The 68,754-nt window shown below is 42.4% G+C and overlaps 1 protein-coding gene across 1 annotated transcript; it reads left to right on the forward strand.

Annotated features, from left to right (window-relative positions):
- The first annotated feature begins 28,583 nt into the window (after positions 1-28,583).
- On the forward strand, positions 28,584-60,731 carry CYP19A1 (cytochrome P450 family 19 subfamily A member 1). The gene is made up of 9 exons (XM_069597491.1): positions 28,584-28,728; positions 31,922-32,072; positions 46,538-46,692; positions 49,611-49,787; positions 52,201-52,315; positions 55,339-55,453; positions 56,115-56,277; positions 59,080-59,321; positions 60,483-60,731. Exons 1-9 carry the CDS (start codon positions 28,584-28,586, stop codon positions 60,729-60,731), a joined length of 1,512 nt encoding a protein of 503 aa, XP_069453592.1.
- Positions 60,732-68,754: the final 8,023 nt, after the last annotated feature.

A 68,754-nucleotide genomic window follows, 5' to 3' on the forward strand; every position in this document is an offset into this window, starting at 1 on the left:
ACCTTCAGTGACCGTCTTCCTCCACCTCAGCACACTTTGAGAGGCATAAGTGAAACCTTGTCATCATCAGAAACTGCACCCACTCTGACATCCCATCCTCATCCTCTCATCACCTTCCAGCTCATTTACTCCAGTCCCCTCACTCAAATATTCTCCAGCCTCACCGAGATCTCTAAGCCAGTGCTATCACCACTTTCTCTATGTCTTTGAACTTCCTCCTATCTTGAGCTTCTTCTGTATCTGGCCTAGAAGCCATAGTTCTTCTTATAACAGCCTCAACATATTACTGAGTCCATGGCACCCCTTTTGCTTACCCTTGCCTGGCAAAGCCCCACAGATATATATATATACACCTGTGCCTGAGGAGACCAGTATTACTGGAGAATATGGCACAACTGGGTATATGGGTGTGATGCTAACTTCATGTCTGCCAACCTTGTTAGTATCCTCAACACTACTCAGCCATTTTACCATGCTTTGCTAGAAGCTCCTGCTACTTCGACAAATTTCATTTCCTCTTTAGGCTTCCAATCCCTTTATTCTCAAGACAAGAAGAGAATGATGACCTCCATACTCCAGGGAGAATGACTCCCTCTTCTTTATCCCTACAGCACTTCATTCAAATGGTCAATAATATTGCCAGTCGTATATAATACAAGTGATTATGTAGTAACTATGTCAAGGCATTGTGCCATCTCTGATGAAATAGCCACTTCAAACTAAAACAGCTGAAAAAGTCTAAGTTGAAAGAAGTATACTTATTATCTTTATTTTCTTGACTTAACAATTAATTAAAAGCATCTTTTCATTTTTTTTTTTTTAAACAAAGTTCTGGTAGGGCATGTGAACAATGCTTATTGCTCATTTATAAATAAGATTTATATATACTCCTTCCTTTGGTTTTGGAATTAACAATTTCTTAGTTCCAGAGAACTGAGAAGGCACCACCTTGGAGGAGCTTCTAAATGACTCTTGTATCCTGAAAACCCATGGTAACCTCATTCCTACTCTGCTGGTTCCAATTAACCTTTCTGTAAGCTATTTATATGTGCATGCTGTAGCCTTTTAAGAGGGGCCAGACATTTTTAGCCACACTGGATCAAATAATATGGTTTAATTCATACATGATGTGGATTGGATTATACAGATGTCTTCACATCTGTATATATGCCTAAAAATCCCCAACATTACTAGGGCTTCAGCAGTATTTTAAGACCAATGCCTTCTATGGAAACACTCAGAATGTATCTGAATACAGGTCCTACGCTGTCACCAAAAGCAATTTACCATCTAATTCCAGTGAAATCCTAATAACACCACAAGACCAGGACTGTCTCTCTGGGAGACAGTTCCCAGTTCCCATCTCCTTCCTCTGTCTAGAGTGATCCATTTGCTGTTCCACCTTTGTAATTTGCATACTCCTTTCATTCGGAGTTTATCACATAAAACCTTGCTATTTTTGTATGTATTCGTGTCTTTCTCTTTAGCTGTAGCAGGAGCTTCTTAAAGGCAGAGATAATATTCTCTTTGTGTTCCTCCTACCCGCTCCCACACCTTCCACCCACCCGAACTGGAATCCTAACACCATGCTTTGCACATAGTTGAAGTTCAGGGTTCCAGAAAAGTTAATAATGGATGAATGAATCATAAACATAATGTGGGTCATTTCCCCCATGCAATGCATCACCTGTCTTTGCCCACTCTGACAGCCCTCAGCCTCTTCTCTGCCCACTCCCTCAGCTTCCCATAGTTTCTCCTCATCTGTCTGGCATTCATCTCTACCTCTAAAGCGCTTTCCAATCTGCTGAAATGCTGGTGCCTGCACCATGATTCCTCCTTTTAACTCCTTTTCAAAGCCATTCAGTAAGACTTAATTCTAAGGCTTAGCACTCTTCCATTTGAGAACTGTCCTACCACTCTGGGCTTCTTCAGCCCTGATAATACTGCCCGCTCCCCATACTCAACCTATGAAGCCTCCCTTAGCAAACGAGCTAGTTGTCTTGGAACCAAAAGAAGCTATGTGTAGTGCCCAAGTCACCCACTAAAATCCCCCTGGAAACTGAAGAGCTGCATGTGTTTCTCCCTAGGTTCTTTCCTTATGCCATCTTTTCTTGAACATTGACAAAAAGCCACAACTATCTCCAATTCTTCCTAAGCTTAAGTGTTTGCCAGAAACTGATGCATATGTAAAGCATGCACTCTTACTATACATGAAAAAAAAAAAATTCTTTTTTTTTTTTTTTTTGCTTTAGTGATTACTTAACAGATGTTCCTGGCTATAGTGACCCTAAATTCTAACTCTGCCTACCATTACTCCAGAGATGTTTTCACTAACCACTCTCTCCTCTAACGATCACATCGCCGTCTCATTGGGTGGGGGGTAGGGGGCGCTGTATCAATAGTCCCATTTTACAGATGCACAGTCTGGGGCTGGGAGAGCGGTTTTGTGATTTTCCTAAATTGCCATGGTTTGTAAATGGCGGTGGTGGTACTGAGACTTTCCTACTTTCTCAAGCTTTTGTCAAATTTGTCGTGAGCAGCATTTGCTGCAGCCAACTTTGGTTCCTTGGAAATGTAGTCATCCATTTAAATGCTGGCTTCTTTGTTTATTTTTTGATTTAATGTCTTCTAATTGAATAAACCAGATTTACATTTTAAAGGGAAAATCACCCTTATAGTCCTCTTAGTTTTTATAAATCTTTGTAACAATTTTAACAGGTCCCTATGTTAGAATTACAAGCAGCCAAAAGATATACATGGAGCACCTTCTTGTTAGCCCTACTGCCAGGCACAGAGAGGCTGGTGCAGGGTGGGAAATGGCATGGGATAGGATGGGGAAGAAACACAGGGAGCTCGAGGGCCTGGAATGAGGTCCACGTTCCCCTGAAGGAGTACCTTTTCCAAAGTTTATCCTTCCTAAGGTGGTTTTTTCCTAAATCACAGAAATGTGCTGCATAGACTTGCTAGAAGGGGAAGGGGGTGAGACGCAGGATAGTTTACAATCTAATCTGAGAGTCAAGCCACATGCCACAAGTCACATGCACACAGAGGCCCCCACCTGTGTTGCATTGGGATAAAAAACATGCTAGAAATGTCACCAAAAATGTACACCAAAAGCTGGCTGCAGCCATAAGCAATAAAGGAAAATAAAGGAGAGGTGACTGTAGGGTGAGAAAATCTGGAAAGCTTTGTAGAGAAGAGACAGTGATTTGGAAAGCGCACAATCCTAGCTGAAGGAGGACAATGCTGTCCCATCCCCTGGCCTACCTAGTGCTTGCTTAAGGAGACTCCAGGCCTGTGGAAGCAAGTAGGATATGAAATGCTACTGTCTGCTACAAAAGAGAGGAGAGAGAAGAAAGCAGGGGTCACAGAGTGGGCAAGGGCATGCTTCTGAGCCACACTTCCTGGATCTGCGTCCTGGTTTGCCACTCAGAAGCTATGTGAACTTGGGCAAGCTACTGGTAGATTCTGGACTTCAGTACTGGTAGTGCCTACCTCCTAGAGCCAGTATACAGATTAAATGAGAATATTACCCACAAAGTGCACAGAACAGTGTCTGGCACACAGTAAGTGCTAGCAATAAGTGCTAGTTGTTACGATCACACATGCATACATGTGTGTACATTTACTGGTAGCACACATGCTGCTGCTGCTGAGTCACTTCAGTGTGATCCACAAGTAGTACTAGGATCCACAGACTGAGATTTACTCTAAAAGACACCAGGAAAGGTCAGAGAAAGAGGACTTGACCATCGTGTGCTGCTAATGTTTTTACATGAGTTTACACCTTGAGATAACAACTCAGAGGAAAGGACAGTAACGAAGATGGTGATGTTTGGGACTGATCTTATGTCCTGGGCTCAGGCACTGGAGCAGAGGGTTCAAACATTCAAGCCCTGTTTGGATTCCCCACACCACAACCTGGAGGCAAAGCTGCTATTGGCTCTGTTGCTCTGTCAGAGGCAATAGATCTGAGTTGTGCCCTCCCCAGGGGGTTTTGTGGTCCAGGCCCTGGAGGTCACGGAAACCAGCCTCATTGCTAAGGGGAATTTCCAGGGCTGCTCTCGTCACTGACAGAGTCACTGCCTGCTCTGCCTTGCTCCAGACTGAAAGGCACACAGAGGCCTGCCCCAAAGTACAGGAAGTTGGGGCCATCGCCCTACCCTATACACTTGGCAAAATCTGTACTCTTGGGCAAGTTACTTAATCTCTTCAAACTACATCTCTGAAATGGACGTAATAATAAAAACTCATTACGGGACCAGTTGTGAGGTTTAGATACAGCACGGTAAAGTTTAGCATTCTATAAAAGGTAGCCACTATTGCTGTGAATAGCTTCTACCCCTGTTGTTTTGATGCTGCAGGTAGCACATCTGAAAGCACGCCTGAAATTCATCATTATGGTGACCAGAAAATGTATTGACCAAAGAGGGGAGTTTTTGAGTAAAGGGAGTGCGATTAGTGATGGCACTGGAACAAAAGGCATACATTGGGACTGTTTTGGGTAAACCAACCAGTTCATGATTTTCTACCCATTAGGAAATGTTTTCTCCTTCTTGACATTTCTGTCTTTTGAAAGGCGTTTATTTTATTGTGTATATTGCTTAGCTCTCATCGATGGGGGAATGAATATGTGCTAGCCCTTATACCCAGCACTCTAAGGAAATGAACTCTTTAACACCCTTCTGATCACTATAGGAGGTAGGTGTGACCTCTACTGCACAGCTATGGAATCTGAGGCTCAGGGAGGTTACATAACTTGCCCAACCGAGGTTACAGGTCCACTAAATGGTATCTTGGCGATTTAAGACATCGGCCAAAGCCTATGACTTCTACTGGATCAGAATGTTTAGAGGTGATTTGAGGATGGGGGCCTTCACTCCCACCTCTCACCTGCTGGACCTAAAGGGTGGGTTGAGGTGCATATCTTCCTCCCATGTGCTTACCAATTCCCAAATCATCAGCTCTGAATAACCATTGCCTGCAATCTGATTTTCATAGAAATGGGAGCTTCATACAGTTATTAAACCTGCTCCTGGTTTGTTTGTATATGGAATTTTGTGTAGTTTTCATAAGACCTGAAGAGTAATAGCTAAGCTGGCAGTAGATTATATCTCTATTTTTTCTATTTTGATATTCCCTGGGTGGGGTAGGGGCTGGGCAGCAATATCCCTAGTCCTGATGCTCTTCATAGATGAGCTATACAGAAACCCTTGTTTCAGGAATGCCCACTTTGAACTCTGCCCTGGTGATACAGATGCACTGCTATTGTGGAAAACATTAACCTTTGAAAACTTAGTTCCATGGGAGCAAAGCTATGGCTCCCATAAAACTGGGGAATGATACTCAGAACTCAGCCAAACTTCAAGGACAACTTTATCATTTCTGGGGCCCTAATTTTCAGGATGATAGCTCCCATGGTGTAAGATAATGACTGCTTCCTATAGCAGCAGCATAAGTATGAAAAGTGCTCTTTGGCAAACACGTTATTCATCCATTGTCACAGAGCCTGTCATGTCCAGAGTGCTCATCCAGAAGTAATCTCTACCTACATCCTGTCATAGCAAGCACAAGTTTTCCTCCATACCTTCTGGACCTGGTTTCTCAGGACCACTGATAAGAGCTTCCATTTAGAACTTGGCATCACTAGCAGGCAAGTCACAACTTTTGTCTCAACTAAACTTTAGCCCCAGGGACAGCCTTCATCCAGGGGGTTAAGGGCTTCCAAACTTTCAACAGCGGCATTGATGCCAGTCCTGAGGAGTGGGAAGATCAAAATTCCTTCCTCCCTACCCACTTGGAAGCATGCAAAATGAAAAATCTATTCTCAAATATTCTGTTGAGTAAAGATTCCTTTGTGTTATTTTAACTGGGTTTTTATGGAGACAGGGATTCATTTTTGTGTCCCATGTCATGAGTGACTTTAATGAGAAATGGCAGAAGTCAATTCAGGGGAGCCCACATGCACCTGGGTCTAGGCCCCCACTTCACTCCCCTGACAGGTCAAGAAACCATGCAAGAAATTACAGCCTTACTCTTCCAGAGACCTTCAGCACAAATAATGCCTGCTCCTGATTACCAGAATAATGCCTGCATAATTTGGAAAGAGGGAGATTCCCTGCTTTTGGTACAAGCACTGTCTTCTTAACCATCAGTCTGTACACACTGTTCTATCTCCCTGAAATAGGTCACCACTTGGTGGTTTTTTCTTTCGGTAAACACCTGCTATCTTTAAGACTCAGCTTAAGGGGGGCACCTGACTTCACCTGGAGGACTTGGAAGATCTGGAAGTTACATAGGGCCCAACATGCTCCCTTTGACAAACCTCATCTCATTTTTATACTTACTAGTTGAAGGCCTGCCTTCATTCTTGGGTCACGAGCTCTATCTCAACCTGGACTTGTCAGCCATGTTCCTCACATGGCCATCACCTGGCAGAAGCAGAGAAGGCTCTCAGTGAAGGAGTGGAATACTTGGGAGAATGTGTCTGGTGCAGTGGTGGTAGCATATCAGAACCTTGTAGGGACCCGTGGAATGCTTACCTGAAGCTGGAGATGCTTTCAGGGATCACTAGATGGTTAGTTTCTGCTTTGCTCCTGAAGTCCTAGAGAGTTAGAAGGAGGTTCCAGAAAAATCATGTCTTCCATTTGATTATATCACTTTATGGTTTATATAGATATTTCACGTATGCTATCTCAAGGCAAGGAAGGTTCTCTTATTTCCATCTTACTGGCAAGGACACGGAAGTCTCAGAGTGGTATAGGAACTTGTCCCCAGTCACACACAGTATGGGGTGGAACTGGAAAGTGAATTATCTCCTGCTGTGACACAACTACATTAACAATACAGCATCATTAAAAACTATAACAATGCTGATTGTGTCTTACTTCTAAGTTCCAGCTGGTCACAGATCATTTGGAGCCTTTTTCAAACTGTCTCTACCACTTATCAAGGATTCAATCATTGCCTTTTTGCAAGTTTACCCTGCCTTGAGGAAATTTTTATTATTGGAATTCTTATGCCTGACGAAAATCGCCCATGTTCTGCATTTCACCCATTCTTTGATAAGCCATTTTTACGTGTTTGCATTTCTGCTTGCGGCTCTTTCCTTCAGCCAGGACACTAACCTCCATGTCTAGCCTATGTTTATTCTTCTGGGTCTCCAGGTGTATCTTTTTTCGCTATTCATCCCTTGATACTTCTATGTTACCCTGTCTAACTCTGGACCCTTCCTTAGGTGAGGTCTAGAGTACCTACGACATCAACGATGCTGCTTCAGTGTCACAGGGTCTGGCCTCAGAGCCACATGACTGCTAAGTTAACTACTACATCAGTCAATTCATGCCCAAACAGGTGATTCTCCTGTAAGCCTAACTACTCAGTCTAATATCACCAAAACATCACTGGAGCACCTTTGTTGGAACTGCTTTCAGAAATTAGTGACACCTTATTTTGAATATCCTCAGTAAGCTTCTGGTTCAAGATGATGGATGAAGCACATGCTACAGCCTTTCCTTGTCACCCCCAGTCTCTGAAAGTGATAGAAAAGATAGTTTTTACCTTCATAAGTGAATTATAAGAAAAGAAGTATAGCCCTCCTTGGGCCAGAAATTCTGGTAGTGTAAAAAATGTTGGGATCCACCTAATGAAGGAAACAAATCAAAATACATATGGGAGAGAAGAGTATCCCTCCATAAGCAAGACAAAACCCAGTAGGGCTCCACACTGAAGGCCATGGATAAAGGAAGCTGGAGAGAAAGTAGGGACAACCAGCAGATTGAAGAGCTGGCCCCAGGAGCTCTTATGTGTCTTCTCTCCTCCTACCAAGTGGCAGCTGAAGTGGGGCTCTGCCCAAAGAAGCTATGGATAGGGAGGAGTGGCGCTGGAGACACAGAATATATCCAAGCCCTGCAGCCTCGGTACTAAGGTATTCTGACTAGAAGCACGCCTTCCTCTTCTTGAAAAGAGAGTATAATCGGCAGCAGAATATCTGGCTTCTTCCACTCCTTCCCCAAAAGGTGGGGAACAGAAGCAGCCCAGCTGACAAAGAAATTCAGCCACAAAAACAAGCATATAATTAAGACTCATCAAATATTTGGTGACTGCCAATGCCGTGGGAGAAGGCAATGGCACCCCACTCCAGTACTCTTGCCTAGAAAATCCCATGGACGGAGGAGCCTGGTAGGCTGCAGTCCATGGGGTCGCTGAGAGTTGGACACAACTCAGTGACTTCACTTTCACTTTTCATTTGCATGCACTGGAGAAGGAAATGGCAACCCACTCTTAGTGTTCTTGCCTGGAGAATCCCAGGGAGGGTGGAGCCCCTGATGGGCTGCCGTCTATGGGGTCGCACAGAGTCGGACATGACTAAAGCAACTTAGCAGCAGCAGCCAATGCCGTTGGAAGGGAGTTTATTTCACGAACTGTAAACAGAAGAGTTTATAATCGATGAAATAGGGCTCTAGAATATGTTGCATCAACGGCCTCAAAGACACCAGCAGGCATTGCATCCATAAAAGGATGAACAGACAATGGACATTAATACTTTGGCTTTTGAGATACAAACCTGAATGAATGGACTGAAAAGCCAAATACATAACAGTAGAAGTGATGGCTGGGAAATTCAGTCAAGGAAGTACCTTAGAATGTGGCACAAAGAGATAAAAGAGATGAAAAATATTAAAGAGCAGGTAAGAAACGTGAAGGATGAATCTGTCAGACCCAGTGTTTGTCTAACTGGCGATCTAGGAAATATGCAAAGAAATATTAGCTAAAAATATCCCAGAATTGAAGAGGACCTCCTAAATACTCAGCACTATAAATAAATCACAGATATCTCAGTGGGGCCAGTTTTTCATCCACTGTAGACAGCCTTGATTTGGGAAGCAGTAGAAAGCCCTTTTAAGCCCAATGTAGTGGAAGAGATCATCAAACTCCATTCTTGTTGATAATGAGATATAAGCTAAATTAGATGGAAATTTAAGACCTTTTTGCAAGACTCATAAATTAGTTCTGAAGAGGCCTGCTGCCTTAGCACCCACACATACAGTTTAGCTAGCAGGATTTCCTGTTTTCTTAAAACTTCCTCTAGTTTCCTTGTATAGGAGTATACATAAGCTAGCCTCCTAGCAGAAGAGTATGTACACAGATTAGAAGCCAAGGAGTCAAGAGAGCAATGCCTCTCCTGCATCCTCCCTCAGCATCCTCACCCCTACTTCTGGTTCCACCAGTGGAAATTATTAATGCTTCCCAATGTGACTCTAGCTCCTTTGGTCTCATTATCCCAACCACACTGCTCGGTCCTACCTCCAAGCATTGCCAAAGCCCTCTTTTCTGCTCACCATCAAAATCCTAGCCACATTCCAAGGCTCGGCACAAGTCCCACCTTTCACATAAAGGCTTCTTGGGCCCCCCTCTGTGCTAGTATCTCTTCATGCTTGTGACGGCATCACGCTTATTAGTATTTCCTCCTCCTAGCCTGCAGGCTCCCACAGAGTGGAAAGAGTGCCACACATGAACAATTCCACCGAACTGCTTCAGGTGCCTGTTAAAATGAGAATACCCTCAGGAGAGACAAAAAGCTGAAGGATTAGCCCCTGGAGACTAACTGTTTTGGTGAGATGATTTCCTCTGACTGGTCAAGGAGAAGGAAGCGGGTGGATAGGAAATGAAGAGAGATAGCACAGCCAAGGAAATGTGGTGGAGAGTGGCTCTAGAGTTGCATTCATGCCACATCAGTGTCCCACGACCACCAATTACTCCATGGCACCAGGGTCACAATTGCTGACACATGGACCACCAAGGGAGCTTAGAGATCATCTCATTCCCAGGCCTCTCAGAGTATCCAAGAAGGTGTGGTTATCTGCCCGCCAGGACACATTTCTTCAGTGATCACCCCCAAGGACACAACTCCAGTTTAGAGACTCCGCTCTTACCAACTATTCCCATACTATCCCTTGTTATCCACACTCTTGTGGGAGACTGAGGACTAAAGGCAGCAGCAGCGTTTTCTGAACTCTATGTGTTTCATCCAGATACTCTGGTAAGGCTTCAACATGCTTTATCTCTTTTCCTCCTCACAGTTACCATATCAAGCTCAGTTCAGTTCACTTCAGTTCAGTCGCTCAGTTGTGTCCGACTCTTTGCGACCCCATATCAAGAAACACTGTTATTTTCCCAATTTTTCTGATAAGGAAACTGAGGCAGAGCTGTAGCAGTAAGTATACTCACACAGTGATAGGGAGTCCATCTGAACCCTGGAAATCAAGTGGCGCTGGCAGGGGTGCAGGAGGAACTGTGAATTCCCCCTGTCAGTTGTTTTCTCATTCTCTGAACCTGCAATGCCTTTCCCTCAACTTGATGTCTTGAAAACAATACTCCTCCTTCAAGTCCTGCTCATTAGGCTATACCCAGACTTCCCAGGATAATCTCTTTCTCCTCTACCCTATTGTTGATCATGCTTCTGGTTGAACAACTGTAACCTGAGCTTATATTAACAGTAATAGGGCTTCCCTTGTAGCTCAGTCAGCAAAGAATCTGCCTGCAGTGCAGGAGAGCCAGGTTCGATCCCAGGGGTTGGGAAGATCCCCTAGAGAAGGAAATGGCAACCAACTCCAGTATCCTTGCCTGGAAAATCTCATGGGCAGAGGAGCCTGGTGGGCTGCAGTCCATGGGGTTGCAAAAAGTCGGGCACGACTGAGCGACTAACACTAACACTTAACGGTAATATGGGTGACTCTGTCTTGTCCAAATTAACTTCTTGAGAGCAAGGGCCTCATTTGGTTCACTGCTATATTCCCAGGGACTAGAACACTGGCTGGGTCATTGTAGATATTAAACTTTTGGAGTGAATACAGTGGTCTGCATTTGCACTTGTTCTCCATGAGACAGGCTCCCCCGTGGCAGAAACCCAGAGATCCCATCAGCCTGGATGCCCACTGAGGCTTAGGGCAGCTGTGGACAGTGTCAGTATGAAGCGGGTCCCAGACATGTCCCTCATTCTCCCTGTGAATATTTCTCACTGGTTCCGCTGGCTGCATAATTTACCACTGTATCAAGCCTTCCTCATCTGAAAGATGTTGGGGCCCAGGTGAAAAGTTAAATGACATCAAAGTTAAAGGAGAATTCATTCACTTAACAACCTGGAAATCACACTCTACTGGTCAACAAAGGTGGTTCTGATCTGGAAAGAGCCTCTGGGACACTGGAAACCTGAAGTAGTAGTTGGATAAAGGATCTTAGGAGTTGTAAATCCTGCAGGGAGTCCAGAACCCAGCACTGTATTCAAAGTATATTGATTACTGTGTGTTTCTCCACAGCTTTCCTTAGATTCTGAGAATGCGTCTGGGGCTTTAAAGAATGAGCAGAGCCAGAGGAGATGGCCAAACCTGGCCACTTGCAACTCACATTCCCTGACATCCCAGGTCAGTGCCCAGTGCCTGAGCCTATAGGTGGCACTGGCTGGCCTGAGGGTAATCGTGCAAAAGAGCCGAGAGAGGTGAAGAGGGAGAACGCTGGGGAAAGCTGTGAAGGGAAGCTGAGAGAAAGGGTAAGAACCCTGGGTATCAGATCCACAGCTCAAAGAGGTCATGTGGCCCAATCCCCTTGTTTTAATAGATAAGGAAAGGAGGTCCAGAGAGGTTAGGTAACCTTACTGTTTGAGGTCAGTCAGTGGCTCCCTCACCAGAGATTGGCCCTGCTCTAGGCCATTTCTGTGGCCTCACAGTTTGTTCATTAAACAACAGATAAGCTCACAAGTAAAGGCCGGTATTGCTGCATTTATCTGACTATTTGGGTGGTGGCTTCGGGCCAACTCATTGCTGGAATTTGGCATTTGGAATCAGAGATAGGATAAGGAAAATATCCCTCTGGGTACATGTGAATGCATCATGACCCCAGGCCTAAGAAGCTTAGCTTGTCAACTGTTCATTCATTCCCTTCACCAACATTTACTGAGCACGTACTAGGTACAGGCACCCACGGTGTCCCCCTCAGAGGCCCCAGAGAGGAGTGAATAGTGAGGATTTGCCTTGGAGGAACTTGCGCTGTGGTGATGATGAAGGACATCCCACTGCAGAGGCAGCTTTGTTGCTGCCCTTCAAAGGACTTATCACAACCAGGTAGGTGAGCCAACGCAAGGCCTCTGGGGACCTCGGTGTGGTAAATCTTGGACACGAAGGCTCAGACGTGGCTATGAATCTTGCCACGAGAAAGAGGTTCAGTGGCCTCTGGCTGGTGGCCCCAGGGCTGCCCCCCCTGTTTAGGAACCTTGCAGGTTGCTTTTGAGTCATGGAGTCACACAGCTCTGTGTGCCAGGGAGACTCTGAAGCTTGAGGAGCAACAGCCGAAACTGCTGGTGCCCGGTCCCAGAGGTTTCACTTTGACCGTGGGCTCAGTGTATCCTGAGGCAGAGAGGATCCACATCCTTGACCGGGTCCCCAGGGAGCCTTGGGGAGTAAACAAGGTCACAGGGCTAGTTAACCACAGAGCCTAGACTGGAACTTGGGCCCGTGACCCCAAATCCCTCTAGTGTGATACTGTCACTTCTGCATTGCCTCACCTCAGGTAAAAAGTCAAAATTGGGCTGAAAAAAATCCCACTACCAATAATCCTTTGAGGCCAGATAACATGTTATGAAGCCGTTCAGTCACGTCTGACTCTTTGGGACGCTATGGACTATAGCCTACAAGGTTCCTCCGTCCATGGGATTCTCCAGGCAAGAATCCCGGAGTGGGTTGCCATTTCCTTCTCAAGATAACATGTTAGATTCTTTTAAAATTGAGTTGAAAAGTGAAGTGGTGGGAAACCTCTTGAAGTGCTGCTATGGGAATGATGCCCAGCCTGGCCTGTTCTGCCTCTCCATGAGACAGACTCAGCCTGCTGGTGAGAAAAAAGTATGGTTTGGATGTCAAGTGACTCTTTACAAAAGGCTCTGAGGACGCCATGGGTCTCCAGTCTCTCGACATCAAACCCCACCCCACCCCCAACCCAACTTGTCTCATGGCCTGAAAAGGCCATCATCTAGAAGGCTCTTCAGGTGGTCAATGCTGATACTTTAAAACAAACTCACCTGGGGCAGGATATCAGATGCAGCCTACTGGGAAGACAATGGATTGGGTATCTGAAGGACAAGGGGGCAGCCTCGGACAGGTGAAGGTGAAAGCTGAGGTAAAGGGGCAGTCAGTAAGCAGCTGTGGAGAAAGGAGCAGTTTCACAAGCATGCATTGGAGTCATGGGACCTCAAAGATGAGTAGGAAAGCCCCAGGCCTGCCTGACACTCAAGAGCTTTGGATCTGTGTGCTCATGTGAAATGTAGATTTTGGTATTTACTAGAGAAACTTGCCTTTCAGGCACCATCAACTGTCTTTCCTATGTGTAAGGAAAGCTTGTGGCTGAGGTCTCCCTATGGTGCCCTAAAGGGGAGTCCAAGCCAACTGCACAATCTTTATCCCACCAGATCTCCCTTGTTGGTTTCTATTATCTCTCCTTCAGAAAAAGAAATTCCCAGGGACTCACTTGAATGCCTGCTAGGAAAAATGACATACTCACCAGTGTCATGACCCCAATGCCAGGACATGGAAATCAGATCACAGAATGTGCACACGGAAAACTTTTCCCATTTTTAAGTGACCATTGACAAGTGACCTTGCTCCTCTGGATCTCATGTGGTTGGTTCAGTTTTCAAAGGAGAGAACTGTGCTATTGTAAGATCTCGGAGCTTTGCTCCCCCTACCACAACCCCGCCTGCCATCCCAGATCTGATACTCTGTGTTTCCTCGATGTAGAAGTTCATGGGCAGTTTTGCCTCCCATCTTACAGACTTGTGGTCCTCACATGATGTCCTGGTGTACAGCACCTTCCTCAGAAAACTTTCCACATACCTCCTGTGTCTGAATGTAGCGCCTTGTTCAGACAGGGCCCTTAATGTTTAACGAAAGCCTCCACAACTCTAATGACTTGGCAGTCAAAAGCAAGAGTCTCTCAGGACCCACATCAAAGAGAAAGGAGGAGGGATGTTTCTACTAGGTGAGAAAAGGCTCAAGGAAGGAGAGGAAGACACAGACCGCTCCTGGGAGGCTCGCGGGGCAGAACCAGTTGAACTCGGGTGACATGGGGGAGACATGAGGTAGGTTATCTGTGGTTCAGTGAGGCGTCAAGAGTGTGGGTAGAGAGAGCCAAGAAATAAGGCTGACTAAGGATAATTCTGGGAGCCTTGTAGTTATCTGGAAGCAAAAAAAGTTTTTAAAGGGATTGATGTAATGAAAACTGAGTTAGAAAACAATCTGGCAGCAGCGTGCAGGATGAACTGAAGGGATGGTCAGGACGTCAGGTGACAATGGAGGAGAAAAATCTGCGTAGAGGTGGAAATGCTTCAAACACAGGGGACAGATTTGTAGTGAGCATATGCATAGCCCTGGACACTGTCCTCCCATGGGACATAGTTGTAAAGGATGTAGATCCAGACCCCCAGCCTTGGGGGACCTCATCTTCCAGGAGCGAAACAGGAGGGAGACAACCCTTAAGAATGAAGACCTCATTTTATTCAGCAAAGGATTTGAGGAAACATACACATCCAATTCAGAAGGATAAATATAAATGATTTTAACTGTTGTCCTTAACATCCCTTTAGATGAAACAATGATTTGTGTGTGACTGACATAAAGTCACTCGTAGTTGAAGGCCTGGCACCAGAGCATGACTAGGCAAAGGTAGCTGCAGAAGGGATTTGCACACCAGGTCCAAGTGTGCAACGCCTCAAAGGCTGTGGGGCTTGACACTCAGCAAAGGCTGCCGACGGGCTGGAGTATGGATTGGCCCCAAGGGGAGATGTTCTGTTTGGCATCACATCTGAAAGTCTGAGAGGAGTCCTGGGCTCTATAACAGCTACCCATCTCCACAACTGTGTCATCCATGTAGCCCTTAAAGCCATCAGATCTTGGGAATGCCAAGAGTGGAATGAAGGGTCCACCAGAAAACTTCAATTTGGGGAGATTTTTCCCAACAGAGGCCTTTGAAAACCACTGGACATTAGATTTTAAGGTAATTTTTTGCAAAAGTCTACAAGGAAGACATTAATTTGCATTCAACTGACCACTGAGAATACACTTTGATCATTAATGGAGCAGAGGGTAGGGTTAAGGTCCATTTCAAAAATTAAGATATGGGTCCAGAGGTAAAGGGAAATCTTGTGTTAGAGACAAGACATTTTTAGGGAATATCTTTAGAACCTTGTGATAATGTGTTTAGACTGGGATACAGAGCAAATAGTCCTAGGGGGTAGGAAAATAAGGGTAAGGGGTAAGTAAAGATTTTGAGAATGACTGGGGAAATGATATATGAGAAAGTTGGGGTGGGAGGAGAAGTTTAGGAGGAAGTTAGTGGATTTGGTTTTAGCCGTTAAGTGTGGAGTGATGGTGAGACATCTAAGTGCTGATGTTCACTAGGCACTTGATGCTTCAGATATCGGGGTAAAGAAAGAGGACAGGGCCAAGAAGGGAACTGAGGGTGGGTACCCACACAGCAGCAAGAGCTAAAGTCAGGAAAAGAAATGAGTTCTCAAAAGGAGTATGAAGCCAAGAGCTAAGCTCTTAGGCTGGGAAATGCTCAGGGAGCTAGGAGCAGGTTCAGAGGAATTTCTTATTACAGAGGAGCAGTGGGAGAAAGTGAAAGTGAAGTCGCTCAGTCATGTCTGACTCTTTGTGACCTCATGGACTGTAGTCTACCAGGCTCCTCAGTCCATGGAATTTTCCAGGCAAGAGTACTGGAGTGGGTTGACATTTCCTTCTCCAGGGGATCTTCCCAACCCAGGGATTGAACCCGGGTCTCTCACATTGCAGGCAGATGCTTTACCATCTGATCCACCAGGGAAGCCCAAGGAAAAGCCTATCAAAACAGCCATTGGCAAACAGATACAAGGAGAAGAGATAGCCAAATGGGTCCAAAGCCATTGGAGTGAAATCAAATGAACAAAGATGGAAGGGGAAAAGGTACAGTCTAGGAGGTAGGAAGGGCATTAACATCTCTGAGGGACTGATGGGAGTATAGGTAAAGCAGAAGCCAGAAGTTATGAGGAAATGGGTTGAAGGGAAATGGTAACATGGGTTATTTGGAAGAAAAAGAAGTTAACCTGCAAAGAAGATAGGAGGCCAGAGATGTAAAAGGAAAACAAGGAGAGGCAGCCAGGGAAGAACCAGGCATGTAGTGAGAGGACATGGAAAGCGCGTTTGGGTTAAGAGGATGGGCTTTCAGCTCGCACAGATTGCTGCTCACCTCCCACTCTACCTACCATTTGCTTTGACATGCTGAGGCTCAGTTTTTCATCTGTCAAATGGAGGCATAACGAACTCATTCTAGAAAGTTGTTGTGGTGCCTGAGCCCTAGTGCATGTAGAGCACTTGGTGAAACATTCCAGGTGAGAGTGAAACTGATGCTACAGGTATCTGGTCTTGTCCACACTCTTCAAGGGACTCTTGACACCCACATCCAGGCTGTTTGTTTCTCTTGTAAAACAGCAATAGCAGCTGTTAAAACTTTTCTAAAAATAAAAAAAAAAATTATTTTTTGGAAATTCATGCCTTTTGAACATTCTCCAGCTTCCATCTTCCTCTTTCTCAATTACCATAGCATCCTAGCCACACCTCCTTGCTCATCATAAAATGCTGGCACTTAGCCATGAGCAGCCTCTCCTGGTTTCTTGTTAGCTTTGGGCCAGTCCTCCTCCCCCACCTTCTTTTTATAAGCTTTATCCTCTATATTCTGTCATCAAGTTTTGGTGTCCCTTAAGATACCCTTCTCAGTCTATACAGTTTCCATAGCCCATAAGTCAGCTTAGACCTCTTTCCTGAATTATAGATTGTATATTACCTCTTGGATATTCCAAACCTCAAAACTGGTCCAGGCTCAGAAAATGGCACACCACCCCTCTAGATACAAAGTGTGGGGACTTAGAAGGCATACTTAACATTTTCCTTTTTCCTCAAATCATTGTATTTATATCACGACTACCATGCCAACTTAACCACCAAATATCTCACAAACCTGTCCACTTGTCTCTGTTTCCCAAGACCACAATACCGCCTTCTATTGCCTGAAAAACTATGGAAGTCTCCCCCACCCTCTCCAGCACCCCTCCCCGCACTGTATTCGTCCCACTCAAGTCAGAGATTTATATTTGTAGAATGCAGGTATGACTTTGTTGATTCCTTAAAGCCCTTCGGTGGCTCCTCATTTCTCTTAAGACAAATTCTAACCTTTTTAATATTCCTACAAAACTTTGCACAGGTGTATGTTATCACTTCAGCTCAACCCCAGTGCACCCCACACTCCTCCTGCTCTCTGGGCCCCAGGTCCCCAGCCTTCTTCCTGTTCCTTGCTGATCCTTCTTTCTGCTTTACATCATGCTCACCCTTGCTCTGTTCCCATTGGTCCCAGGCTACCAGTCTCATTCCAGAGCCCCTCCTTGAGATAGGACCCTCTCCAGCCATAGGTCTTCCTGTCCCCAACTGGATGTTCTCACTCACTTGGGGGAACCATCCAATAAACATCTGTAACTTCTCAGTCCCTGGGGGCTGAGGTCACATCTGTCTTGCTCCGTGCAAGAGCCCTAGTAGTCAGCCTTCTATCTGTGGGGACCGAGATCAGAAGGTGTAGCAGGGAGAACCAAGGTGCCTGGGTTGTAGGGGCATGAAAGAGAGATGGGCCAGGTGTACTAGAGAGAATGAGGAGGGCAGGCTTGGCACCCAGAGCTCAGACCTAGGTGGCTGTGTCTTCTCCCTGCTGGACAGGTCACTGCCATGCTGCAAGGTAGGATTTGATAGGGTCTGGCCAAGTTGGACAGCACTTTTGCAAGGTAAGAGCCTGCCTTCCCACCTTGCAGAGGGTCAGGGCTGCATCAGGGGATCTGGGAGGCCCTTCCAGCACTGTGGGGCCCAGAGTACATCCTGACCCCAAGACACTGGTACACCCAGCCTCTGCTGTGCCCCCTGCCAACTTTGCCCTTGCTCACACTGGGGACTCTGTACTGGTATTTCTTTATCTCGAGGTTGTAGGGCATTAAGGTGGCAGGATACCTGTGGTCCACGCAGCATGGGAGCACAGGCCTAGTTCAACAGGAGGCCAAAGTCTCTGCTTGGTACAATGTGGGATGCTTCAATGAAGGAGACCACTCTGCAAACAAATGCCTGGAGAGCCAGGTATGTGAGATGGCTTTTGAAGGTACGTGGCCACATGTGTGTATATGCATGTTTGTGGGTGAGGGGAAACTATTCCTGACACAGGGACATACAAGTAATCTCCCTGAAGTTCTAGGACCTTACTCCATTCCTGTACCATAACTCAAAGGCCTATGTTCAACCTGTGTGGCCCATTGGAATATTCTACTGGACAGGAAAACCAATATGCAAGGCAGGGAGAATCTTTAAGGACCTTTCCATTCAGAGGTCAGAAAAGCTAACTTTTAAAAAGAGAGTCGTTCTGAATAGCCTGGGAATGAATATGCATAACTGAAAGGTCCTTGAATGTAGAGACCAAATGAATCCCATAACAGGCAGCTAATGGCATGGTTCAGAGCACGGGCTCTGGAAACAGACTCCACAGGCTCTAGTCCCACCTCTACAATAACTAGCTGGGTGCCCAAGGGCAAAATATTTACCCACACTTTGGTTTTCTCATTTATAAAATGGGTACCATCATACTTAGCCTACTTATCATGAGGATGAATGACTTAATATTTGTAAAGTGCTGGGAAAGTTGTGTTAACACACAGCAAATGCTTTGTAAGCGTTAAAAAAATTCTCAGCCTTTGGGTCTTTAGTGCTCTTTGAGGCATCTTTATGACATATTTTTGAGGAAGATGAGGAATCAGGCTTCTTTGCCCCTGCAAACATTTAGACATATAGGCAGTGCTAACATTGTGCAGTAGTGCAGGACAGTAAAATGACCGTGCAAGCTGAAACTATGCAAGATAATCCTAAAAACTGTACTGTAACCTATAAAAATTTTGTTGAAACATGAAATACTCTCTTACTATAGTTTTTAAGTATATATGGAAGTGTAAAAAAATAAAACCAATATTTTAATACATTATAATTTAAACATTTGAAACATTGTAATTCTTAAAGTGTTTTTTCTTTGTAAAAAATAAGAGTATTTCAGCAGTCCCTGCTGTCTTCTTTTTGTAGAACTGGAACATTTTTTTCTATGCCTTGCTGAACTGTCATACTCCTTTATAAATTTGCATCAGCTTCCAATATCTTATACTCTGTGCTCCCAATATTGTAATACCTCTCTGAGAGTTTCTTAAATGAGAAATTTTTGCTCTCAGCACTTCCTCTGGGACATCATTCCCCTTCACGCTCTTCACTTATGCTTTTAACACTGGTTTCAGGTTTCATCAATGTAGACAGAAACGCTGAGGGTCTTGACTGTCAGGAAGTCACAAGGAGCTTACTCAGAATGAGTTTACTTAGTAAAATTTCAGTCTGGAAACTGAATACCTAAAAACTCAATCTGTTCAAAGGAACTGCTCACTAACAAAGGGACCAAATGATAATAGACACAAGGCTAACTTTTCAGTCTCAATTTACATATATATATTTACAAGGAAAAAAAACTGCCCAACATATGTGCAAGAAGTTTTAGTGCCTTGCACTTAGCTGTTAATGATTACTTAAATGGTAGACTAATAGGATGAATCAATAGAGTGAATCAGGCAACTGAATGAATTCAACTATGTCATGAAATTTCTGTTCTTGCCAGAAATTTGTCTTTGATTGCATATCTAAGATTTCATACAGATAAGGGGAGAAAAGTAATTATATATACTTCAGGAATCTGATGAAAATTATGGCTTCTTTCCCCCATAAAAGAGCAGATATAACATTTTATTCAGTATTTCAAGGAGTTTGCATAACCCCTGATATCCACTAACAAGACTTCATTAAGAATCTAGAACTTTATTGCTAGGTAAAACCCACCCAGTTGGACCATAAAGAAGGCTGAGTGCCAAAGAACAGATGTTTTGAACTGTGGTGCTGGAGAAGACTCTTCAGAGTCTCTTGGACAGCAAGAAGATCAAACCAATCAATCCTAAAGGAAATCAATCCTGAATATTCATTAGAAGGACTGATGCTGAAGCTGAAGCTCCAAAATTTTGGCCACCTGTTGTGAAGCGCTGACTCATTGGAAAAGACCCTGATGTAGAAAAGATTGAAGGCAGGAGGAGCAGGGGACAACAGAGGATGAGATGGTTGGATGGCAACACTGACTCGATGGACATGAGTCTGAGCAAACTCTGGGAGATAGTGAAGAACAGGGAAGTGGCATGCTGCAGTTCATGAGGTCACAGAGTTAGACATGACTTAACAACTGAACAACAACAAAAACCCAGCCAAAGTCTGTTTCAAGAACACTGCAAGTCTTGGAAACTTAGAACACTTTCCAAGGGATGATAATCCTTGGAGTAGTCACCTGGCACTAGGAACTGAATGGAATGGTTGCTCGTTCTTCATTACATAAGATTATTCAATATAAGTCTCTTCAACAAACTACAATCCCTGAAACTCTCTTCTGAGATTATAGGTATTAGAAATCCTTATTGAAAAGAAAGAGTCAACACTACGTTGTTGAAAAAACACTGCAGAGCGGAGTGGCCAAGGTGGCAGAGTAGGAAGCCCTTGTGCTCACCTCCTTCCGTGAGCACTCCCAAATTTACAGAGCAACTATCCATGAAAGTGATTTGAAGTCTAGTAGAAAAGATCTATAGCTCAAGATTTAAAGGAGGAACTATAATATGGGTAGGAGGAGCATATATATAGTACAGTCAAGACCCATACCACCAGGCAGGTGAATCCACCAACAGGAGATAATTAAAATTGCAGAGATGGCCTCCAATAAATGAGGGGTCCAGGCCTCACATAGGACTTCCCAGTCTGGGAGTTCTACTCTGGGAAGATGAGCTTCCAGAACATTTGGCTCTGAAGGCTAGTAGGGCTTGCTTTTGGGTTTCCCAGGTGATACTAGTAGTAAAGAACCTGCCTGACAATGCAGGAAACTTAAGAGATGTGGGTTTGATCCCTGGGTTAGGAAGATCCCTTGGAGGAGGGAATGGCAACCCACTCCAGTATTCTTGTCTGGAGAATCCCATGGACTGAGGAGCCTGGTGGGCTATAGTCCATAGGGTCACAAAGAGTTGGAAATGACTGAAGCAGCAGCAGAAGCAGGGCTTGCTTTCAGGAGCCCCAGAGGGATGTGGGAAATAGAGACTCCACTCTTAAAAAAGTGTACACAAAACCTCACATGCTCTAGGGTCAAGGGCAGAAGCAGTCATTCAAAAGCTGGCAGGCCCACTGGCGGATCTCAGAGATGCTCCTGCAGAATCAGGAGACAACTGAGCCTCAATGTGGGGAGGAAGCCACTAGCAGCAGCCATTCTGGAATCCTCCGTCTAGCTGGTTAGTGTCAGGCCCTGGCCCATCCCCACCAGCCCATTGATACCAGTCCTGGAAACTCCCAGGTCAGATGACTAGGCTAGATGGGGACACATCCCAACCTATCAGCAGGCCTGTTTCTATACAGGCCTGAGCCTCTAGACACCCTGGAATATGGCCCCACCCACCAGGGGGCCAACATTAGCCCTGGACCCAGTTTCACTCCTCAGGGAGGAACCAGCCCTGGGATCCCCTGGGCCCCAGCCCTGCCCACCTACAGGCCAGCATCAACTCTGGGACCCCTGAGGCCCTACAGCCAAAGACCCCAAAGACAAGATCTGCCCACCACTGAGCTGGAAGTAACCTTGAGACCTGACTTCACCCTCCAATGGGTGGACAACAGCCCTAGGACCCCCTGGGCCATGGTTTTACCCACAGGCAGATGGACACAGCTCTGGGACCACCAAGGACCTGCAGCTAGCTGTGTCACAATCCAGTGAACTCATCAGTGTGCCAGCACCAGATATGGGAACCCTTAGGCCTACAGCCAGAGAACCTACGACCTGACTCTGCCCATCAGTGGACTGGCAGTAGTGCCAGGACCTGCCCTTATTGGTGGTTGGGCGCCAGCCCAGAGCCCACCCACCAGCAGGCAAAACAACCACTCCAGGATCACAGTAGCCCCAGAGCCAGCTATGTCAAGACCCAATCTACCCACCAGGAGATTGGCACCACCCAGGAATGCCCTGGGCTCTGGCCCTGGTTAACAGCAGGCCTATAGCAGCTCCAGGATACCCTGGGAGGACACCCTGGGAGGACACCTCTCAGCTAGCCAAGTCAGGATTTGACTATAAGATATGTCAAGAAGAAATGTTGAGGAGAGGGAGAAAATTCAGAGTTGTTAAAATTCCCTGGTGGCTCAGAGGTTAAAGCATCTGCCTCCAATGCAGGAGACCCGGGTTCAATCCCTGGGTCGGGAAGATCCCCTGGAGAAGGAAACTGTAACCCACCCACTCCAGTATTCTTGCCTGGAGAATCTCATGGATGGAGGAGCCCGGTAGGGTACAGTCCCCGAGGTCGCAGAGAGTTGGACACGACTGAGAGACTTCACTCACTCAAAATTCATTCAAACTTAAAAAATCAACTCAAAGGACTATATATATATACACACATACATATATGCTCATATATATATTACTATATATAAACATTTTGGTAACCAGAAATAATAAATCTATAGTAGATATACACAGAAAAAAAGAGGACTCCACATATAACACTAAAAATAGCCATCAAATTACAAAGGAAGAGAGAAAAAGGAATAAAAAGTCTCACCAAACAAAAGAGAATTAACAAAATAGCAATAAATATATAACAATGAATTATTCTTTTAATCTGTTTTTTGGGGGCTGCGCTACGTGATATTCAGGATTTAATCCCATGTAGTTCCCTGATCAGGGACTGAACCTGTGGCCCTTGCATTGGAAACATGGAGTCAACAACTGGATCACCAGGGAGTAATTACTTTAAATGTAAGTGGAGTAACTGCTCCAATCAAAAGACATAGAATGGCTGAATAGATATGAAAACAAGACCCGTATACATGCTGCCTACAAGAAACTCATTTCAGATCTAAAGACACACAAAGTGAGGGGATAGAAATGTGTATTCCATGTAAATAGGAAAGAATAAAGCCAGGATGCCAGTGCTTATATCTGACAGAATAGACTTTAAATAATGTTACAAGAGACAAAAAAAAAAAAAAAAAAAAAAGCACTACATAATGATCAAGGGCTCAATCCAGCAAGAAGTTTAACAACTATAGTCATATATGCACCCATCATGGGAGTACCTAAATACATAAAGGGAAATATTAACAGACATAAAGGGAGAAATTGACAGTAATACAAAAATAGTAGTGGACTTTAACACCCCTCTTACATCAAAGGACAGATCATCTAGACAGAAAATGGATAAGGAAATATTGGCTTTCAATGACATATTACACCAGAATAAATTAATAGATGTATAGAACGGTCCATCAAAAAGTGATGCATGTGCATGTAAATCATTCCCCAGGATAGATCACATCCTATGCTACAAAACAAATCTCAGTAAATTTAAGAAGATTGAAATATAATCATGCATCTTTTCCAGCTACAAAGTTATGAGAATAGAACCCAACTACAAAAACACATAGAGGCTAAATAATATACTAAACAACAAATGATCACTACAGAAATCAAAGAGGTAACTTAAACAGCTGAAGACAAATGAAAATGAAAGCAAATCATAAAGGTAAGAGCAGAAATGAACTGCTGCTGCTGCTGCTAAGTCACTTCAGTCGTGACCGACTCTGTGTGACCCCATAGACGGCAGCCCACCAGGCTCCCCCGTCCCTGGGATTCTAACGGGAGACTTAAAAAGAAAAGATCTATGAAACTAAGAGCTGGTTCTTTGAAAAGATAAGATTGGAAAACATTTAGCCATACATCAAGGAAAAAAAGAGGACCCAAATCAATAAAATCATAAAAAGTTACAACTGACACCACAGAAATACACAGGATCATAAAAGATTACTACCAGTCACATGACTTCCCTGGTGGCTCAGACGGTAAAGCGTCTGCCTGGAATGCGGGAGACCGGGGTTCGATCCCCGGGTCGGGAAGATCCCCTGGAGAAGGAAATGGCAATCCACTCCAGTACTGTTGCTTGGAAAATCTCATGGACAGAGGAGCCTGGTAGGCTACAGTCCATGGGGTCGCAAAGAGTCGGGCACGACTGAGCGACTTCACACAAATATGCCTAGAAGGTAGACGATCTAGAAGAAAATGACAGATTCTTAGAAGTGTACAACCTCTCAAGACTGCATCAATAAGAAATGGAAAATATAAACAAACCAATTACTAGCTATGAAATTGAATCAGTAATACAAAAACAAAAACCTCCCAACAAAAGTCCAGGACCAGATGGCTTCATAGGTGAATTCTACCAAACAGAAGATATCTAACAGTCTTTTCAAACTATTCCAAAACTTTTCAGAGGAAGAAATACTTCCAAACTAATTCTACAAGGCCAGCATCACCCTGATACCAAAACTAGATTAAGATAACACACAAAAAGAATATTACAGACCAATATCACTGATGAACATAGATGCAAAAATCTTCAACAACATATTGGAAAGCCAAACTTGACAGTACATTAAAAGGATCATACATCATAAATAAGTGGGATTTATACCAGGGATGCAAAGATGGTTTCATATCTGCAAATCAGTCCATGTGATTCACATTACCAAACTGAAGAATAAAAATCATAAGATCATCTCAATAGATGCAGAAAATCTTTTGACAAAATATAATATCCATCTATGATTTTAAAAAAAACAACTCTCAACAAAGTGAGAATAGAGGGAACATAACACACTAAAGCCATATATGACAAGCCCACAGTTAACATCATACTCAATATTGAAAAGCTGAAATATTCTTTAAGTTCAGGAGTAAGGATGCCCACTCTTACCACTTTTATTCAACATGGTTTTGGAAGTCCTAGCCACAGCCAACAGAGAAGGAAATGATATAAAAGGAATCCAGATTAGAATGGAAGAAGTTAAGACTGTCACTGTTTGCTAATGACTTGATAATACACATAGAAAATCCTAAAGACCCCACCAAAAAAAATTTACTAGAACTCATCAGTGAATTCAGTGAAGTTGCAGGAGACAAAATTAACATGTAAAAATCTTTCTATACATTAATATTTATTAATATTAGTATTTAATAGTATTGCGTTTATATACAATAAAAGGTGCACTACTAGAGAAAATTTTAAAAATAATCCCATTCACAATAACATCAAAAAGAATAAAATACCTTAGAATAAATCTAACCAAGGAGGTAAAAGACCTATACTTGGAAAACTATAAAGACATTAATGAAAGAAATTGAAGATGACACAAACAGATGGAACGATATAATGTGCTCATGGATTGGAAGAACTAATATTGTTAAATGATCATACTACCCAAGGCAATCTACAGATTCAATAAAATACCTATCAAAACACAAGACTCTTCAAAGAACTAAACAAGTAATTCTAAAATTTGTATGGAAACAAAAAAGACCCCCATTAGCCAAGACTATCCTAAGAAAGAAGAACAGGAGGTATCACACTCCATGATTTGAAACAAAGCTATAATCATCCAAATAGTATACTTCTGGCACAAAATCAGACACACGGATCAAAGGAACAGAGTGGGAAGTGCAGAAATGACTCACACTGATATGGGCAATTAATCTACAACAATGAGGAAAAGACAACCTCTTCAATAAACGGTACTGAGAAAACTGGACAGCTACACACAAAAGAATCAAACTAGACCACTTAGACCATATACGAAAGAAAATTAAAACTAGATTAAAAACTTCAATGTAAGACCTGAAAATTTTAGAAGAAAATACAGATTTTGACACCAGTTTTAGCAATATTTTTGGAGATATGTCTCCTCAGGCAAGGAAAACAATAATAGAATAAATGGGAATACAGTGGAAAAAAAAATCTTTTGTACAGCTAAGGAAACTACCAACAAAACAAAATGATCATCTACGAAATGGGAGAGGATGATATGTACAACAACGTGTTAATGTCCAAAATATATAATGAACTCATATAATTCAATATAAAAAAAAAAACAATTTAAAAAGGGGAAGAGGACTTGAATAGACATTTTTCCAAAGATACACAGATGGCCAACAGTCACATAAAAACATGTTCAACATCACTAATTATCCAGGGAAATGCAAATCAAAATCACAATGAGATATCACTTTATACCAGTCAGAATGGCTATTATCAAAGACAGAACAAATAAGTTTTGGTGGGGATGTGGGGAAAAGGGAACACTTGTGCACTATTGGTGGGAATGTTGATTGCTGTAGCCACTCTGGAAAAAAGTATAAAGTTTCCTCAAAAAATTAAAAATAGAACTACCTATGATCTGGCAATTCCACTTCTGGGTATTTATGGGAAAAGATGAAAACACTAATTCAAAAAGATACATGAACCCCTATGTTTTTTGCTGAATTATTCACAATAACCAAGATATGGAAGCAATCTAAGAGCTCGTAAACAGATGAATGGATAAAGATGATGTGGGATGTGTGTATAAAATGAAATATTACTCAGATATAAAGAAGGGTGATATATTACGATTTGTATCAACATAGATGAACCTAAAGGGTATTATGCTAAATGAACTAAGTCTGACAGAGAAAGGCAAATACTATATGATTTCACTTATATGTGGAACCTAAAAACCAAAACAAATGAACAACCATAAGTAAACAAACTCATAAATACAGAGAACAAATAGGTGGTTGTCAGAGGGGAGGGGTTTGGGGGAGGGAAATAGTTGAAGGAGATTAAGAGGTACAAACTTTTAGTCACAAAATAAGCTAGTCATGGGTATGAACTTGACAGTGTTGGAACACAGTAATAACTACATAATATCTTTCTGTGGTGACAGATAACAACTAGACTTATCGTGGTGATTATTCTGAAATGTATAGAAATACCAAATCACTATGCCGTGTGTACCAGAAACCAAAATGGTGGTATACTTCAATTAAACCTCAAAAACAAACTCATAGAAAAGGAAATCAAATATGTGGTTGCCAGAGACAGGGGGTGGAAGTGGGGGCGGGGATTAAATGAAGGTGGTCAAAAGGTACAAACTTCCAGTAATAAGATAAATAAGTGCTTCCCTTGTGGCTCAGCTGGTGAAAAATCCTCCTGCAATGCGGAAGACCTGGGTTCAATCCCTGGGTTGGGAAGATCCCCTGGAGAAGGGAAAGGCTACCCACTCCAGTATTCTGACCTGGAGAATTCCACGGACTATATAGTCCATGGGGTTGCAATGAGTCGAACATGACTGAGCCACTTTCACTTTGCAGTAGTAAGTACTAGGTAAGATAAAGTACAATATGATAAAGATAATCAACACGGCTGCCTCTTATATACGATTTATTAAGAGACTAAATCCAAAGTGTTCTCATCACAAGGAAAACTATTATTTTTCTATTTCTTCAACGTTGTATCTGTATAAGATGATAGATCAGCACTAAACTCATTTTATAATCATTCCAGGATGCATGTAAGTCGAATCATTATACTGTACACCTTAAAATTACATACTGCTGTATGTCAATTACAACTCAATAAAGCAGAAAAAAAAATGCTCTCCAAGAGGAAAAAGGAAAGAGAAAACCACATCAGAACCAGAAAATCAAACTGAAAATTATCCTGTTCAGGAGATTAGCTGCTGTGGAGAGCTTGGTGGCTGGGTGAGACCTTCTGAGCCTTCTGCTGGTGGTATCAACCACGTCATCTCTTTTCTTCCTGCTTCCCCACTTCTCTTTTTCCTCCTCTCTTTTTATTCTTTCTCTCCTTTTCTTCTTTCCTACTACCTCTGTCATAGTCCAATGTGTACTGCTTCAACCAGCACATGGTGCAAGAGATTTTTAAGCTTCATTAAAGCCAATAGGAAAAGATTGTCCTGAGTGAGTCATGTTGAATTCAATAGACTATGGGAGGCTCTGAGAATGCCTCAGTGATGCCTGCGAAATACCTTCTGACTGGAGAAGCCTACCCTTGGGGGAAGTAATCCCAAGCAAGAAAGGTAGTTGGGGATTGCACTTTAAAAAATGTATTTGGCTTCAGGGGGAAAAATACTGCCTAAACAGAAACTGCCGATGAAATCACAGAATGACTCCACCTCTGGAATGAGCTTCATTTTCATATATTTTGGAAATTTGGCTCTTAACTGAGAACTCAGTCACTCTACCCACTCAAGGGCAAGGTGATAAGGTTCTATCAGACCAAGCGTCTAAACGAACCTGAGACTCTACCAAGGTCAGAAATGCTGCACTTCAAGCCAAAAGATCTCTCTTGGGCTTGCTTGTTTTGACTCATAACTATAAATTTGTCTTGTCTAAGTGTCCAATCATATTATAAAACAAAGCGCCAATCTCTACGGTACAGCATCCTCTGAAGCAACAGGAGTCCTAAATGTACATTTTGGGGATTTTCTAATTTTTCCACTCTTCTGATCTCCACAGGACTTTAAATTACTTCCCCTGAGATCAAGTAACACAAAATGCTTTTGGAAGTGCTGAACCCAAGGCATTACAATGTCACCAGCATGGTGTCCGAAGTTGTGCCTATTGCCAGCATTGCAATCCTGCTGCTCACTGGATTTCTTCTCTTGGTTTGGAATTATGAGGACACATCCTCAATACCAGGTAAGGCAGTCATCTATTTGTGCATCTAAGTAGATTGTTTCCTTGGGCTTTTGATACACGAGGGTAAAGGCAATTCTACAAAACGACAAAGAGTAAACCTGGGGAGCTGGCTGAAGTCCACAGCATGTAAGCAAATGAGGACTCAGGTGAAAAAATGTTTAGCCAATTATCTGCACATGTTTAATGAAAACATTAAAACAATACCTCAGATAATCTCTTCCAGGCTACACTTTGCTTTGGTAAAATCAACTTGGCACAAGTATCCTTTAAAATAAGTTTAAGATGGGGACAGCAAAGTAAAATTCCAGGAACTTATTTTTCTTTTGATTCAAACGTTCCGACTTTGCTCTGAAGGTGAAAATGTTTCTGGAATGCCTTCTGTTCCCCTTTCTGTCTCACTCCCACTTTGCCTCAGCCATGTCCCCTGCCCTCTCCCTTCTCAAACTTATTCCTTCTCTTTATCCTATTCCTTATTTTCTTTTATTCTTGGATAAGGTGGTGATGTTGATGCCAACATAAGAGCTGGATGGGTCCTGGATAGTGGAAGAAAAATGGGGGACTACTATCATTGTCTTGAAAACCTAAAAACATCTTCAACAAGCTCTGTGGACCAATCAAAAGTAGAGTATAATATAGTTATCCAGATAATTCCAGTAGAAACATCATCACTCTACACTGTCATACTAGCTCAGAATTCTCAGAAATATCAGACTACTTTTTAATTTTCAGGGAAAATTCCTCATAGCAAGCATCTGTCTCCAGTCCCATAAGATACTTGATAAGGCTTTATTTCAAGAGCATACTCATTACACACCTTCAAGTGTGGGCCTCTTTGCACAGTGATGGAGAGTGGGAGTGTAGGGCTGCTGCAAAATGCCCTGGGCCTGGATTCTTTATCATTTTTGAGAGAACGGCCTGTCTCTCTTGTTTGATTCAGCCTGGTATTTTAGGTTACTTTAAATGCCCAATGTAATGGAATGCTTAGTTGGTTTTCTTCTCTACTCCCTGATAGGAGTCTGAAGGAAGACTGTGCCACGGTCTTTAGCTCATTGAGCCCCTTCTCCATCACTGCTCCTTTCTCACTGGATTGTCTTCCCCCAGTGGGCACCCAAGTCAGGGTCCATGAATGGTAGAGGTGAGGGAGGGGCTATTTTTAACAAGTCGCCCCAGAGGTTTGCATTGCAGGTGATGGTAGAACTCCCTTGGAGCTTTGGGGAGGTGGGGGGAGGCAAGCACAGAATGAGCATCCCTGAAGCTCTGGACCAGGAGCCCAAAAGTGGCAGCTCCTCTGTCTACCACCTCTGGGCTGGGGACATGAGGCTGTCACACACTGACAGTCTATGACACTACCACGTAGTGCTGCCGTTCTCAGCCCTGCCTGATGTGGATCCTCACGTGGACTTCTCATTTTCCCAGGTGGTTTTCCTGAGCAGTCAGGGTTGAGAGCCACAGAATGGAGCCCAACCCTTTCATTTGATAGAAAGGGAAAGTGAGCACCCGAGAGGGCCTCTGCCTGGTCCAGGTGGTATAAGTAAGTGCGGAGCCAATCTCTTCTGTTCATAGGTGAGGGGTTAAAGCCCCAGAAGAGAAAAGGCTTCCCAGCATCTCAGCTGGAAGGAAAGTGCAAATAGGGGGAGCAGGGGAACCACCAGGAAGTCCTAAATCCCAGGTGGATGTTCATTTTGCTACTAGGGAGCTTCTATTGAATAGTTCCATGTTTTCCCTGGGGAAAGGTAAGGTCTGTTTAGAATGCTCTAGTTCTAGAACCCTCTAGGCCAGATCCCTCCAATCACCAGCTCTCTGGACTCTGAGTTTTGTGCATATGGGGAATCTCAGGGTCAGTGGAGCCAAAGAGTTGAGAAGGTACAGTGAGCCAAATTCCTCAACTTAACAATTTTCAAAGCAGTTTCACACCCACTTTCTCTTGTGAACCTCTGGGCACTCTGGTGAGGTAAGTGTGTTGATCCCTACTTTGCAGATGAAGAAACTGAGACATAAAGAGGCCAGCAGTCCACAACTAGTAGATGCTGAAGCTGGGACTCAAATCTAAGCTTCCTAAACCCACATTTACTAAGAGGCCCTGTGTTATCAGGTCATGGGGACAGGGGGTCCAGGAGTGTGCAGAGGTGGCACACACAGGCAGAGGGCACAGTGCCAGGGAGGGCCGTAAGGGTTGGCGAGGAAAGAATCAATCCTACTTGGTGATTTGCAAGCTTCAATTTGGGGAAACTGCGCCAGTTCGCTGATCTCTGACAAGACTATGGTTACCTGGCGCCTGGCAGCTCTCCCTTCCCCAAGGTTACAGGGTGATGTCTAACCTTGCACATGGGCCCTCTTCCCCGGACCCTCTCTCTGCCCTGTGCACCACATTCTTTATAGGAGCACTGGAAAAAAGGCATGGTGATACAGTCTCCTTTTGCCCATTAAAAATCTGTTCTACATAAAATGCACAAATAAACATGTGACCACAGATCAGAACAAGAAGGAGGATGCTACAGGATCCCAGAAACTCCTCTTGTGCCTTTCCAGTTATACCCTCTGTCACCCCAGAAGTAAATAGCCTTCTACTCTATAATGATCACTCCCCTGCTTTCTGATAGATTTTGCACCTAATTTCATATTCTAAACAATATCCTTCTCTAAACAATTATCTGCTCTTGCATGTTTTGGCAATAGGAATCCTATATTGCTTACTCTTCTGTCTCGGTTCTTGCCTTACATTTTTGCCTGTGGGTTTCATTCTGGTTGTGGCATGCAGCTGCAGTTCATATAGTATGCAGTTACATGAAGATCTCAGTATTTAGTCACCTATTCTACTGTTAATGGACTTTTGGGGTCTCTTCATGTTGGGGCTATTGTGAACAAGTCTGCTATGAACATTCATGTGCACAGGTTTATTTTGTCTAATGAGGTTTAGCTTAAGATTCTCTTCTTAAACCAGTCCATTCAGACTGAAATGATTGAGACCGAAAGGAATTGGTGTGGTGTGGACTACTGTTTTACTTGTAGAGCTGTGAAGAGCCTCATGTTAACTTGTGTTGTTGTTTTAATTATTTTGTATGTATGACTCACCTGTATACATTAGAAATGTAAAAGGACATTTGGATTTATACAAACAAGAACAGCAGTATCTTAAGCAATTGCTCTTTTGAGTGGTACTGAAATACTGATTGTGATCTGATGACTTTCCTAGGTCCCAGCTACTTTCTGGGAATTGGGCCCCTCATTTCCCACTGCAGGTTCCTCTGGATGGGGATCGGCAGTGCCTGCAATTACTACAACAAGATGTATGGAGAATTCATGAGAGTCTGGGTATGTGGAGAGGAAACCCTTATTATTAGCAAGTAAGTCTCAATAATTGGAGAAATACCTTAAAAATCAAGGTTGGGATATTTCCTATTAAACAGCAAACTTATTTTGATATTTTGCCATCTTTGTTTCCAATGTTTTTACTATTTAAAAAAGGTGAGTGATTTCCAGGTAAAAATCTAACACTTGAGACAAACAGAATAATTGGGTTTTGCTTGAAACTTGAGCTGTATATAATGAATTCTGGAAAGACTGGAAATTATTCAAAATATCTCTGAGCAGGGAATGTGGAAACAGAATACAGATGATTTGGTTTTGACAAAACACTTGAAGGAAAGGTGTTATCTTTTATACTTCCCTAAAATTTTGGTCTTGACTGTAGAAGTAAGCATGAAAACAAATGAACAGCAATAGTAATAAAAAACAAGTGCCTGAGGAGAGCGGAATTCTGATTGCATCAACTTGCTGATGTGTTTCTAATGCCAACAGAAGGGTAGACAGCAGACGAAGAAAGTATTCTTCTCTTTACCGAATGCTGCTATCCTAAGGTGACTGTCTGTCAGTGCCCCAGTAAAAGCAATGGTATTCTCCTGCTCCGTTACATTTTCCAGAAAGCTTCGGTAGATTGAGTTCACTCCAGTGTTAACAAAATATGGATCAACTAAAGAACTAGCTTTGTGAAATATTAGTTTTCTCACTGACTGATCATAGAAAATGAAGAGTTTAAAATAAAGCACATAGATGTTCAGCTACTTTGCTACAATTTTAGCAAAGCTAACTGCCAGAATGTCTCATTAATGAGATTTTATATTTATAATCCCTGACAAAGATTTACTCAGAAACTAAGACTGACCAGGGTGTTTACTTATGTATTAGAATTGTTTCTTCAGATACATAGACTATTGCCCAGAAATAAGTGAAGCATTTCTGGAAACTACATTGGCTTTTTTCATGCCATGATATTATATATCATTTCTGAAAATACCATGGTAAACATAAAGCCTGAATACTCTGAACCAAATACTTGAAAGAAGGGAGGAGGGGAGAAAAAGATGTTATCCTTTCAAATATTTCTACCTATCCAAGAATGTTATTTTGAACCAAACTAATTCCTCAATTGTTGCCTGGGTGTTTTCCCATTTCATTCAGTTTGGTATTGTGAGAGTCTTAACAGTAACTAAGACAGACCATGTTTATATAACTAAACATGTTTATACAGCTTCAGTGGAAATGCAATTTGGGGTGGAAATGTCATTTCACTGGGTTAAAATCAAACACCCCAGTACAGTGGTTCTCAGACTGTGGTCCCCTGACCAGCAGTAGCCACATCTAGCTTTCCATCCTTGGTCCCTCCCTGACACTCTAAATAAGAAAATGTGGGGTTGGGGCCCAGGGATCTTTGACCATGAGCCCTCCAGGTCATTCTGAGGCACACTCCAGTTTGAGATTCACTGCTCTAATAGTGAGAATATAAGTGCCCTTGGGTTTTACTCCTCTTGGTGTATTGAGCTCTGCTCAGCCAAACTTAAGTGAATTTGACATGTTCTCATTTTCAGAATCAGTACTTCACTCATTTTTGCAGCCAATTTTGAGTCTCAAAATTGTCCTGGAACAGATGACGATTGAACTTGGGGGACTGGGACACTGCCTCCTGCTCTTTGATCTCCCAGGGCAGCAAGCTGCCTTCCAGCCCTCCTCAAGTCAGCACCTGCCTATCACTCAGATACAGATGAAGGGACCCACAGGATAGTTATCCAAAAGCATGACACCTGCAGCTCGGGATCTAGAGCAGTGCTTCTTGCCCTGGCTTCACATCAAAGTCACCCAGGGGGCTGTTCAACATCCCAATGCCAAGGTCACATCCCAACCTTTATAATCTCTTGATGGGGGGACCCAGGCATTGATGGTATTTAGAGCCCTCCAGGGCTCTAAATTTCAATATGCTGCAGAGCTGGAGGGAGGAGAGGAGGTAAGAAGCTTCCAGGACAGAGGGCTTTTCCCTTCAGTATGGGGAGATACTGAAGCAGGTTGGAGTGGATTTGTCTAATTTTTCCCCCAAAGTCTAGGTCAGGTGGTGGAGGTGCAAGACTAGACCTGGAGGGAAGAATGAAGCACCTGAGAAATGACCAGATGATCAGGACAGAAATATCTCGTAGACAGTAGACACTCAGATCCCCAGATAAATGCCCAGGAACCTCACAGGCAATTCCTGAAATAGGATCCTTATCACAGCATGTGGCATCTGACCAGTCTGCACCTTACAGGAAAGTGACCTTACCATCCCCCAAACTGTCAGGTGCTTACTTCACACTGAGGACACAGACAACAGCCAACTGCCTGCGCCCAGCTCCATCCCTGCTCTCCCAGTTCTTGCCCTGTCCTGTCCTCACAGGCTTTTCTCTGGTTGGAGTCTCTGTGTTCTCTATAATTGCCTCTGAGCCGCTCGATTTTGTTGTTAAGGGCTGAGCTCCCCACAGGAATAGGATGTGTTTGTCCCCATCTCCTTCCCTCGCTGCTCTTCAGATCCTCCCAGAACTTCCTGTACCTCTTGAAGAGACCCCACTGGACCCCAGAGAGCTTTTTCTTTGAATAATATGCCAGGCCTTTTCTCTTCTGAAAGTTTGATATCTGTCATCATTACAACTGTGCCGAGATTATGGCCCAACTTTTCAATTCAGCTTAGTTCTGAAGTGGTGAGGGCTGCAGAACTTTGGGTGGGAGATGTCGGGCACCAGGGCTGCTGGGCTTCTGCCTGAGCAGCGTGGGGCGGCAGGGGGAGGGCATCTGATCATCTGTAGGTAAAGTGTGCACAATTCCCCAGGCAGGGGTGCTGTAAATAACGAGGGGCCACAGACACTTCATGCCGTAAGTATATATTGGTGTTTGCAAGAATATCATAAAGAAGAATGTGGGTAGCACCAATAAGGGAATAGCACTTAATACACTAACTGGGGTCAAATTGGCCCATCTGCTACCAGTCTAAATACTATCTATCGTTATAGTGTTTATATATCTGTTTTAATAGTGCATAAATTTATCCCCATGTTGTGGGATTTTTATAGTAAAACTCAGATAGTTCCAGGCAAACCAGGATGGTAGCCCACACTATTACCAGGTAGATATGTGCTGTATAGAAGACGAGGTGGGTGGAACATCTTTTGGATGGGGAAAAATCAGGATTCCATTTCAGACATGTTGACTTGACTTGCCTAGTACCACTGAATGGGATATTAAGAAGGAGGTTCTGACCGTTCAGACTTTCCACTGTACTCACAAACTAGCAATGGAGCTGAGGAGGAGAGCCAAACAGGAAAGGGAAAACCAGGAGAGTGTGGTGGTCTGACAGCAATGCACGTCAGGGAGGATGGAACTGTCAAGTATTCAGATAGTGCCACAAGGCTAGACAGAGATGTGAGCATTGCATTTAGCACCAGGGAGGTTAAGGGTGACCTTGACAAGGGGAGTTTCAGTGGCATTCTGGGGGCAAAATGTGACCACTCTGGAAAATGGGGAGAGAAAAATTGGAGGTGGCAGGTACAAACTCTTCAAGGAGTTTGCCCTAAAGGAGGCAGAGAAATAGAATAAGGCTGAAAGGGGTATTTGGTCCAAGTCTTTTTGTTTGCTAAGATACAAGATACTATGACATGTGTGCTTTGATGGTAATGATGAGTCACAGAGGAAAACCATCGATGCAGCAGAAAGGAGGAGTGCGCCAGGTGAGACGACAAAGAGGTTCAGGTGACAGGTGGAACTGGCCTTGAATAGGGACCTGGAAGTTCATCCCCAGTAACAGAAGTGAAGGTTGAACATACGGGCACTGATCCTGATGGTTGGACTTGCAGAGGTTTTAGTTGCTTCTGTTTTCTCATTAAAATAGGAAATCAAGTCTCTCTCTCTGTGTTAGTTGTGTCCAACTCTTTGCGACCCCATAGACTATAGCCTGCTAGGCTCCTCTGTCCATGGGATTCTTCAGGCAAGAATACTGGAATGTGCAGCCATTCCCTTCTCCAGGGGATCTTCCTGACCCAATCAAGTCTGTAGCTGAGATTAAAGGTGAGGAAGTAGAACAGTGGAGAAGAGAGGAGGCAGGATATAACAGTCATAGAGGAGACAAGAGCATTATTGGACTCAGAAAATGTACTAGAATGGGCAACTGCACCATGGGCTCATTTGAATTTAACTGCGACTTCCCCCTGTGTGTGTGTGTGTCTTTGTGCATGTATGGTTTTACCCTGGCCCCATTCAGCTGCCAGATGCAAGCAGAGTAATCTAAGAGTTGGCTTTAGCAGGGCTGAGATTTTACCAGGGATCCAGGACAAAGTAAGCAGAGGTTCAAGGAGGTGAGGATGCATGACAGGGAGACTATAATGACAAAGAAGAAATATTTTTCCACCTTTCTAGTAAGAAAAGTTCAAATGAACAAAAAAGTTAGGAGGACAGTCTCCCTACTTTTTGCCCCCTGACCTTGACCTTCTGAAGAGACCATGTCAGTTGTCTTACAGGATGCCCCACATTCCATAGTTCTTTCATTGTCTCATTATGGTGTCATTGAACATACTCTTCTATTCCTGGTATTGCTTATAAACTGAACACTAGGTTTATAAGCTCAATTCAATTCAGATTAACTGTTTTGTAAGAATATTTCCCTGTTTAGTCTTAGATACTTCATATTACATCATAATCAAGAGCCCAGGGAAGGTAGTCCCATATTATGAATACTAAATCTGATCAGCTTAGGGTGGTTGCAGTCAGGTCTCTGTTATATTCATTTTCTCTTGCAGTGACCTCAGTATTACAGCTGCATAAGAATATTAGAGGGCAAAGGTCAGAAAAAATGTGATAGGATTGATGGAGTGTGAGTGACAGGCACAGAACAGGTCTACAGGAAGCAAGTGTTTTTGAATGTTTGGTACCAGTTGTTCCATTGATTGTCTCCCCATATTTCTAGTACTCATCAGTCTTGAACCTCACCATGGGTCTGTGAGTTCTTTAAACTCAGTAGAGTTTTTTTTGTTGTTGTTGTTGTTTTTTTACCACCTAAACTTCTTTTTTACCACCTAAACTGACTTCCTGGCTACTTTTCATTCTGAAGAGACAAAAGATTTGCCTTCTTTGGAGATAGCTTTTGACTTCAGTCATGTTTTGAGAAGAATAATAACTCCAGGGACCAGGCATCTTAAACTACCCAGTATCCTTTCTGAGCCTGGGGACTCTTGTCTCTTCTCAGTGGTGAGAGACCCTCACTCTCTCAGTCAGTCAATCAATGTAACATCCCCCTTACCTAGTGTTATAGCTGGTACAATTATGGGAAGGAGGTCTCCTCTGTCCTCCTAAATGTCGGGAGAGCTCTGGGCTGATGTCCTGAGCGCCTCACCAACCTTCCCTTCTTCGCTCTCCTGATTTACTCTGGTTAGATAAAACCAGCCTACTTCTGAAAAGTGATCTTATTTTAAACTGCTTGTCTTTAGCCACACTTTCCTTGCTGTGTGTATCACCTCTGTCTTGCCCGTGTGTGCATGCTAAGTTGCTCAGTCGTGTCTGACTCTTTGCGACCCTTATAGACTATAGCCCACCATGTTCCTCGGTCCATGGGATTCTCCAGGCAAGGATACTGGAGTGGGTTGCCATGCCCTCCCTGAAGGGATCTTCCCAACCCAGGGATCGCTTGTACCTCCTGCATTGACAGGTGGGTTATTTACCACTAACACTACCTGGGAAGCATTCTTTGCCAAGTTAGAGCCTCTGTCTCAGCATAAGTAAGATATTGATGCCCCTTAAAGAACATATTGCCTTTAAATGGTAGTTCTTTATTAACCAGCATTTAGTTGGATTAATTTGGGATTTCTTATTCTCTTTTTTTAAACTGATGAGGTAGTTTCTCAAAACATGGAAAGACCAATATCTTTTATGAAATATGCCAAAGCTCTAAGAGTCAGAATAGAAAAATACTGTTCTGCCTGTTTCCTAATTAAAATGTGAATACTAGTTTGTGAATAATAAGGAAATAAATTACTTTCTTTAATTAATAAGAGTTTCAGTCCTTTCTATAGCATGATATTTCCACACAGGACAAAGTTTGGCTAGTTGGTCAAACTAATTCCCTGAAACACAAATAGAAGCATCTGGATATTTGGTTTTTTGCTTTTATAGTTGCTAGGAAGAGAAAAACTTACCCAAAACTTAGGATAATTTGGTTAATATTATCTGGGATTAAATCAAGAATATGTGTGACTTAGAGAGTATTTTGGTTTGAAAATAAGATTTTGTTCCTAAAATGTATATCAAGTAAATTCATTCATATGATAATTCTGTTTTCATTTCATAGTACTGCCATTATTTCAGGGGCTTTCTTTTAAAGTTTAAATGGGTACTTGAAATCCATCACAGATGTGCAGGTTTGGCTAGTACTTAGCCCACCACCTAATCTACTCAGCTGGAGCTGAGCTCCTTTGGCCCAGGGTCTTCTACGGCAATGTGTTCTCACAGGCATTCACTGAACAACCTCATTAGAGATAAATCATCCTTTTAGGAGCCAACTGCAACTTGGAGAGAGAGGAGCTAATGAGATGACCACCCTAGCCCACTGGAAGAATAAATGCATAGGGTATAGTAGCCACTCCCAATCTTTGAGTGTTGTCTGTTCAGAAAACAGCCATAGTAGGAGAATTTGCAGTTGAGAAACAGAATTTTAGTATAGAAGGAAGGAAGAGCCCAAGTAGTAGTGAGTACATGAGAATCTGTACAATATCAAGCACACCAAAATAAGGGAGAAAATAACATCTAAAGTAAAGCTAACATCAGAAATACGTTATGCATCCAGAATTTGCACAACTGAGCACTGTGTGATTCTTTCCAACTTCTATCCCCTGCACACCAGGAAAAGTCCAGATTCTCCCTCTTTTGCAATGTCAAAAAGATGTTTATAAATATATCCTAGGGATTTCCCTGGCAGTCCAGTGGTTAAGACTTCACCTTCCAATGCCTGTGGTGTGGGTTCTATCCTTGACGGGGGAGCTAAGATCCCACAGGCCTTGCAGCCAAAAGAATCACAACATAAAACAGATACAGTATTGTAACAAATTCAATAAGGACTTTAAAAATGGTCCACATCAAAAAAAATTTTTTTGTTTAAAAATATATTTACTTTCCTGTTATAATGTGCATATTTTCCTTTATTCTTTTGCTCAAATGTTTGATCCCTTTCTGATGTCATGATCTGTGTCTCTTCTGAACTCCGCTCTGGCCTTGGACACATGGAATAGTGGGAAAGCTTTGGAAGGTCTATTTTAACTTCCCTAGCGCTAAGAGTTGGACACGACTGAGCGACTTCCCTTTCACTTTTCACTTTCATGCACTGGAAAAGGAAATGGCAACCCACTCCAGTGTTCTTGCTTGGAGAATCCCAGGGATGGGGGAGCCTGGTGGGCTTCCATTTATGGGGTTGCACAGAGTTGGACATGACTGAAGTGACTTAGTAGCAACAGCAGCAGACTTGAGCAGGTTGGCTCTTCAGCCCCAAATTTAAGGGTTATATCATTTTAGCTCTGCCTACGGCAGCTCCTCACCGAAGCACACAAAGTGGGCATCTTTTATACACATTCTGGCTCCTGTCTTGTAAATACTGCTGAGACTAATACCAGTTCACCCTGCACTGACTTTCTTCATGTCTCCAGCAGCTGCACTGCAAAAAACCTCTACTTCTCTGTTCACCACTCTGTCCCTCTTTTTAATTCCCAAACTCTGCTTCTTTTTTCTGATTATCTCTGTGATAAAATGGCTGTCAATCTGAAGATACTCAAGTGGAAATTTTTTGAAGTTTCAGAAACATATAGGGAGGAAAGTCACTCTGCTATGCTTATGTGTTACTAAGATGGATTTACACTTGGCCACATGATCCACATATAAATACTGAATACTGTGACATAAACTCTGTAATCTGAAGAGCCTATTGTCCTGCCCTACAGAGGGGTCTGGGTAACAAGCTCAGAACAGCTGTGCTAACACAGGGAGGTGGAAGGTGGTACATGAGACCTAAGGTTGGTCCAGCAGTTTGTGTAAGCTTTGTATAAGGTGAGATTTATGCTGAGTTTTTTTTTTCTCTCTCTCCTCTGATGGGCAAGGCTGAGTGAGGTGGTAATCCTGTCTGCTGATGACTGGGTTTGTATTCTTGTTTTGTTTGTTGTTTAGATGAGGAGTCCCGCACAAGGTGCTACTGGTGGTTGAGTGATGCCGGGTCTCGTATTCAAGTGGTTTCCTTTGTGTGAGTTCTCACTATTTGATACTCCCTAGGGTTAGTTCTCTTTAGTCTAGGGTCTTGGAAGTCAGTGCTCCCACTCCAAAGGCTTAGGGCTTGATCTCTGGTCAGGAACGAAGACTCCACAAGTGGTTTGTTATGGCATTAAGTGAGGTTAAAATAAATACCCCCAAACAAGAAACCAAAGATGAATCCCAGACAAATGGCAGTTATAAAATCTGCCAAATAATAATTATGATAATGGGATATACATATACATACACACCCATAAGCAAAATCAAAACAGTCCAACAAAAATAAAGTACAGTAGATTGATCTGGTGAACAAAGGAAATAATTATATCTACCAGTTAAGAACAAAACTAACTAAAGCACAAGCTGGAAAAGAAAACTAAAGCACAGTGCCAAGTGGGGAATAAAACAATGGAAACAAAACTAACAAATACATTGGGAAGAAAGGAAAGAAAGAATAGGCATGCAACATTAAATAGAGGTAGATAAAGAAGAATTATATACATTAAAGATTAACTGCAAGGGGAAAAGAACATTAGGAAAAGCAAATAAAAGGATAAATGTAGAAAAAATAATAATAGGTTTTAAAAATTAAAATTAATAAAAGAGGAAAAAAAGGAAGAAGGGGGAAAAAAGGCAAACTCCATTGAACTGCAAAAACCCAATGGAGAGGCAGAGGTTTATAACAACAATAAAAAATGTGACTGAGGAAAAAAAAAGCTCAAAAGCTTAATTAGATTTTATAGTGTCAATAAAATCAACAACTACAACAGAGGGGGGTGGGAAGGGAAATAAAAGAAAAAAAAATCCAAAGAATCTACAGAACAGGTCAAAACATAAGAATAATAAATGTTTTTCTTGAGTCACTGCTGTCAGAGTCCTTTCCCTCTCTGGGAGTCATAGTCCACCTCACCTCCCTAGGATGCCCTCCAAAACTGTGCTGTTCTCTGAACCTGCTGTGGGGCAGGTCAGATTCTAATTTGGTCCTATTCCTGTATGTTCTTTCCTCCAATGTCCACAGCTATCAGAACTAGTGCGTTTTCTTTTGTGGGAGCTCTCAATGTCCTTTTATATATTCCATAGACACAGAGTATGCCTAGTTGATCGTGTGGATTTAATCTGCAGCTTGTACAGCTGGTGGGAAGGTCTTCTTCCTTAGCCACACTGCCCCTGGGTTTCAATTGTGGTTCTATTTCCACCTCTGCATGTGAGTCATCCATTGGGGTTTGCTCCTGAGGACTTGGGTCTGTCTCTGTGAGGGCCAAGTGTGGAGGTGGTGCAGCTGCTTGGGTTGCAGGGGTTCTGGCAGCACCAGGTACTCAGGGGATTTGGCAGCTAGGACAACAGGAAATATAGAGCTCTAGAAGGGTATTGCAACCAGTATTGGCCAATACACTCCAGTATTCTTGCCTGGAGAACCCCCCTGAAAGAGAAGTCTGGCAGGCCACAGTCCACAGGGTTGCAAAGAGCTGGACACGACCGAAGCAACCCTACATGCTTAGACGCAAGACTTTTTTTTGCCTGTGGCAGCTCTGCCCCAGTAAGGGTGGGGAGTGAAGGTGGCGCAGCTGCTTGGCTTGTGGGGACCCTGGCAGCACCAAATGTGCAGGGACACAGACTGCTTCCACCGCAGGAGTTCAGGCCCTATCAGAGTCTTTTTTTGAGCCTCTCGTAACTGGCAATCGGAAGGCATCTTTGGCCAGTCTTTCTCCATAGCTCTGCCCATTCAGGCACTTAGAGGGCTCCCTTGCCTGGGGTCCTCCTCAGTTGTTCCACACGTCAGGCACATAGACATGGATGGGGTCCTATCTGTAGATCGGCATGTCAAGCACTTAAAGGGGCACCCTGGATGAGGTCCTACTCTGCAGTTCAGTACATCAGGTTTTGATGGGCCAGCCTCTCTATTGTTCAGCTGTGGATGCGAGTTTTGCATGGTTCTATATATTATTTTTTGCTGGTCAGGTACTCTTGTCTGCTCTCAACTGGTGTTCTGCATGCATTTCTGTGTCTGAAGGTGTATTCCTGATGTATCCGTGAAGAGAGATGTACTCCACGTGCACCTACTCCTCTGCCATCTTGTCCTCCTCAAATTTTTTATTGAAGTATAGTTGATTTACAATGTTTTGTTAGTATCAGGTATACAGCACAATGATTCAGTTATATATATATACATATATATACTTTTTCAGATTCTGTTTTCTTATTTGTTGTTGTTTATGACTCTTTATGACCCCATGGACTATAGCCCAGATGCTCCTCTGTCTGTAGGATTTCCCAGACAAGAATACTGGAGTGGGTTGCGATTTCCTTTTCCAGGGAATTTTCCTGACTCAGGGATCGAATCTGGGTCCCCTGCATTGGCAGGCAAATTCTTTAGCACTGAGCCACTAGGGAAGCCCTGTTTTCCTTATACATTATTAAAAAATATTGAAGATAGTTCCCTATGCTATACATTAGGTCCTTGAGGGTTATCTATTCACATATAGTATTGTGTATATGTTCATCTTAACCCCCTTTCACCTTTGGTAACGTTAAGTTTGTTTTCTAGATCTGTGAATCTCTTTCTGTTTTGTAAACAAGTTCATTTTTATCCTTTTTTTCCCTTTAGATTCCACATATGAGTGATACCATGATATTTTTCTTTGTCTGGTTTACTTACTATGATAATCTCTAGGTCCTTCCAGTTCAGTTCAGTCGCTCAGTTGTGTCCGACTCTTTGTGACCCCATGGACTGCAGCACGCCAGGCTTCCCTGTCCATCACCAACTCCCTGAGCTTGCTCAAACTCATGTCCATCGAGTTGGTGATGGCATCCAACCATCTCATCCTCTACCGTCCCCTTCTCCTCCTGCCTTCAATCTTTTCCAGCATCAAGGTCTTTTCCAATGAGTCAGTTCTTTGCATCAAGTAGCCAAAGTATTGGAGCTTCTATTGGACTATTGGAGTATAGGTCCTTCCATGTTGCTGCAAGTGGCATTATTTCACTCTTTCTTATTTCTGAGTAATATTCCACTGTGCATATGTACTGCATCTTCTTTATCCATCCATCCGACAGTGGGCATTTAGGTTGCTTCCACGTCTTAGCTATTGTAAACAGTGCTGCTGTGAAAACTGAGGTGCATGTATCTTTCTGAATTATGTTTTTCTCCGGACATATGAATAGGAATGGGATCATTCGATCATAATGAAGCTCTGTTTTCAGTTTTTAAAGGAACCTCCATACTGCTTTCCATAGTGGCTGCACCAACTTATTTAATACATTCCCACCAACAGTGTAGAAGGTTTCGTTTTTCTCCACATACTTTTCAGCATTTATTATTTATAGACTTTTTCATGATGGCCATTCTGACTGGAGTGAGGTGATACCCCATTGTAGTTCTGATTTGCATTTCTCTAATAATTAGCAATGTTGAACACCTCTTCATGTGCTTGTTGACCATCTGTATGTCTTCTTTGGAGAAATGTTTATTTACCTCTTCTGCCCATTTTTTAATTGGGTTCTTTGATTTCTTAAAATATTGAATTGTATAAGCTATTCGTGTATTTTAGAAATCAATCCCTTGTTGATCTCACCACTTGCAAATATTCTCTCCCATTGGTAGTTTGTCTTTTTGTTTTGTTTATGGTTTCCTCTGCTGTGCAAAAGTTTTAAATTCAGTTAGGCCCTATTTATATTTGTTTTTATTTCCATTGCTCTAGCAAACACATCCAAAAAGATATTACTATGATTTATGGCAAAAAGTGACCTTCCTATGTTTCCCTCTAGGAGTTTTATACCAACAGTGTCTGGTCATACATTTAAGTGTTTAATCAATTTTTAGTTTATTTTTTATATAGAAAGAAAGTGAAGTTGCTCAGTCATGTCCAACTCTTTGTGACCCCATGGACTGTAGCCTACCAGGTTTCTCCGTCCATGGGATTTTCCAGCCAAGAGTACTGGAGTGGGTTGCCAATTCCTTCTCCAGGGGATCTTCCCAACCCAGGGATCAAACCTGGGCCTCCCACAGTGTAGGCAGATGCTTTTACCATCTGAGCCACCAGGGAAGTTGCTTATATAGTATAGAGAAGGTTTTAATTCATCCCTCTACATGTAGCTCTTCACTTGTCCCAGTACCACTTTAATTAAAGAGACTGTCTTTTCTCCACTGTATATTCTTGCCTCCTTTGTCATAAGCTAATTGACCATAGGTGTATGGGTGTATTTCTGGGCTTTCTCTCCTGCTCCATTGATCCATATGACTTTTGTCCCAGTATCACACTATTTTGACTACTGTAGCTTTGTAGTATACTCTGAAGTCAGGAAACCTGCTTACTCCAGCTCCATTTTTCTTTCTCTAGATTACTTTAATTACTCAAGGTATTTTGTGTTTCCAAATTAAAAATTTTTTAGTTCTAGTTCTGTGAAAAATGTCATTGGTAATTTGATAGGGATTATGCTGAATCTGTAGATTGCCTTGGGTAGTATAATCATTTTAACAGTATTCAATCTTCCAATCCAAGTACACGGGTATATCTTTCCATCTGTGTTGTCTTCAATTCAGTTCATCAGTGTCTTTAGTTTTCAGAGTACAGGTCTTTTGGCTCCTTAAGTAAGTTTTTCCTAGGTATCCTATTTTCACTGATGTCATCGTAAATGGTAGTGTTTTCTCAATTTCTCTTTCTGATCTTTCATTGTTTGTATATTTTTGCAATATCCACGAATCAATCAGTGTGATACACCATATCAACACATTGAAGAGTAAAAACCATGTGATCCTCTCAATAGATGCAGAAAAAGATTGACAATAAAAACTCACCAGAAAGTGGACATAGACGGAATCTATGTCAACATAATAAAAGCCATGTATGAAAAATCCACAGCAAACATCATACTCAATGGTGAAAAGCTGAAAGCTTTTTCTCTAAGAAAAAGACAAGGATGCCCACACTTGCCATTTTCATTTGCCATAGTTTTGGAAGTCCTAGCCACAGCAATCAGAGAAGAAAAATAAATAAATTCAAATTGGAAAAGAAGTAAAACTGTCACTTTTGGAGATCACATGATATTACATAGAAAACCCTATCCTTCAATTATTAAATTATTTAAATGATTTATCTATACTTCCAATGCCATAGCCTAAGTTATAAGCAGCCTTAATAAAAGAGCTTCTCACCAAAGTGAGCCTCTCTGCAGAAGAATTCTGTACCGCTGTCCTATGAAGACAATATTCTCCTCACATGTGGAGGCCCCATGATGCGTTCAGCTAGAATTTTAAAAAATTCTATAATACTCAATGTCTTATCATGCCTTATTCTACTGAGATTGGAGGTAGGAAGCAAGCCCTGGAGGAGATCTGTGGGGAGGGGGCTGCCTCCTTCCTACCTACTTGTTCTAAAGGCTGAGACTAGGTTGTAAGAACTGGTCCAGGAGCGAGGGTAGAGGGCAGAGTAGTGGAAGAAGAACTGAGGAGTTGATGGAAGCCTAGCCTATTGGCAAAGTCCCAGGGATGCCACATCAAGGGCTATCTAATGGATCAACATATCCTACATCTTGGGAGAATTCTGTGACCCTCTAGACCCTGGTGATTCATGATGGAAGCAGAGCCCCAAGAGAACTGCTGTCATCACCACAGAGAGCCTTCCAGGTCCACCCAAGTCAGTCAAGCTCAAGGTAGAGGTACCCAGGTATATCCTTCAGTCCCAGAGTGATACCCCTGGAGGGACCAGGCCTGATTAGAGACTCTGGGGAATAGGTGGTACAAGGCAGAACTGCTGCTTCCAGACTGAAGTAATGAGACTTCAAATATTCCAGCATCTTCCAATTCTGAGATTCACTTCTGTGGTGGGTGGTGGGGAGGGGAGAGAAGGGCACCATCTGGAGTGAGGCTGCTTCAGGGCTGGAGGCTCTTGGAAACATGGTGGTGTGGAGGGTGCAGTTTCTTACAGCCTTGCAGCTTTGACCACATTAGTGGGTAATATTTTAGAGACTTGGTGTTAGAGAAGAAGGACAAATAACTCTGTGTGTGTTGTTTGTTGATCTTTAGTGATGCCCAAACAGAGAGCTAGTAGGTAGAAATGTTTTAACTGGAGGAGGAGGTTATTGTGCTAACATAAATACTTATTTAATCTGAACACTAGAAATCATGCATTTTTGTCTAGATCAAGTGCATTTGCTACAAGAGCCAACAGGTAGTCAAACTCATCATTTTGAGTTCTTGACCCTTAAAAATCAACACCAAGTTTTGCTTTTGCTGCAGATCCTCAAGTATGTTCCATGTAATGAAGCACAGTCACTACATATCCCGATTTGGCAGTAAACTTGGGTTGCAGTTCATCGGCATGCATGAGAAAGGCATCATATTTAACAATAATCCAGCACTCTGGAAAGCTGTTCGACCTTTCTTTACAAAAGGTATTCAGGTGCCGGGTACATTCTGCTGCTTTGTCTATGAATATGTCTGTTTTGAAATCATTTTTAACTTCTTCTGCTTCATAGTCTTAAAATGGTTACAGCTAACATTCATTACACATGTATTATATAGTAGGCACTATTTTAAACACTTAATTCTTAATTCCACAGCAACCCCATGTAATAAATAATAATATCACCTACATTTTACAAGTGAGAAAACTGAGGCATAAAGAGGTTAACTATCTTGCCCAATTTCCACCATTAGTAAATGGTAGCACAGAAGACAACCCCAGAGCCTACATATTTAACCACTTTGATCTGGTTCTTCCTGTTTCTACATCCATCTCATGGATTTAAAAAGAATTGGCTCTCTATACACTTAATGTCACTTCAATTAAGAATTTAGTGTGTCAGCCATATTTAGCATAGCCAACATGTTTGCTGAACCATTGGTTGACGTCCCACATGTTTTAACAGAAAACAATTTGCAGATAACTTAGAGAATTTTAAAACTGTGAGTGGCTATGTATGTTATTTCTTCCAGGCTCTGAGTTTTTTACTTAAGTAAATACATTTTTAGAGAGCTTGTGACTTTTCCCCAAGGCAACATAGCCAGATATGGAATAGCACAAACTAGATTCCAAACATCTTTATCTAGTGATTTCCCTCTTTACCATCTGCCACTGGAATTGAAGTCTTTCTTATAGTTTTATGGGTCAAAAGTCTGATGTGGGTCTCACAGGGCAATAATCAAGATACTGCTGCTGCTAAGTCACTTCAGTCATGTCTGACTCTGTGCGACTCCATAGATAGCAGCATACCAGGCTCCTCCGTCCATGGGATTCTCCAGGCAAGAATACTGGAGTGGGTTGCCATTTCCTTCTCCAATCAAGATACTGGGAAAACTCTTATTTCTTTCTGGAGGATCTAGGGAGAAAATGTTTCTTTGCCCCTTCCAGCTTCTAGAGGCTGCCCACATTCTTTGGCCCATGGCCCTATCAGTGATATTACATTCTGTTTATACATTTGAAATGTGGCTTCAAACTCTTGAGCTTAGAGGAAAATCGGACATCAGCCTGGAACTGATATTCAAGGCCAGTCCTTTCATGCAAAGGACTGATTCATGAAGGAATTAGTTGTCCTACTTGTGGATGTGACAGTCACCGAGAAAATAGCATCCCCACCTTCCATATCTCCAACTCCTTCCTTAAGTCAGAAAGTATGCTGCCAGCCCAAGCTTCCTTTTTATACATGGGTGGAAATGCTTAGAGTCTAGAACCACTTACAGGTCTCTTTCTTATTTGTAAAGTGTGTCTTCAGGGGCTCTGCAGCACAGCTGATTTGCTTTGTTTGCGCACTCTGAATTTAACAGCAAATCTGAATAATCAAAGACATAAAAAAGCAATTACTCCTAAAGAAAACTCAGAGAAACTTAGAACAAGGAGAGAAATAATTTTAAGAGTTAAACTCTCAAGTTAGACCATCTACCATCATGACCCACTAGCTGCTAAGACAGTCAGGAGCAGGGCAAAGGGAGAGAATAGAGCTAGTTAACTCTACCAGGTTTCATTCATTCCTCTATCTGACAAATACACTTGGAGAGCCACCATGTACTATGGACTTGAAGTACAAAGCTAATAGGTTATCACTGCCCTGAAAGAGTGCCCAGTTCTATGAGAAAGACTGTTCAAACAAGGATTTGTTTTGTTGTTATGACATTGACTGAGTACAATAAATGATTGTAGTTTGAAGAGAAACTAAGATTAAGAGAAGGTTATATTTGGTAAGGGCTTCCCAATTGACTCAGTGGTAAAGAATCCACCTGTGAAGCAGGAGACGCAGGTTCAACCCCTCGGTCAGGAAGATACCCTGGAGAAGGAAATGGCAACCCACTCTAGTATTCTTGCCTGGGACAGAGGAGCCTGGTTGGCAATAGTCCATGGTGTTGCAGAGTCAGACATGACCTAGCGACTAAACAACAATGAAAACATTTGGTAATTTAGAAAATTAGCTGCAACCCCATAGACAGTAGCCTACCAGGCTCCACAGTCCATGGGATTTTCCAGGCAAGAATACTGCAGTGGGCTGCCATTTCCTTCTCCAGGGGATCTTCCCAACCCAGGGATCAAACCTGGGTCTCCTGCATCGCAGACAGACACTTTACCGTCTGAGCCACTAGGGAAGCCCAATCTATAATTAAACAGTAAGCACCTTAGATCAAAACAGTAAGATCCAGTTTGAATAGTTCTGTAGCAATGGCACCCCACTCCAGTACTCTTGCCTAGAAAATCCCATGGATGGAGGAGTCTGGTGGGCTGCAGTCCTTGGGGTCGCAAAGAGTCGGACACGACTCAGCGACTTCACTTTCACTTTTCAATTTCATACATTGGAGAAGGAAATGGCAACCCACTCCGGTGTTCTTGCCTGCAGAATCCCAGGGACGGGGGAGCCTGGTGGGCTTCCATCGATGGAGTCGCACAGAGTCGGACACGACTGAAGTGACCTAGCAGTAGCAGTAGCAATATTCTGCCACCCAATAAAACATAAAATACCCCACAAATCTTCTTTAGAAGGGTATATAATAAACATGGAAAATCATAGATTTGTGATTTATAACCACAAGTATTACATAGTTCATTTGCAATCTCACAAATGATTTGTTATCATATAAAGAAAAGTATAATTTCGAATAGTCTGTTTTTAAAATATTTATTTTTTCATTTTAAACCATAAATGTGATGACCTGCTGTAGCAAATTAAGAGAATACAGAAAAAGTATAAAGAAAATGAAAATTTCCACCCACTTATTGAATAAAAATCTGTGGTCAGTTAAACTCTGAACATAAAAAGCCAAAATTGCCTGATTGCTTGTGTGCCTTGGAGTTGGAGGTAGCTCACTCTGATGTTGTCCCCTTCAGCTTTGTCCGGCCCTGGCCTGGTGCGCATGGTGACCATCTGTGCTGATTCCATCACCAAGCATCTGGACAGGTTGGAGGAGGTCTGCAATGACTTGGGCTATGTGGACGTGTTGACCCTCATGCGGCGCATCATGCTGGACACCTCTAACATCCTCTTCCTGGGGATCCCCTTGGATGGTACTGAAATTTTCATTCTCATGACTTGACATTCAGCCCTTTACTAAATAGGGCATGAGAAGGATAATGAACTCATGGAAAGATACGCTCTTTTGTGCACTGCTCTTTAAATCTTCCTAAGTATTCCTAAAGTGTTTTCCTAGTGTGTCTGCATTCTTCACTTATAAGCTCTTAAATATTCATAGCAAGAGCCATCTTCTATTTCTTTTGTATCTCTTCTCATTGCTCTAGGAAATAGGATAATTCTACCCACAGCTGAAACTTAATAGATGTGATCATTTCATTTGGTCATAAATATATCCTACCACTAAACCTATGTATTCAGCCATTACCAACCATTCTTTTGCACATGATATATGCATACACACATACAAACCCATAGCCACATTCAATCTATTTAAGTTTCTATGTATATATACAAACACACACACATAAATACACACATACACCTCTCCCTCAAAGCCACTAAGTATGAAAACTTCAAGCTGATGCTGCTGAAAATGATGATAACTACCGTAAATTTAGTGTCTACAATGTGCCAAGTAGTATAAGAAATTGCTTCACATAAAGCTTGTGATTTAGCATTTATAACAATCCTGGCAAGATTTCTTACTCAAGAAGATGCTTTCCTTATTATATTATAGAAACAAATATTAAACACATCCATTTAACTCTACCACCAACCAAAAAAAATACAAACATTAATCACATGGACTCATTCCATTCTGCTGTTGTCACCTTAAAGAAATTTCTCCCGATTTGATTTCTAACAGTGTTCACTGATTCATACATTTATTCAACTAATATTTATCAATTGCCTATTTTATGGCAGGTTTAGGTTCTGGGGTTACAGCAATGAACTAGATAAGGTCTTTGCCTTCAAAGAGTTTATATCCCAGTGGACATATAAACAGTAAACAAGCTACTATCTAGTAATATTTCAGGCAATAATAAGTGCCTTGAAAAAAAAAAAAAGTAGGGCAAAGGGCTAGACAGTGAAGGGGGGCAGTTGGAGAGAAGCCAAAACTATAGAAGGGGTGATCAGGGAAGGTCTTTGATCCTCTGATGTGGAATGGACATCTGAACAAAGCCCCAGATGAAGCTTAGCCCCGAACCCCCTGAAAATCTGAGGGAAGAACATCACAGGAATAAGAACAAGGCATGATTTTCACTCTCGCCCACGCCAACTGAGCTGTCACACCTGCTCCCTGACCGACCACATTGGACAAGCACACACTCTCCTCGCCTCCTGTCCCCACTCTTTAATTATTTCTTTCAAGAGGACATTACAGTCTGATTGACATCAGGATGGGTGTCTCATTCACTCTGAGGATCTTAGTCACAGCCTCTTGTCTGTACTCCTTTCAGACAGGCACTGTAAAAGTCCTATTTGCCTGTTCCACACACACTCCTAAGGTTTGACAGGTACCTATTTTAGAAGTCCCTTCTCCTTGATTCCCAAACAGCCTTGAATCTTAGGAGGGGTAAAGAAAAGTGCATTGTACAACTCTCTGTTAACTTATGGATGCAGATTTTGTTGCTAAGAACCTGTATAATCCATACAGAGTTATGTGTACTTCTACCTGCTCACTGGGTCCTTGTTAAACTGTCAATGGGCCTGGGGGACACGGTGCACCAAAGAGGAAAGGACATGGCTCTGAGGTCAGATAGGACTGGGCTGCAGCCTAGGGGCTGCCAGCCACACTGGCTGTATGGTGTTGGGCAAACTTCTTCATTCCTATGAATTGCAGCTTCTGCATCTGCACAATGAGGACACTTTCACTCTCTTCTCAAGACTCTAAGGATGAAATGAAGTTTCTTTGTAAAGCACCTTACCCTGCCCCTGGTGTTTAACAGTTGAAAATACATGTCTCTTCCCTTCCCTTGTGTATAATTTGAGAAAAGCAGTGTTTTTCTTTTCTCTAGTATTCAATGTAATTCAAGAAAATCATTTAAGAACTGACTGTTCAGGAGACTTAGGATAAGGCATTGAAGACTACAAGATAAATGCTACACTCTGAACTGAAATATAAACAGAAGAATGGTAAGGCTTTTTGCCTTTGGTGCCAAATTGAGGCCATAATAGCATTAATTACTTTTTATTTTCCATGGTTAGGAAAACAGAAGGTGTTGGATGCTCAGCCAAGGAGAAACATGTGAGATTCTCAGCTGGATCTCTACCATAAACATGAAAACTGCCAAACCTCTGGTTAACTTGGCCATTTAGGTGCTAAGGTAGAATGAATTGTGTTGATTTCTTTGGTGACATTCATGTGGCTGTAACACCCACTGAAGAAAGAACCTTGTCCTGCTTAGAGTCCAAGACGCTAGGAGAGTCTACAGGGGATCTTCTTTCATTGGCATACCCTTCTTGGACTCATATTTTTGCTCATCTGCTCTGATGTTTTTCCAGAAAGTGCCATCGTGGTTAAAATCCAGGGGTATTTTGATGCATGGCAAGCTCTCCTTCTCAAACCAGACATCTTCTTTAAGATTTCTTGGCTGTGCAGAAAGTATGAAAAGTCTGTGTAAGTAACACATTTTGGAATAATTATTGATGAGACTGATTTGTGTGTGTCTCAGATATTTCTGGCCTCTTTGGCAAGCTTTCTCGCCCCCAGAACCACAGGGAGCTGTTGATTAAGATGCTGGTGAAGCACTTCTTACAGCGCTTTGGGCACATGTGGCCAGACCACAGTGGAAAGGCAGCCTTTTGCCCAGGGATGTGTTTCATCTAGGAAGCTAAGAACCCCAAATCTAGAACTAGGACACTGCAGTGTGTTTTGAGTTGAAGACAACAGGGTTGGCTGAACCTATCATTATTATTTGTCAAAATTTTCTTTGCATGTCTAGAAAAATGGAAACATGAAATCATTTATTGTATTACATTGAAACAATTTAATGCAATTTGTAAGAATTGACAGTAGTCACAGAAGAATTTTTTCATGATGAACTTTTATAAGGTGTGTTTTTTGTTTGTTTGTTTGTTTAATTATACATCTTATGTCTTGGGGAATCCTAAAATTGTCATTAAATGGCTTTGCCTTGGTCTCAGACTAGTCTAGCAGAAGACTGGACAAATGCCCAATGGCCTACTGGATAATCATTGGGTTTTCAGGGTGCAAGTGTTATTGTTGTTTAGTCACTAAGTCATGCCAAACTCTTTTGTAACCCCATGGATTATAGTCCACCAGGATCCTCTGTCCATGGGATTTCCCAGGCAAGAATACTGGAGTGAGTTGCCGTTTCCTACTCCAGGGGATCTTCTTGACCCAGGGATCAAACCTGTGTCTCCTGCTTGGCAGGCAGATTCTTTACCATTGAGCCACCAGGGAAGCTCCAGTGTGTAAGTTGCCAGCCACTAAACATGCCACCTCTAACCACCAATGGAAAACCCAGGGGATTTAGAGGTAGACAGACCTGATTTGTATCCTATCTCTACCACTTAGTAACCAAATGGTCTTGGGAAGTTCTTTAAAATAAAATATAACCTACTTTCCAGGGTGGGATAGGAGTTAAAGAGATCCTCTATGTAGGGCAATTAGCACAGCACATGACACATAGGAGACAATAAACATGTTAGCTCTCTTCATACCTCTGTTCATATCTTACTCAGATGTCCAGACTTTCTTAAATTCTCCAACTCTTAAAGTTCCCAAACTTGGTTGAAGAGCTAACTTCATCCATTTGCACACTTTGAAATTCAATAATATTAGTCTCCAAGGAGGAAGTCAGCTTCATGTCGCTCTTACATGTTCTCAACTGGTCGATGAGTATCAGGTAGATGATTTGGACACGTGGTCCTTTAAACACTTCTCTTCGTCTCAACCAGAGCTTAGTGTGACTTGAATCAATAAGGTCAATTATTCATCTCTTCACTCTGGTCAGATTTTGTGGTGGTCTAAAGAGTCATACTGGTCTGCAGCTACATTTGGTCATTATTTTATCTTCACTATTGTCAGCAGGCCCACAGAAACTTATCACGTGAGACTGTATAACAGTTCCTCTTTGTTTTCTTTAAAATTAGCTCAGCAAGTCTCTCGATATATAAAATTTGCTAATGGATAGTGAACTAGGTTAACATCTACTATGACTGGGAGCAGTAAAGATCTAGAGAAATTTTTTAGTCTTCTTCCCGATATGCCCTTGCAATATGCCAATATTAGTTTTTTGTTAAGATATCAATAACATATACAGTTATGTTTCAGTTATACAACATAAATATTCAATATTTGTATATTCGGCAAAATTATCATCATAGTAAGTCTAATGTCTGTCACCACACACAGAAAATTTTTCTTGTGATGAGAACTTTAAAGATCCCTCTTGCTGCTGCTGCTGCTGCTGCTAAGTAGCTTCAGTCATGTCCGACTCTGTGCGACCCCATAGACAACAGCCCACCAGGCTCTGCCATCCCTGAGATTCTCCAAGCAAGAACACTGGAGTGGGTTGCCATTTCCTTCTCCAATGCATAAAAGTGAAAAGTGAAAGTGAGGTTGCTCAGTCGTGTCCGACTCTTCGCGACCCCATGCACCGTAGCCTACCAGGCTTTTCCGTCCATGGGATTTTCCAGGCAAGAGTATTGGAGTGGGATGCCATCATCACCTTCTCCAAAAGATCCCTCTTAGCAACTCACAAATATACAACACAGTAATACGAAAACATACTGTTCATGACATCTCAGTGACTTATTATAACCCAAAGTTTGTATCTTTTGATAATCACCACCACCAGTTTGCACTCACCCTCAACTTCATGCCTTGGTAAACAACAATCTGCTCTATGTGTCTATGAACTCCCACTTTTATTATTATTTTTAAATTAATTAATTTATTTATTTTACTCTACAATATTCTACTGGTTTTGCTATCCCTTTTAAAAAGATTTCACATGAGGCTTCCCTGGTGGCTCAGTCGTAAAGAATCTGCCTGCCAATGTAGGAGCACAGGTTCGATTCTGGTCCAGAATGACTCCACAGGAGCCAAAGCAACTAAGCCGGTGGGCCACAACCATTGAGCCTGTGCTCTAGAGCCTGGAAGCCAAAGCTACTGAGTCCAAGTGCTGCAACTACTGGAGCCTGCATGCCCCAGAGCCACAAGGCTGTGCTCATCACAATGAGAAACCTACACCACAATGAGGAAGTAGCCCCCACTTACTGCAGGTTGAGAAAAGCCCAGGCAGCAGTGAAGACCTAGCACAGCCAAAATGAATAAATAGAATTAAAGTAGAAAGATTCCACATACAAGTGAGAAAGCCAGTATGTATTTTCTCTATCATGCCAATACTTGAAAAAATACATTGGATTTAGCCTTTTGGTAACAGTTCTCAACATTTAACTATAGGTTATAGCCTTGATTTTGCTACCAGTAGCTAGATATGTGGATAACTCTGGTTCCTTACTATGAATTGTAATCTACACATAATTTAAGGATATTTGCAAATAATTAAGTATAAATTTGGTTATTCATGAGTACTAATAGCTTCATCTACAGCATATTTTTTGGTGTCTTAACTGAGTACAGGTAGATTATATTTTCACTTTTATTCCCAGCAAGGACTTGAAAGATGCCATGGAAATTCTCATAGAAGAAAAAAGACACAGGATTTCAACAGCAGAGAAGCTGGAAGACTGCATAGATTTTGCCACTGAGTTGATTTTTGCCGAGGTACAGACCTACACTAACCATAATTCCCACACAACATATGTATATGACTGTATGCAAGCGTACTCAGTCGTTCAGTCATGTGCTACTCTTTGTAACGCTATGGACTGTAGCCTACCAGGTTCCTCTGTCCATGGAATTCTCCAGGCAAGAATACTGGAGTGAGTTGCCATTTGCTCCTCCAGAGGATCTTCCTGACCCAGGGACTGAACCCAAGTCTCCTGCATTACAGACAGGTTCCTTACCACTGAGCCACCTGGGAAGCATGTATGGTTGTGTATAGGTATCTAAAAATTCCCCCTTGTTAATTGGTGCATGTTTCTGCTTTTAAGTGTTTGCTTTAGTGTTTATATAATACCCAAACTAAATAGCTCAGTATTAGACAATCTGATTAGACTGACCCTTAAGATTTAAACATCTCTGTGTCTGTACAATACAAAACATGAAAACCAGGGAGTGCAAAGACATTACATACATAGATAAATATCTAAATTGTTCAGCTTTGAGCTGAAGATTATTAATAAAAATGTCCATTGTCAATTCCAAAGACTTGTAATTCCTATGATTTCATTTTGTTGAGGTGATTGATCCTTGAGTGCCACCTCCCTTCCTGTTCTGAACCTCACTCACTTTCCCAATATTTCTCTCCCTTCCTATTCTTCAGAAACGTGGTGAACTTACAAAAGAGAATGTAAACCAGTGCATATTGGAAATGCTGATCGCAGCGCCAGACACCATGTCTGTTTCTGTGTTCTTCATGCTATTTCTCATTGCAAAGCATCCCCAGGTTGAAGAGGCAATGATGAGGGAAATCCAGACTGTTGTTGGTAAGAATTTATCAAACAAACAATAGAGCTCAGAAAACAATTTCTTGATATTAGCTTCTACGTCCTAAAATTTTTTTGTCAAAAACTCTGTTAAAATCTGCTCAGAGAACAATAAGGCAAGTCATTGGGTTGTATTTTCATTATGCCAGACAGGTTAAAATGATAGTTCTTCCTGTGTTTTCCTAATTTTAAAATATCACATACTCATTGAAAAAATCCAAATAGTGGAGAGATGTATAAAGCAGAAAATAATGTCACCTGAACCCAACCATTCTTCTCCTCAGCCTCATCCCAATTCCCAGAGGGAATCACTGTTATTATTTTGTGTATTCTTCAAGGTCTTTTTAAAGGGCCACATAAGCACATGCATGTGGTTTTATATGTCTGTGTTTAAAACACATGAGATCATCCACCTTGTCAGTACCAAAGGCTTTTGAAGGTCCACTTAGGGAAATGGCTATCATGTAAGGCAGTGTTTCCGGGTTTCAAGCAGTCCTTTCTTCCAGTTGGGAGCAGAGGGAGGAAGAGAGGGTGATAGCAAAGGCAGGGGAGTAATCAGTTTCCCTCCCCCACAGTCCTGGGCTGCCAGGCCCTTCCTCCCCCTACCCTCTCCTCCCCTGCAGGGGAGCCCCCAGGTCCCTGCTCAGCTCTTCCCAACTCCCATCTCCTCCTGTTCTGCCTCTGCTTCACATCATTCTTGCACTGCTTCTGATATCCCCACCTTCCCCCAGAAATACAGCCACATTCAAGTCAGAATTGCTTTCTGGGAGAAAATGAAATGCTTTATTGGGAACATGCTTCACATGAGTAATCTCTTTAGGAGTACATTTCAGACACACGTGAAGAGATATCTGTAATGATAGACTTTTCTTTGTTGACTTTAAAGAGTCCCTGTGAAACAACCTATTTTGTTGATGAAAGGCAATACATTAAAAAAAAAATTTTATCTTATTACCTTTAAAACAATTGAGTGCTGCTTGAAATAGTTGACAATAAGGTGAAATTTCATACAAGTATTAAATATGCGAAAGAAGGTTTCTGCAGACGTGTTGTTGTAGGAGGAAAGCTGCCTGGGAAGGTAGATAGCGAGGAACCACAATAACCTCCAGGCTTCAGTTCTGGAATATTTTCTCGAGCACCTATTTCAGGTTATGGGTTCTGTGCCAGGTGCGGGGCACCGTGGTGAACAAGCCAGTGCCATCTCTGCAGTCCTGGGGCTCTCAGTATCATGAGAAAAAGAGAACTTGACAAGCAGGCTCGCTGGAGCGAGAAGGAGACCCATAGAATGACAGACTGCAGGCAACAGGAGGAAACTGCTCTTGAGATCATAAGCCTTTAGTACAGTTTCCTTGAGAGGTGAAAAGGGCTTGTGCTCCATAATGCCTCCCTGGCAAAACAGTCCTCTTGAAACATAAAACCGGGGTAAACACTACTGCGTGTACACGTGCTCCCTCTAGACCCACACACCTGGTCATTCCTAGGAAATGACTTGGATTACCTTCCCCATCATCTGCCCTCTACCTCCCCACCCCAGATAAACACAAAGAGCAGTACATGAAGGGCTGGGTCAGTAGAGTTCTCTGACCAAGTAAGACCTCTCCTGGATAGCATAGTTATACAAGAGACAGACCTGCCTTGGGACTCTGGGTTGATTTTCATTCTACAGAAGTGATACTCCATTTGAGAATGCTCTAAAGTTTTGCCAATTCTGAGAGTTATCTGAGCCTGTCTGACCAGTGTTGGGCCATGCTGAGACTGTAGAGGTGTCCATCAATCCCCAGCTCACTTAGGGCTTATTTTGTGTGGTGAGGATAGGGAGTTCTTGGCACCCTACTACACCAGGTTGTCCTGGATGAGATGGGGAGGAGGGATGATCAAAGACATTTTCTGACAGATGACTGCACAGGGTACCAGAAGAGAACATTTCCTTGAACATGATTGAACTTACTATCTCAATTTGACTAAAGAAGAAATAAACATCTTCTAGAATTTAGAGTAGGGAACCAAACTGAAGAACCACAGAGGTGGCAGATAAATGTTTGAAGTAGACTGGGTATGTCTACATCATGCTGCAGAGAGGAGTTTCTCTATAGGGCTCCTCAGACACTCAGCCTCAGCTAACTGCGGCCATGTGGGATGTGGATCCAATGTTTTTTTGTTTTTGTTTTCTAGAAATTTAGACTTAACTATGAAACCCACTCCAGCACTCTTGCCTGAAAAATCCCATGGATGGAGGAGCCTGGTAGGCTGCAGTCCATGGGGTCGCTAAGAGTTGGACTCGACTGAGCAACTTCATTTTCACTTTTCACTTTCATGCATTGGAGAAGGAAATGGCAACCCACTCCAGTGTTCTTGCCTGGAGAATCCCAGGGACAGGGGAGCCTGGTGGGCTGCTGTCTATGGGGTCGCACAGAGTTGGACACGACTGAAGCGACTTAGCAGCAGCAGCAGCAGCAGCATGAAACCCATAGGTGTTAAGATAATAAAATTCAAATCAAAATTTTCATAAGACATTCTATGGAACAAGCACAGGATATTTTACTCGAGTTACTGGTTTACATTAGAATTATAGATATACATTTTATACATACATTTTATATTAGAATTATAGATATACAGTTTTTAGAATTATAGATATACATTATAGGCTGCCTGGACTGCAGCCTACCAGGCTTCTCCATCCATGGATTTTCCAGGCAAGAGTACTGGAGAGCAAACTGTTCTGTGGAAAATGTATAATTTTAAACACTGACCATATATTGAAACTAACATGAGCTGTGTCTTTTTAATCTTATTCTACAGGTGAAAGAGACATAAGGATTGATGATATGCAAAAGCTAAAAGTGGTGGAAAACTTTATTAATGAGAGCATGCGGTACCAGCCCGTTGTGGACCTGGTCATGCGCAAAGCCTTAGAGGATGATGTCATCGATGGCTACCCAGTGAAAAAGGGGACTAACATTATCCTGAATCTTGGAAGAATGCACAGACTTGAGTTTTTCCCAAAGCCTAATGAATTTACTCTTGAAAATTTTGCCAAGAATGTAAGAGTCCTTCCTTAAAACTGAGTGTGCCACCCTTGAAAGCATCAACTGTTAAATCCCCTCTGTATTTGTGTTTGTACATTTCATTTTATTTACTCATCCCCTCCAGCCTCACCAGGTATATACATTTCCCCTGACCGGAACATGGCCACCAGTTCTGTCCTCAAGCCAAGAAGGCTGGCTCTCCAGCTCTTGGAAATGTCTTCATGGAGGGCACACGAGAGATCAAAGTGTGAACAATTCAGGCCCTTAATTTGCCTAAAATGAGGTGAAGTTTGTTTAACCAACCCACTTTTCCATTTAAACTTATCACATTGCCATCATGTAGATTCAGCTGAAGCATCATCAATGATGATTAGATGGAAATAAATGAGAAGAAGTGATTTGTTTTTTGCAGTCTGCCTTTGGTTCTTCAAATGGCCTCACAAGTACTAGTCTCTATTCTAAACAGGACTTGGTAATTAGAAGAACTCCCACCTTGTTCTTTAATTGAGGTATACTAGAGATTCTGCCTCTGTTATATCAAATTCTAGGCAATTTTTAAAAAAATCTGAATTATCCATATAGTTCCCTCTGTGCCCCCTTTTCCATTGCCATATGGGGAAGAGATATGATCTAAGTTAAACCAGTTCTCTAATTCGTTCTGCTTCTACATAAGCAACCCATGCCATGTTGCCAATTGGTCTAAAATAACTAAGCATCTATTAGGTGCCAGAATCCAAATGGGGACAAGACAGAGAGGTGTGTCCCTTTAAATATTTGTATATCAAAAAATATTTAGATTCTTGGCATTAAAAGGACAGGAATCCACACTTTTGCCTAAATTTGTCCTTGTCATCAGGTTATATGGCCTGGCACAACAGTCTTTGCCTCAGTGACTGGCAGGACAGCAGTAAAGATGTGGCCTTCCCACAGAGCTAGCCGAGTACTTTACATGAAAACGTAACTGGGGATTGTTGAGGTTGTGTCTGTATCACAAAGGGTGAATCAAACTGGAAGGAGAAAGTCTTATCTGAGTCATAGTCACTCCTGTCTGTGAAGAAGCAGTATGGCTAAATCACTAAAGCCGAGCATTCTGACTGACTGGTTTCAGGATGAATCAAATGGAGATGCATGACTCTTGCCTTTACTACTCTGGCTAATGTCTGATCTCTTTCCCAGGTTCCTTACAGGTACTTTCAGCCATTTGGCTTTGGGCCCCGGGCCTGTGCGGGAAAGTACATCGCCATGGTGATGATGAAGGTCATCCTGGTCACCCTTCTGAGACGCTTCCACGTGCAGACTTTGCAAGGTCGGTGTGTTGAGAAGATGCAGAAGAAAAATGACTTATCCTTGCATCCAGACGAGACCAGCGACCGGCTGGAAATGATTTTCATCCCGAGAAATTCAGACAAGTGCCTCGAGTGCTAAAGAAGTTTGGTCAGTCCCTGCCCCAGAGCACTGCTCAACAGAATTCCACATGGGAACCACCCATCTTTGCCAGGTGGTCCTCCTCACATGAACAACCATGGCCTGTGCCATTTTATAGGCTTACCTCCTGTGGGTTGTCAGCTAGCCAGGAGACACGGTTCATCTGACCAGATCCAAACCAGACAGCAGACTGCAAGAGAAAACAGAGGCCAAGAGTTTGTACCGGAAACTGCAGCCCTAAAGACCCAATTCCACAAAACATGCTTTGCATGAAAGTGAAAAGTGAAAGTGAAGTCGCTCAGTCATGTCTGACTCTTAGCAACCTCATGGACTGCAGCCTATCAGGCTCCTCTGTTCATGGGATTTTCCAGGCAAGAGTACTGGAGTGGGTTGCCATTGCCTTCTCAGTTGGAAAAGACAAGTCACCAGCAAAACTCACCCCAGATCCTTACTGTCCTGCACTGAACTGGGAGCTTTTTAACATCTGGGGCAGAAGCACTCAATTTGATTACAAAGGCCAGGCCAACATCTGCGTACCTCGGATCAAACATATCTCCTAGTGTGAATAAAACAGTTTTCATTTGCTTTTTGGTGGGGTAGGGACTGCAACATCCATACCCTTGGAGAAATGCTTACAAATTCAGCATTTGATTTTCCCTACAATTATATTCAATTAAGTCTTGTTTATCTATATGTGACTTGTCTGTGGAAAAAGTTAAATTGAAGACTATCCTTTCCCAATTTCTCAATTTATTCCTCTCTTACCTCTGATACAACAGGTGTAGATTCAGGTATATGAAGACAAAGTAACTTATTAATAGCCTGAATAAGATATAATTAGTACCATTCATCTGCCATACTAAAAAATTCACACAATGCATTTTAAATTAAATAAAATTCCTCTTTTCATGTCTGCATAGTTGCTTAGCTCCAGGAGTGCAGTAACCAAGAGATAAATTTAGATAATGCCACCTATTAACTCTTACTGAAGCTTTTGTGATTTTTCAGTGAGGGTAAGACTCTGAGTGTATAGCTAAATCTACAACCCAGTAGGTTCAAACTTCTAAGGAATGCTCCTTGTACCATTATCCTTCTCTCTCACCACTTCTTCCCTCCTCTTTCTTTCCATGACCCCAAGCCAAGAGCAACAAGCATATCAGGAGAGAACACAGCCAGGGTAGAACCCCTACAATCACATTTTATCCTAGCTCCAATTTAACAGTTACCTATGAGATTTAACAGTTAACCTGGTTTACTGAATCACCACTATATGTAACCGTGGAAAAATGCACATCTTGGAATTAGCGCCAAATCAAACAGATGAGTGAATTTTCCAAGTAATAATAGTACTTTCCTTGTGTATTATTGATATGACCTTACAAGTGTATCTGCTGAATGCCACATAAAAACTAAAAAGGTAAATTCATTTACAAACATGTAAATGTTTGCCATTGAGTCAACCTGAATATTCTTCTCATCCTGCTGTTTGGCAGTAGGGCAACAGCTGAGTATAAAATGAGAATGTAAGCTCCTGAGAGTGGAAGCTCTTTTCTTTCTTTTGGAATCCATGCCTGTCCCTTCTTCTTACTCCCCATATTTGTTTTCAAGATCAATACTGAATTGACACTCTGGCCCAGAGATATTCTAATTGACCCAGAAATCAAGTAAAGGAGAAGCAGTTATCCTAAAAATTAAAAGATGGGCATTAATAAAGCAAATATTTGAAACTGAAATTATCTAGACCATTTATATGACATAAACATATGCAGAAATATATCTGTGTATCTGGATATATCTGTGTAGTCAGGTCTAGAAAGTGAAAATTGCTCAGTCATGTCCAACTCTTTGTGACCCCATGGACTATACAATCCATGGAATTCTCCAGACCAGAATACTGGAGTGGGTAGTCATTCCCTTCTCCAGGGCATCTTCCCAGGGATCCCAGGGATCAAACCCAGGTCTCCCGCATTGCAGGCTAATTCCTTACCAGCTGAGCCACAAGGGAAGCAGCCAGGTCTAGATGAGTATCCAAACACTTCAAAAGCCTGAAATAAAAGAATTTTAGACTTAATGTATCCTCATTATTTCACTTGGTGATTATTAATGGTTTACTTTGGCTGGCTGGAGCTACAAAGTAGAGCAAAACAGACTTTGGATCCCTGTACTTCATCCATCTAATTCTCTTGAACACCTACTGTATTTAATATACATATATGCAGCCAAGGTCATACTCTGCCTATACAAAGTGAAATGGAAGGTGAATATAGTTGCATATAGATAATGCAGATACAAAAATATGCTTGGGGAAATCTGGGGTGGAGTGGGGGCAAGGGGAGAAGGAAAATATTGGTTAGCGTTATCTAAGCAAACTCTCCCAGAAACAAGTTATCTGGGTAATTGTTCAGCTTGTCACTCTTTTCCCGGTATTGACAAACCTCATAAGTATGTACAGATTTGGCTTAAGGATATGGAATGTCATTGACTTTACACTGGGTTGATGAACGTATATTTGAAAATCCTGTTTTTGCTTCAGAATTTTGCCTTATTGTTAAGTACTTAATTGTGACTCTGAATGTGCTGTGTATTCTGTCTTCACCAACTCTCAAAGAACTGGAATGTATAAATTATTAGCGAAATGCACACACATGAGGGCTCTATCATTTTCAACCTGTGAGGAAAATTGTAGTTTCCCATCTTTGGAAGTTCCAGACACCTGCCTCTGCCTTCATTGACCTCTTACTTTTCCCTCCCCCAAATGGAAAATCATCTCATTTAGAAAGACTCCACATAATGGGAAATGCCAGTTGGAAGCTGTCTCTTTTTATTTCTAAGCAGCACCCCTCACCATTCATGGTGCTAATATTCCACAGAAGTGTGGGGCACTGGTCCACTGGAAAGAGTGCTAGCTGGGCCCTCCTCAATCTCCTGTATTAGTTGGTCTCTGGAACTGAATTTCTCACCTGTATTTGCAAAAAGACTGGCTAAATTAAACTTTGTCAAAGTATGGAGTTGAATGGAATTTGTGGTACTTTAAGTTTAACTCAGCTCGAAAACAAAGTCAAGAGCTAAGGGCAAAGACAAACTCTCTGTGGCTCATCTCAAGATATTAGTCATTCTCTTATTGAAGTTTTTAGCAGGTTTTGACCTATGTCTAGGGAGTCACTGCCATACCATTTCCACCAGGTCAACAAGACAAAAGGAATGCACATGGATAAGGCAATCTGGTCATCAAACCCATCAGGCATACATGCCTCTTTTATGTTCCATCAAGAACATAAAGCATTACAGGAAACCCAAACAGGGGCTCTGTATCAACCTAGAGGGGTGGGATGGAGAGGGAGATGGGAGGGAGGTTCAAAAGGGAGGGGATATATGTATACCTATGGCTGATTCATGTTGAGGTTTGACAGAAAACAACAAAATTCTGTAAAGCAATTATTCTTAAATAAAAAAGAAAAAAAACATTACAGACTGCAAAACAAATTAAAATTCTTATGAGAGTTTTTATGTTAAAGTTAATTAAAGTTCTTATGAATGATTACTGCAAGAATAATCTTAAATGCACTGTACTTACAGCCTAAAGCAAATTTTTCACAGACTTTAGCATTTTAACTTATTGATAAAACATTTCTTGTAATAAAAATTGTAAGTCACAAGACCTGGAAGCTGAGCCTGCAGTCCAAGTGTTTTTTAATGTTTCTTTCACCTACAAATCTACAAATAAGGAGGCAGTAAAGCCTTGACTCTGGGCCCAGTCTTTTTACAAATGTATACGTGGGTCAAATGTTTATTTACTTTCTCATATCTCAGTTTTCTCATCAATCCAATAGAAATAATAAATTCCTCAGAAGGTTCATGTGGCAGTTACAAGGGATAATTTAGGTGCTGCTCTCAGCACAGTGTCTGGTATAGGGCAACCTCTCAGTAAGCCTTGCATCTGATAATGGGGATGCTCAGTAATTAGGCTGATGATGACACTCTGAAACCTCTTTTCATGCAGGGGGGGGGGTGCAGAAGATGTGCCAGATGCTTCTGCATTCATGATCTCACTTTAAATTTCCTGACAACTCTCACATTAGTATGATTGCCTGGGAAGGCCCACACTGTATTGATGACAAGACAAGGGAGACGTGCCCATAAGGACTCAGCCAGTAAAGGAGTTAGATTCTTGCCCATTTCTCATTCCAAACCCTCAGCCCTTCCATCATGCTGCCTCTCTGCAGCAGGACTCACTGCTGGAAGGCTGAGGAGTCTAATCCCAGGTTCTGGGCTCTCACCCATGTGATGCTGGGTAAACCCTTTTCAAGTCTCATTTCACCTCATGTTCATCTCATTACCCAAAGAAAATAAGTCAGGAAATATCTTGGTTTCTTCATCCATAAAATTTGGATGATTCTACCTGCCTTACCCATTTCCCATGAATGCTTGGAGGCTCATGCTCAAGATAGGTATTTCATGGGAAAGTGCTGTAAAACTTCACTTAGAATAAGGTGATGGTATTAACATGTGGATTGCACCAGCTGCCTCAGCTGGAAATTATCAGATTCCATTAAGCTATTACCTAACCATCAGGAACATTCTTAGTTTTGCATAATCTCAATTCATGTGGTATTGCAAGAAAAAAAAGAATGGAGGAAAAAAGTAGTAATTTACTATTATCAGAGGGCAAACCAGACCTCAAGATGGCCATAAAATCCTCTCTACTTTGGCCAAATTGAGAAATGCTAAGAAACCCATGTGAAATCAAGTGGGCCTTAGAAAGCATCACTACAAACAAAGCTAGTGGAGGTGATGGAATTCCAGTTGAGCTATTTCAAATTGTGAAAGATGATGCTGTGAAAGTGCTGCACTCAATATGCCAGCAAATTTGGAAAACTCAGCAGTGGCCACAGGACTGGAAAAGGTCAGTTTTCATTCCAATCCCAAAGGAAGGCAATGCCAAAGAATGCTCAAACTATCGCACAATTGCACTCATCTCACACACTAGTAAAGTAATGCTCAAAATTCTCCCCGCCAGGCTTCAGCAATACGTGAACCATGAACTCCATGATGTTCACGCTGGTTTTAGAAAAGGCAGAGGAACCAGAGATCAAATTGCCAACATCTGTTGGATCATTGAAAAAGCAAGAGATTTCCAGAAAAACATCTATTTCTGCTTTATTGACTATGCCAAAGCCTTTGACTGTGTGGATCATAATAAACTGTGAAAAATTCTTAAAGAGATGGGAATACCAGACGACCTAACCTGCCTCTTGAGAAATCTGTATGCAGGTCAGGAAGCAACAGTTAGAACTGGACATGGAACAACAGACTGGTTCCAAATAGGAAAAGACTACATCAAGGCTGTATATTGTCACCCTGCTTATTGAACTTCTATGCAGAGTACATCATGAGAAATGCTGGGCTGGAAGAAGCACAAGCTGGAATCAAGATTGCCAGGAGAAATATCAATAACCTCAGATATGCAGATGACACCACCCTTATGGCAGAAAGTGAAGAGGAACTCAAAAGCCTCTTGATGAAAGTGAAAGAGGATAGCGAGAAAGTTGGCTTAAAGCTCAACATTCAGAAAATGAAGATCATGGCATCTGGTCCCATAACTTCATGGGAAATAGAGGGGGAAACAGTGGAAACACTGGCTGACTTTATTTTTTTGGGCTCCAAAATCACTGCAGATGGTGATTGCAGCCATGAAATTAAAAGACGCTTACTCCTTGGAAGGAAAGTTGTGATCAACCTAGATAGCATATTGAAAAGCAGAGACATTACTTTGCCAACAAAGGTCCATCTAGTCAAGGCTATAGTTTTTCCTGTGGTCATGTATGGATGTGAGAGTTGGACTGTGAAGAAAGCCGAATGCAGAAGAATTGATGCTTCTGAACTGTGGTGTTGGAGAAGACTCTTGCAAGTCCCTTGGACTGCAAGGAGATCCAACCAGTCCATCCTAAAGGAGACCAGTCCTGGGTGTTCATTGGAAGGACTGATGCTGAGGCTGAAACTCCAATACTTTGGCCACCTCATGTGAAGAGTTGACTCATTGGAAAAGACCCTGATGGTGGGAGGGATTGGGGGTAGGAGGAGAAGAGGACGACAGAGGATGAGATAGCTAGATGGCATCACCAACTTGATGCATATGAGTTTGGGTGGACTCTGGGATTTGGTGATGGACAGGGAGGCCTGGCGTGCTGTGATTCATGGGGTCATAAAGAGTCAGACACGACTGAGTGACTGAACTGAACTGAAATGAAGAAACCCATTATGATGGAGACAGATATCAGGCAAACTCTTCTTTTGGCAAAGATGTCAGATATGAATGAAATAGTTCCTCATCTGGTTATTTCCAAATATCCAGATATTTAACCCAGCCAGACATAGGCATGGGGGTTTCCTCTTCTAGCCTAGTTCAGCTTGGATAGATTAGGAGCTGAGAACACTTCATTCTTCAGCCTTTCTTATTTCAATTTATTGTGAAGTGTGTTCTTTCACACCAAGAAAGCAATCATAACTGTAGGCACTTTCTTATTGTATTCAGCCCTTTACAAAATTATTTCATTTAATTCTTCTAACAATACTACAAAGCAGATATCTCCCCCATTTTACAGATTAATTCTGCCCTTTCAGCCATTAAAATCTTGCTACTAGCTTTGTTAGCTGTTCGCTGTGCTTAGTCACTCAGTTGTGTCTGACTCTGTGATGCCATAGACAGGACCCTGCCAGGCTCCTCTGTCCATGGGGATTATCCAGGCAAGAATATTGGAATGGATTGCCTTGGCCTTCTACAGGGGATCTTCCCAAACCAGGGATCAAACCCAGGTCTCCTGCATTGCAGGCAAATTCTTCACTGTCTGTGCCACGAGGGAAGCCCAAGAATACTGGAGTGAGTAGCCTATCTCTTCTCCAGGGGAACTTCCTGACCCAGGAATCAAAATGGGGTCTTCTGCACTGCAGGCAGATTCTTTACAAGTTGAAATGCTTGCTTCATAGAGTTTCTCAAACCTCCCCATACAAACTTCAGCATACATTCTCCGTGTCTCAGGTTCTCTTATCAACACCTGCCCCCTCCAGTTTTTCTTGATCTGCTGAACTTATCTACCTCAGTTATAAAACATACATAAATCCAAAATCTTTTCCTCCTTTCAAACATAGCTATTTTCCCAAAGAATTGCTTAAGAAAATTATAAGCATCAGCAAGCAGGACTTGTGGAAGGAAAAGAGGTTCTGCCTTCCAGATACCCCTAAAACAACAGCATTTCCTTTACCTAAAGATGAGGCTGGTCCTACCTGTACAGTCTAGGTTACAAGGGTTCCCCAGTCAGAATGTCTAGAAGAGCAAGGCACTTATGATCTGTAAGTAGAGCTTGTGGGGAAAAAGGAGCATGTCTCACCTGCAGGCACTGAACACAGGTTCAACATTCTGAAATACAGTGTCAACCAAACCAAGTCATCCATGACCTAGACTGGCTCACTAGTACCTCCCTTCCCATGGGAAATTAACACTTTCCCTGACCATCAACACTTTCCCTCAGGCAAGCTTATCACCTTCCACAAATATAGCTGCATGCGTTTACTACTCATTGTTGTTGTTCAATCAGTTAAGACATATCCGACTCTTTGCAACCCCATGGACTGCAGCACACCAGGTTTCCCTGACCTTCACTATTCCTGGAGTTTGCTCAAATTCATGTCCATTGAGTCGGTGATGCCACCCAATCATCTCATCCTCTGTTGTCCCCGTCTCTTCCTTCTCTCTATCTTCCCCAGCATCATGGTCTTTTCCAATGATTTGGCTTTTTGCATCAGGTGGCCAAAGTATTGGAGTTTCAGCATCAGTATCAGTCCTTCCAATGAATATTCAGGGTTGATTTCCTTTAGGATTGACTCATTTGATCTCCTTACAGTCCAAGGGACTCTCAAGAGTCTTCTCCAACACCACAGTTCAAAACCACCAATACTTCAGTGCTCAGCCTTCTTTATGGTCCAACTCTCACATCCATACATGACTACCGAAAAAATTATAGCTTTG

Source organism: Ovis canadensis, chromosome 7 (genome assembly GCF_042477335.2).
Source record: "Ovis canadensis isolate MfBH-ARS-UI-01 breed Bighorn chromosome 7, ARS-UI_OviCan_v2, whole genome shotgun sequence".
Lineage (NCBI taxonomy): Eukaryota > Metazoa > Chordata > Mammalia > Artiodactyla > Bovidae > Ovis > Ovis canadensis.

What these genes read in the sequence shown, in the direction of transcription:
- CYP19A1 (XM_069597491.1), top strand. Translation starts at nt 28,584, where the DNA reads ATGCTTTTGGAAGTGCTGAACCCAAGGCATTACAATGTCACCAGCATG. An exon ending in CCTGGGGATCCCCTTGGATG is followed by an intron (nt 49,788 to 52,200) that starts GTACTGAAATTT and finishes ATGTTTTTCCAG; the next exon opens with AAAGTGCCATCGTGGTTAAA. An exon ending in CTGAGTTGATTTTTGCCGAG is followed by an intron (nt 55,454 to 56,114) that starts GTACAGACCTAC and finishes CCTATTCTTCAG; the next exon opens with AAACGTGGTGAACTTACAAA.